The sequence below is a fragment of the Artibeus jamaicensis genome, unplaced genomic scaffold, assembly GCF_021234435.1.
Source record: "Artibeus jamaicensis isolate MK-2021 breed Jamaican fruit bat unplaced genomic scaffold, CSHL_Jam_final contig_588, whole genome shotgun sequence".
NCBI lineage: Eukaryota > Metazoa > Chordata > Mammalia > Chiroptera > Phyllostomidae > Artibeus > Artibeus jamaicensis.
This window is the reverse complement of record NW_026521895.1, coordinates 8,792,883-8,854,412: the sequence shown is the minus strand read 5'-3', so window position 1 is coordinate 8,854,412 and position 61,530 is coordinate 8,792,883. Positions and strand designations below refer to the sequence as shown.

Genomic DNA, 61,530 nt, shown 5'->3' with positions numbered 1-61,530 from the left:
CGCCAAGATGGAGGCATAGGTGCATTTGCCGGGCCTTCTCACACAACCAAGTTTAATGACGACAAACATTAGACACAGAAAACACAGCCAGAACACAGAATATTGAACTTTTAGGAATTCTGTTCACAACGAATTTTTCAGCCTGACCCGTAAGGGGTGAAACCAGCAGGTGGCAGAGTGGGGTAGCATGGGAACACTGGGTCAGACGAACTCAGGTGCGCGGAATCCAGGCCCAGGGTGGACCTAGTGAGCGAATGAGAGAGCGACCAAGCGAGCCACAGCGGGCAAACAGCGAGGGAGCAGGGCTGCGGGTAACTGTGGTCGCGCCTTTGTGCACGATAGTCGAGCGAGGGAGTGGGCCATTGGACCTCGACCCGGCGGGTCCCCGCAGTAAGCGGCACGGAGGGCGCCGCCATTTCCCTGCTCTGACCCCACCTCCACATACAGCGTCATAACCCAGCGACTCTGAGTGGCCAGGCCCTGGTGAACCACCTAAGGCTTTGCTCCTCACCCAGTGGCACGAAACAGCAGTGTCACAAAGCCCCCTTTACTTTCCCATGCTGGTTTTTTAGGCCCCGTTTTTTATTTTACCCTCAAAGAACTTAATCGTGGCACTGGAGAAGGCTATTTCCCTTCTGACCCACCAGAAATCCACTAGGCAAACAAACGCCCGGCGCGGCTCCTGGGCTTTTTCTTAACTGGTGAGTGACCAGGGCTCCTTTCCATTTTCCAGTCTACTTTGCAAGCCCAGTTTTCATATTTTAGTCTCTCAAAACTGAACGGGGCACTGGAGAAGGCTATTCTTCATATGAAGAACTTGAACCAAATTCCACAAAATCCTCCTGCTGTCCTGTCATGCTCCCGAGTGTTGTCTTAACTTCTCAGTGAGCAAGGCTCTTTCTGACATGGATCTGGGCTTGAAAACTGGCCTGGGAAAACTGGTCCAGTTTTCCCAGGACAGTTTTCAAGCCCAGTTTTCATATTTTTGCATCAAAGAACTCTGCACGGCACAGGAGGAGGCTTTTTTTCGTATTGAAAACCGGAAACCCATTTGGCAAAAAAACACCCACCCGGCAAGGCTACCGACTTCTCTCTCCCCTGCAGTGTGAGAAAGGCTCCTTTACCATTCCAAGGCTAGTTTTCCGAGCCCTCTTTTTCTCTTTTAGTCTCAGACAACTGCAGAGGGCACAGGGGAAGGCTATTTTTCATATTAAAGACCTGAAAGACATTGGGCAAAAAAAAACACCCGGCAAGGCTCCAGAGTTTTCTCTTAACTCCAGTGTCAGAAATCCCCCTTTACTTTTCCATGCTCGTTTTTTAGGCCCCGTTTTTTATTTTACCCTCAAAGAACTTCATCGTTACGCTGGAGAAGGTTATTTCCCTCTGACCCTCCAGAAATCCACGAGGCAAAAAAACGCCCAGAGCGGCTCCTGAGCTTTTTCTTAACTGGTGAGTGAGCAGGCCTTTTTTACATTTTCCACTCTAGTTTGCGAGCCCAGTTTTCCTATCTCAGTCTCTCAAAACTGAACGGGGCACTGGGAAGGCTATTTTTCATATTAAGAACTTGAACCAATTCCACAAAATCCTCCTGCTGTCCTGTAAGACTCCCGAGTGTTGTCTTAACTTCTCAGGGAGCAAGGCTCTTTCTGACATGGATCTGGGCTTGAAAACTGGCCTGGGAAAACTGGAACAGTTTTCCCAGGACAGTTTTCAAGCCCAGTTTTCATATTTTTGCATCAAAGAACTCTGCAGGGCACAGGAGGAGGCCATTTTTCATACTAAAAACCGGAAACCCATTTGGCAAAAAAAAACCACGCGGCAAGGCTACCGACTTCTCTCCTACCTACAGTGTGAGAAAGGCTCCTTTACTTTTCCAAGGCACGTTTTCCGAGCCGCCGTTTTCTCTTTGAGTCTCAAAGAACTGAAGAGGGCACAGGGGAAGGCTATTTTTCCTATAAAAGACCTGAAAGACATTTGGCGAAATTAACCTCACCCGGCAAGGCTCCAGAGTATTCTCTTAACTCCAGTGTCAGAAAGCCCCCTTTACTTTTTCATGCTGGTTTTATAGGCCCCGTGTTTTATTTTACCCTCAAAGATCTTAATCGTGGCACTGGAGAAGGCTATTTCCCTTCTGACCCACCATCAATCCACTAGGGAAAAAACGCTCGGAGCGGCTCTTGAGCTTTTTCTTAACTGGTGAGCGAGCAGGGCTCCTTTACATTTTCCAGTCTAGTTTGCAAGCCCAGTTTTCATATTTTAGTCTCTCAGAACTGAACGGGGGGTGGAGGGGACTTCCGCCAAGATGGAGGCATGGGTGCATTGGCCGTGCCTTCACACACAACCAAGTTTAGAGACAAGTAAATATTAGCCAACAGAAAACACAGCCAGAACACAGAATATTGAACTCTTCGAATTCTGTTAACAACAAATTCTTCAGCTTGACCCGTAAGGGGTGAAACCAGCAGGTGACAGAGTGGGGTAGCACAGGAAAACTCGGCCAGACGAACTCAGGTGCGCGGAATCCAGGCGCAGGGTGGGACCTAGTGAGCGACCAAGCGAGCCACAAAGCGAGCCACCGCGGGAAACAATGCAGGGAGCAGGACAGCGGGTCGCCTGTGGTCGCGCTTTTTGTGCGAGGATAGACGAGGGAGGGAGTGGGCCATTGGACCGGAACCCAGGGTGTCCCCGCAGCAAGCGGCAGAGAGTGCGCCGCCATTTCCCTGATCTGACCCCACCTCCACAAACAGCGTCATAATCCAGCGACTCTGAGTGGGCCCGCCCTGGTGAATTACCTGAGGCGCTGCTCCTCACCAAGTGGCACAAAACAGCAGTGTCACAAAGCCCCCTTTTCTTTTCCATGCTGGTTTTTTAGGCCCCGTGTTTTATTTTACCCTCAAAGAACTTAATCGTTACACTGGAGAAGGTTATTTCCCTCTGACCCACCAGAAATCCACTAGGCAAAAAACGCACGGCGCGGCTCTTGAGCTTCTTCTTAACTGGTGACCGAGCAGGGCTCCTTTACATTTTCCACTCTAGTTTGCGAGCCCAGTTTTCATATCTCAGTCTCTCAAAACTGAACGGGGCACTGGGAAGGCTATTTTTCATATTAAGAACTTGAACCAATTCCACAAAATCCTCCTGCTGTCCTGTAATGCTCCCGAGTGTTGTCTTAACTTCTCAGTGAGCAAGCTCTTTCTGAGATGGATCTGGGCTTGAAAACTGGCCTGGGAAAAACAGTTTTCCCAGGACAGTTTTCAAGCCCAGGTTTCATATTTATGCATCAAAGTACACTTCAGGGCACAGGAGGAGGCTATTTTTCATATTAAATACCTGAAACCCATTTGGACAAAAAACCACCTGGCAAGGCTACCGAGTTCTCTCTTACCTGCAGTGTTAGAAAGGCTCCTTTACTTTTCCAAGGCACGTTTTCCGAGCCGCCGTTTTCTCTTTTAGTCTCAAAGAACTGAAGAGGGCACAGGGGAAAGCTATTTTTCATATAAAAGACCTGAAAGACATTTGGCGAAATAAACCACACCCGGCAAGGCTCCAGAGTATTGTCTTAACTCCAGTGTTAGAAAGCCCCCTTTACTTTTTCATGCTGGTTTTTAGGCCCCGTGTTTTATTTTACCCTCAAAGAACTTAATCGTGGCACTGGAGAAGGCTATTTCCCTTCTGACCCACCAGAAATCCACTAGGCAAAAAAATGCCCGGCGCGGCTCCTGAGCTTTTTCTTAACTGGTGAGTGAGCAGGGCCCCTTTACATTTTCCAGCCTTGTTTGCAAGCCCAGTTTTCATATTTCAGTCTCTCAAAACTGAACGGGGCACTGGAGAAGGCCATTCTTCACATGGAGGTCTTGAACCAATTCCCCAAAATCCTCCTGCTGTCCTCTAATGCTCCCGAGTGTTGTCTTAACTTCTCAGTGAGCAAGGCTCTTTCTGAGATGGATCTGGGCTTGAAAACTGTCCTGGGAAAACTGGACCAGTTTTCCCAGGCCAGTTTTCAAGCCCAGTTTTCATATTTTTGCATCAAAGAACTCTGCAGGGCACAGGAGGAGGCTATTTTTCATATTAAAAAAGGGAAACCCATTTGGCAAAAAACCACCTGGCAAGGCTACCGAGTTCTCTCTTACCTGCAGTGTGAGAAAGGCTCCTTTACTTTTCCAAGGCTTGTTTTCCGAGCCGCCGTTTTCTGGTTTAGTCTCAAAGAACTGAAGAGGGCAGAGGGGAAGGCTATTTTTCCTATTAAAGACCTGAAAGACATTTGGCGAAAAACAAACACACCCGGCAAGGCTCCAGAGTATTGTCTTACCTCCAGTGTTAGAAAGCCCCCTTTACTTTTTCATGCTGGTTTTATAGGCCCCGTGTTTTATTTTACCCTCAAAGAACTTAATCGTGGCACTGGAGAAGGCTATTTCCCTTCTGACCCACCAGAAATCCACTAGGCAAAAAAATGTCCGGCGCGGCTCCTGAGCTGTTTCTTAACTGGTGAGTGAGCAGGGCTCCTTTACATTTTCCAGTCTAGTTTGCAAGCCCAGTTTTCATATTTTAGTCTCTCAAAACTGAACGGGGGGTGGAGGGGACTTCCGCCAAGATGGAGGCATGGGTGCATTGGCCGTGCCTTCACACACAACCAAGTTTAGAGACAAGTAAATATTAGCCGAACAGAAAACACAGCCAGAACACAGAATATTGAACTCTTACTTTGTTCGCAACAAATTCTTCAACCTGACCCTTAAGGGGTGAAACCAGCAGGTGACAGAGTGGGGTAGCACAGGAAAACTCGGCCAGACGAACTCAGGTGCGCAGAATCCATGGGCAGGGTGGGACCTAGTGAGCGACCGAGCGAGCGACCAAGCGAGCCACCGCAGGGAAACAATGAGGGAGCAGGAAGCGGGTCGCCTGTGGTCGCGCTTTTTGTACGAGGATAGACGAGCAAGGGAGTGGGCAATTGGACCAGGACCCAGAGGGTCCCCGCAGCAAGCGGCAGAAAGGGCGCCGCCATTTCCCTGCTCTGACCCCACCTCCACATGCAGCGTCATAACCCAGCGACTCTGAGTGGCCCGGCCCTGGTGAACCACCTGAGGCGCTGCTCCTCACCCAGTGGCACGAAACAGCAGTGTTAGAAAGCCCCCTTTACTATTCCATGCTGGTTTTTTAGGCACTGTTTTTTTAATTTTACCCTCAAAGAACTTATCATGGCACTGGAGAAGGCTATTTCCCTTCTGACCCACCAGAAATCCACTGGGCAAAAAAAATGCGAAGCTCGAATCCTGAGCTTTTTCTTAACTGGTGAGTGAGCAGGGCTCCTTTACATTTTTCAGTCTAGTTTGCAAGCCCCGTTTTCATATTTTAGTCTCTCAAAACTTAACTGGGCACTTGAGAAGGCTATTTTTCATATTGACAGCTTCAACCGATTCCACAAAATCCTCCTGCCCCCCTCTAATGAACCCGAGTGTTGTCTTAACTTCTCAGTGAGCAATTCTCTTTCTGAGATGGATCTGGGATTGAAAAATGGCCTTGGAAATATGTTCCAATTTTCCCAGGCCAGTTTTCAAGCCCAGGTTTTATATTTGAGACTCAAAGAACTTATCAGGGCACAGGAGAATGGTTTTTTTTCATATTAAAACATGAAACCCATTTGGCAAAAAAACATCCAGCTAGGCTACTGAGTTCTCTCTTACCTGCAGTGTGAGAAAGGCTCCTTTACTTTTCCAAGGCTAGTTTTTCGAGCCCAGTTTTTATATTTTAGCCTCAAAGAACAGAAGATGGCACAGGGGAAGGCTATTATTTATATTAAAACCTGAAAGCCATTCGGCAAAAAAACACCCGGCACGGCTCCCAAGTTTTCTCTCACCTCCAGGTTGACCAAGGCTCCTTTCCTTTTCCAAGGCCAGTTTCTGAAGCCCAGTTTTTATATTTTAGCCTCAAAGAACTTAACAGGCACCGGAGAAGGCTATTTTTCATATTAAAATCCTGAAACCCATTTGGCAAATAAACACCCGGCAAGGCTCCCGAGTTTTCTCTCACCTCCAGAGTGAGAAAGGCTCCTTTACTTCTCCAAAGCTTGTTTCTCAATCCCAGTTTCTTTATTTTAGCCTCAAAGGACATAACACCACACGGGAGAAGGCTATTTTCCCCTGAAGGACCTGAAACCCCTTTCCCAAAAAAACTCCTGGCAATGCTACCGAGTTTTCTCTTACCTGCAGTGTGAGATAGGCTCCTTTACTTTTCCAAGGCTAGTTTTTCAGCCAAGTTTTTATATTTTAGCCTTAAGAATTGAAGAGGGCACTCTAGAAGGCTATGTTTCATATTAAAAACCTGAAAGCATTTGACAAAAAAACACCCGGCATGGCTCCCGAGTTTTCTCTGACCTCCAGGGTGACAAAGGCTCCTTTACTTTTCCAAAGCTAGTTTCTCAAGCCCAGTTTATTTATTTTAGCCTTAAAAAGTATAACACGACCCTGGAGAAGGCTATTTGCCCTATGAAGTACCTGAAACCCCTTGGCAAAAAAACATCAGGCAAGGCTCCAGAGTTTTGTCTTAACTCCAGGGTTAGACAGGCCCCTCTACTTTTCCATGCTGGTTTTTTAGGCCCCGTTTTTTATTTTACCCTGAAACAACTTATTGTGGCACTGGAGAAGGCTATTTCCCCTCTGACGAAACTGAAATCCATTAGGCAAAAAACCGCCTGGCAAGGCTCCTGAGCGTTTTCTTAACTTGTGAGTGAGCAAGGCTCCTGTACGTTTTTCAGCCCAGTTTGCAAGCGCAGTTTGCATATTTTAGCGTCTCCAAATGTAAGTGGGCCCTGAAGAAGGGTATTTTTCATATTAAGAACCTGAAACCCATTTGGCAAAACCCTCCCGCCCTCGAGAATGCTCCCAAGTTTTGTCTTAAATGCTGAGTTAGCAAGGCTCCTTCCGAGGTGGTTCTCAGCTTGAAAAAGTAGTTTGGAGAACTGTAATAATTTTCCAAGGCTGGTTTTACAAGCCTAGTTCTTTTATTTTTGCCTGGGAACCAATTGGTCACTGGAGAGTGTTATTTACCTTCTGAAGAACCTGTAACCCATTCCGAAAACATCGTCTCGGCAAAGCTCCCTAGTTTTGTCTTAACCCAGGAGTGTGGAAGGCTCCTTCTTAGGTAGATCTGGGCTTGAAAATCTAGGTGTGGAAAACTGTAACTTTCCCCTGAGTGTATTATCTGGTTTCCAAGGAGATCTGACCATCGTGTGAAGCTCGCCCACACTCCCTACAACCAAGGGCTTCTCATCTGAGTGTATCCTGTGATATGTAATGAGAAGTGACTTCTGTGTAAATCCTCTCCCAAACTACCTGCAAACACAGGCCTTCTCTCTTAAGTGTGTCCTCTGGTGTCTTATGAGAACTGAGTTGTGTGGAAAGCCTTGTCCATACTTTGTGCAAATATAGGGCTTCTCTCCTGAGTGTCAATCCTTGTCTCTGATGAGATGTGACCCAGCACTGAAGCCTTGCCAACACTCTCCATTTTGGTTTGTTGCAATTCTTGATTTTTTTTGCTTTCACAAATAACTTGCCAGTGTCCTCTGGACTCTCTTTCTGGCCTCTCCGGCTCTTCTTCCTTCATTCTCTTGCTCACTCAAGCTCATTTGTTTTTGGAAGGTTGGAAAAAGGGTTTTGAGATTCTCCTCTCACTGATCCTTTTAAACAAAGATTTGGCCCTTACTTTGACCTCTTGACCTTCAGCTTTATCATTCCAGCCGTGCATACTAGTATGTTGCTGCTGTTGATTCTGATCCTCTGGGCAGGGTTCCTTCGCTTGGAGCTGTTTTCTTGCAGATGTTCCCAGGAGAATCTGAGAGGGATGACTGAGTTTCACGTGTTGGGTGAGGAAGTTCTGACTGGAAAAGGGCAGAGAGCAAGAGTGACATGGGTGGATGCCTGGCTTTGGTTCTGCTGAAAGACAAAGGTTTGGTCAAGGCAGATGTTTATGAAAATATCTGGTCCGTATGTAGTCTCCTGGTAAGACCTGCCCCATGAATCCTCCTGATGGTGGTGATAACACAACCTCTCTCTCCCAGTGTCCACTCGCTGTCTATTTTCCTGTTTATTTTTATGCAGTGCATCTTCTTCAGAAATTCAGAAAGCCCCCATTATGGGTCTTTTCTAATATTGCCCAGATTAGGGACTTTTGAGGAGCATGAGAGGCCATTTCACTCCCTGTGTGGATGGAACTGCAGTGACCTTTCCCATCTGTAGGCATCTTCTAGGTCATGTTACAGAGGAAAACCACAGGCCGCAAGTAGGAATCGCTTCTCTCAGTTTTCCAAAATAGTAAAATAAAATGTCCTTCCTCAAGCCTCACCCAGATATTTATGCTTCATCTTATTCAGTGTTACACCAGTTCAAATACACGATGAGGACCTGTTTCAAAATATTTCAAGCACATTTTTTACACGCCTGACTCCTGTCCTCTCTGGCCAATCCACCATGCTATCTCAGTTGGAGGTGAAGTAATATGAGGGGATTCCCCACTGGAGTTTATATTCTGAAAATTAACCAGACATAATCAGAACAGAGAACACACCACTCTACAGCTGACAACTGCACAGTTGCACTCAGGAAAGTCCAGTGTTTTTTCTGGGATCATCAGCACTGAATTCCTGGGTGCTAAGCATCTGTGTGATCTCCGTCCTTACCCTCTATGCTGAGACAAGACCCGAGTAACCCTCACCAAATTCAACGCCACACTTCTTTTCTTCCCTGTACTAGCTGTTCCCTCTGCCTGGGATCCTTTTGTCCGAAGGTATTTTTGTAAATGTTATCTCCTGAGGAGCCCTTCCCGGACAACCTACCACAGAGCACCTCCCTTCACACTGATCCCTAGGCACTTGTCCTGGATTAGTTTTCTCCAAAGCACTAACCGCTATGTAGTGTCATGCACATGGAAGCTCATGTGCCTGGGTTTCCCTCCTTCACCCATCAGCCCCTTAAGAGCAGTGATTCTCTCCTCATGTTAATGCCTATTTCCAGGTCCCACCACCCCATGCCATGAAGTAGGATCTCACCTGACAATTCAATTAGGTAATGAACAAATGTGCCTTGTCTGAATGTTGTGGCTTAGTGGGTTGGGTGTTGTCCCACAAAGTGGAAGGTTATAAGTTTGATTCCCAGTCAGGACACATGCCAAGGTTGTGGGTCAGTTGTGGGTGTGCCAGAGAAAACTGATTAATGTTTCCTTGCACAGATGTTTTTCTCCCTCCTTTCTAAATCTTTTTTTAAAAAAGATTTATTGATCGATTGATATTCAGAAAAGGGAGAAGGGAGGGATGGAGGAGGAGAAAAATATTCATATTTGGGTGCCTCTCGAGCACCCCCTACTGGGGGTCTGGCCCGAAACCCAGGCATGTGCCCTGACTGGGAATCGGCGACCCTTTGGTTCCCAGGCTGACAGTCAATCCACTGAGCAACACCAGCCAGGGCAAAATCTGTAAAAAATAATGAACGCCTACAAGAAATGTTTTATTTAGAAATATGGAGGAAAAATAAGAAGAAACAGCTATAAAAATGCCAGAAAAACTGCCTTGGTGAGAGAGCTGGTTAGTGCTTGAAAACTTTTTTGTCTGTCAGCCTTTAGGCAGTAAAAGCAGTTGTACATTTTGGGCATGAAATATTTTAAAATAAAAAATTTAAAATTTTGCCTAAGAGTCAAAGGCATATGAATGCATGGTGAGTTTCTCAAGCATGTGATCTGAACCTTTACTGACTTTAGAGTGGATTTTACTGTACTTAAGAGTTGGACCGTGTATATGTCTATGGAGAATTCTTTTTTCTTTCTGTTTTGAAGAACAGTGGCGCCCACCCTCTCCCAGCTGCAGGCTCTCCCTTCCACTTGCTGCCAAGCTCCTGGCCATACTCATCCCCGTACCAGACCGGGAGCTCACAGCCCAGCCTGACGACCCAGCAGGTTCAGCAGAAAATCTGCCTGTGGTATTGAAAGGCCACCAGGTTCTGCTCTTCATCATCCCGGGCACAGTTCACATACCTGGGGTTGAGGTAGAGGAAGGGAAAGAAAACCACAGTGATGAGGTCCCACTACCTGTTACATCCATGTCCAGCTCCTCACTGATTCTGAAGGCCCTCAGGCTCTGCTGTTGCCCAATGCCCCCGGTGCTCCCGGGGAACCTTCTGTTCAGTGCCTGAATGTCTCTCAGCATGTCATGTAAATTCCTACCTCCAAGTCCTGCTTGTAGTGCTAATGCTGCCTAATACCATTTCCTACAACTCAGTTCCAGCCTTAACCTCCACCCTGATTGGCCATAATATCCAGTCATCTCTTGCTTCTCCAAACTCTAAATCAAGTTGTCTCACACCACAGAACCTGGTGCTTGATCTAGGGTTCTGCTTCTCAATTAGGTCACTAATTACTCAGTACTCAGCCCACATCTATTTTCTCTTGAGAGGCCTTTCTCTAACCCCCCCTACACTTTATGTAGGGTACCTCTCACTTGCCTGCCCAAGGTTACTATAGAAAATTGGAGGTCTTTTTGTCTTGTTAGAATAAAACGACAATAGTAGTTGATTCACATTCTGTTATCCCTGATAGAAGAGAGCCCCTGTCAGGAAAGGGGCCCATGACCATTGCTCTGCAGGCCTCAGAGCCCAGCTCTAGTTAGAAGTGAGGCTGGGAAGGTTTGCTGCCCTCACAGGTTTAGGCCACTCTTGGTTTGTGCTATCTTGACACTGTGCACTTCTTGGAAATTATAGTTAAATGTTTCTAAAAGCAATTGTCTTATGTCTGTCTGTGAGAAGTCATCCATAAGGACATGGGTTGTGTGATCTGTTTAGTAATGTTATATTCCTTCACCTAAACTGGAATAGAGTAAGTGCTTAATTAATGTTCATTTGATAAATTAGAGTGTAATCCAGTGTCCCTGGTGAATTTAGGCTCTTCAAGGTCCTTTCCAGTGCCCAAGTTGTGTCTAGTAGAGAGCTTTGTTTTGAAAACATATATTTTTTTCTAAATGTCCCCTGAAATGAAAGAACACTGCATAGAGAAAAAGAGGGAGAAAAGGATTGAGGGAAACCACTGAGGGAGGCATGATGAGAGGGGCAGATATATGGGCTCCTGGGGGATGAGTGTCCCCTCTGGCACCCAGAGACCTGTTGACCTCACCTCATCCAGTTGGCCCAGGATTTGTCCTTCCCATCCACATACTCATAGCAGTTTCTCCCTCTGGTGATCTGTGTTTTAGAAAAGAAGTTAAAGACCTTTTACTTTTTTTGTGTGGGGAGGTAATAGAAGAATTATTTTACTCCACTGTCACCAAAGCTGCATGGGGACTTAACTGCTACTTGTGACCACATGATATTTTTCTTACTCATCATCTACACATCTGAGTTTACCTGTCCAGTCAGAGCAGGAGTCCAAGAGAAAGGAACCAGTCTTTTGTGTCTGTACCACTTTGCTCCCACTTACCTTCTGGTCCTTAAACAGGAGCTCTGTGTTCATGTGAAGTCCAGTCAGTACACAGAGCTAAACATATTGTCCCCTCCATGTCTAGCACATAAGAGGAGAGGTCCCTCCAAGCCTCAGAAGAAATGTGGGAAGCCAGGGGACAGTGGAAGATGTAAATAGTTCTCACCAGCCAGGAGTTTCTGCTCTTGGCTACCTCTTCATCTTCTGTGATGTGTCCTGCATAAGTGCCAAAGTGCAGACCCACTGGCAAATCAGCTGCCTCATTCCACACTCCAAGCCCAGCCTCAGGGAAGCCCGATGGCCCGATTCTCAACCCAGCGGGCAGGGTGAGGGCTGAGCGGTGGGGATGCCCCTTGTCCACTGCACTGTCCTTTACAAATGTAGGGGGCCCATGCATAGCACAGCTGTCGATGAAGAAGTTCTGACACTTCTCACAATCTGGAGGTGAGAGCGTCAGTGTTTAGGTAAGGTATAGCGCATGTTCCTGGACACAAAGAGCTTCAGAGGGAGTCCAGCACTGACATCATTGAGACTCAATCCTGTATGCCAGGTCAGTAGAGGAAGGGAATGTTTTGGGGAGCAAAGGACTAGATGAAATTATTGTATTATAATATACTTCTTAGTGTGGGTCACTTACAAAGGTACTCATCATCCTGGGGCTCGTTGTTCTCTTTGTACACATGGCCCTTTCTTTCTCGTAGGTTGTACATCTTCACATCCATTTCTTTTCTCTTGAGTTCTAAGTTGGAGGCCAGGTGGAGTGTTAGTTCCCATTTTATCATATAACACACAATCTCCTCTCATCAAATGACCACCTGTCCTTTTACATACTCTGGTATTTCACTCTGTTAACTATTGGTCCAGAAGATGAAGACTCCATACTAACTACAGATGACTGATACAATTTCAGTGTCTGGATCTTCCCATTACCAGGTTTAACTTGCCAACCTTTAATCACTCATAAAATATTTATTGAGTGCACTTTGTGTTAGGCATTGAGTAAAGGCCTGGGCACACGACACCAATAAAGTGTGGTTGCTATGATCACAGATGGACTTATTGGACAACTTGCATGTGTCAATTGTTTTAAATTTAATTTAATGTTTTCAAACAATATATGAGTGATGTTTCCTTATCTTCTTCTCTTTACACATTAGCATTCAGGAGTTCAGAAAATTTATAGGATTTGCCCAAAGCTCCATTGCTAACTTCAGTCTCAGCTTAGCCCAGCTTAAATCCAGGCTCATCCAAAATCCTCCCCACATACCTAGGTCATACTTATCAGGCTTTCTATAGAACTTAGAGGAACTCAATTATTTTATCCTACCTGATTTTTGTCTAGTGTGCTTTCCAAAGGCACATGCTTCTCCAGAAGGGGACACTGGTTTCTGGGCCTGCTCTGAGTCACTTGCAGTCATCAAATTTGCTATTCCTGATAATTCCTTCAAACTATCTTCATTGTTTAATGACACCGTGGATGTTGCCTTCCATATAAGAATCACATATTAAAAGATAACATGTATTTAATTTTTTAAGGCTTATGATACATTTTACATGCATGTCTTTAATACTTAACCCTTGGAAACACATAGGGAGTATGAATATTGGAGAGGATAGAGCCAATGTGGATAATGAACCCAAGATTAGAGCTTGTGCCTTATGGCTCTTTTCTTTCAACTGTCTGTATAATATTGAGAGTTAAGGATATTTGGAAAAGAATAAAGAAATAATTGGCAGAAACATATCTAGACAATAAATAAAATGGTGATAAAATTTTCAATACCTTAGGAAGAATATTCATACTTAGGTTATCTGGTTCCCACCAATTCTCTTTGAATAAGGCTGTATCAGTAGCTAGTTGTCTTCAGTTTCATGATCTATAACATGCTAATTTTCAATGTTATAGTAAATGTGCAATGAAATAATGCTCACCAGTGTTCTGTGAATTGTGTAATACAGTATAAATGTGAGATTACAGTCCTGCTATCAATTTACCCCTCAGCTCTCTCCATATTTCACATCTCACAGAAATTACCTTCAGTGTTCATTGATCATCTTCTAGTTTAATTTGTAATTGTGAGTTCATTCAGCAAACATTTGGGGGCCCTCCAGGGCCCTGATCTGGGCCTGTCACCTCTGAGAAGTCTGAGGCATGAACCAGCCTCTCAAAGAGCTCACAATGCAGAGGTAGGCAGGCTGAACAAATGATTCTAAATGGGATGAGTGTGGCCTTCTTTCCCTGAACTCAAAGAAGGTGTTACTTCCCGATATAATAAAGGGCATTTGAAATCAGTTCCAGATGGATGAGTTTCTAGAGAAGAGTGTGCAACTTATATGAAGTCCTTTGTAGGAGACCATTCTGCATGGTGTGGGCCCAGCCCTCAGCACAAACATTTACTGCAAAGTAACTTCCTAAAATCCATGCTAAACCTTCCAAGGACCAGTGTAACTGGTTCAACCACTTTTGCCTTTTCATTTGCAAATATCTGTCTTCTGTGATGTGTTTAGCAGCATTGGCTCCTTTGCTGTCTGTAAAAGCTAACCACCTAAACCAACTTGTGCATAGTAAATAAGGACCATCATGTAATCTGCTGAGAAACCCAATAAATGCTGGTCATGGCAGAGGCTGCAGCTTTTGCTACCCATGAGAGAAAAGCTGTGCTGTCACTTTTCCTCCACCGGACTTGGTAGTCTGTGTGAATGTCTTTTCCTCCATAATGACGCGGACACTGCGGGCCAGTGTCCACATCAGTCCTTAAGTCACTTCATTATTTGTTGTTTCTCAATCATCAAACCTGAAGCTCCTCAGGGGTCGGAGATGCTTTCTTGAATTAGAGTGGGAGGCTTTGATCCTGGACACTTTACATTCTTCTTCATCTGGGACCATCCACTGTACAAACTGCCTGCACATTGTACGCTTTCCTTACTCAGAGGGTCTTAGTGCACCTCTCCCTTCAGCACAGCAGAGAACTTTGGCTGAAAGTCAGATGAATGATGTAATGACATATGGATGAGACCATGTAAACTTTAGGAAACTATGAAAGTTTATTGATCTAATTTCTTTTTCTTTTTTTTAATTGATTATGCTGTTACAGTTGTTCTATTCCCCCCTTCATTCCCCTCCACCCTACCCCCTATCCCCACCATTACCCCCCTTTAGTTTATGACCATGTGTCTGTCTCAAGTCCTTTAGATTCTTTATTTCCCATGCTATTCTTGCCCCCCATCTATTTTCTATCTACTGTCTATGCTACTTATTTTCTGTACCTTCTCCCCCCTTCTCCTCCTCCCACTCCCCTGTTGCTAACCCTCCTTGAGATCTTCATTTCTATGTTTCCACTCCTGATCTAGCTGTCCTTTTAGTTTGCTTTCGTTTTAGGTGTGGTTGTTAATAACTGTGAGTTTGTTGTCCTTTCACTGTTCATGTTTCTTTAACTTCTTTTTCTTAGATATGTCCCTTTAACATTTCATATAATAAGGGCTTGGTGATGATGAACTCCTTGAATTTGATCTTATCTGAGAAGCACCTTATCTGTCCTTCCATTCTAAATGAAAGTTTTGCTGGATAGAGCAATCTTGGTTGTAGGTCTTTGGATTTCATGACTTGGAATACCTCTTTCCAGCCCCTTCTTGCCTGTAAGGTCTCTTTTGAGAAATCTGCTGACAGTCTGATGGGGACTCCTTTGTAGGTGACTGTCCCCTTAGCTCTTGCTCCTTCTAGGATTCTCTCCTTCATTTTAATTTTGGCTAATGTAATTATGATGTGCCTTGGTGTGTTCCTTCTTGGGTCCAACTTCTTTGGTACTCTCTGAGCTTCCTGGATTTCCTGGATGTCTATTTCCTTTGCCAGATTGGGGAAATTCTCCTTTATTATTTGTACAAATAAGTTTTCCACTGGTGGCTGTGCCTTTCCCCTTTCCGGTACCCCTATAATTCGGATATTGGAGCATTTAAAGATGTCCTGGAGGTTCCTAAGACTCTCCTCATTTCTTTGAATTCTTGCTTCCTGACTCTTTTCTGTTTGGCCATTATTTGCTTTCTTCTGGTCCACTCCATTGGTTTGAGTCCCAGTTTCCTTTTCATTGCTATTGGTGCCCTGTGCAATTCCATTCATTTCAATTAGTTTCGCCTTCATATATTTGTCTAATTTGTGGGTATAATCAACCAGTTCTGTGAGGATCCTGATGACCAGTGTTTTAAACTGTGCCTGTGAGAGTTTTGCTATTTCCTCATCTCTTAGATCTATAGGTTCTGGGGCTTTGAGATCTTCCTGCGCCATTTTTGGTCTGTTCTGGCCCTTTAAGTGTGAGAAGCGGCACCTCAGACTCCCAGGTCGCTGGGTTGTGACGCTGTATGTGGGGGCGTGGTCAGAGCAGGGAAATGGCGACCCCCTCTGCTGTTTCTCACAGCTGGGTGAGAAGCAGCGCCTTAGGTGGTTCCCCTGGGCCCGGCCACTCAGAGTCGCTGGGTTATGAGGCTGTATGTGGAGGTGGGGTCAGAGCAGGGAAATGGCAGCGCCCTCCACTGCTGCTTGCCGTGGGCCCCCCCCCCCGTCCAACCGCCCACTCCCTCGCCTGTCCACCCGTGCACAAATGCACGACCACAGTCAACATGCAGCACCGCTCCTCCACTGTCTCCCTTGTGGTCGCTCACCTGGTCGCTCGCCTGGTTGCTCACTCGGTCGCTCACTAGGTCCAACCCTGCGCCTGGATTCCGCGCGTCTGGATTCCGCGCACCTGAGTCCGTCTGACCGAGTCCTCCTGTGCAACCCCGCTTCACCAGCCACTGGTTTCGCCCCTTACCGGTCAGGCTGAAGAATTTGTTGTTAACGGACTTCCGAAAAGTTCAATTTTCCTTGTTCTGACTATGTTTTTCTGTTGCTAATATTTAGTTGTCTCTAAACTTGGTTGTGTGAGAAGGCATGGCACAGCCACCTATGCCTCCATCTTGGCGGAAGTTATTTATCTAATTTCTTAAAAAAAGATTTTGCTTATTTTCTTGAGAGAGAGGAAGGGAAGGAGAGAGAGAAACATTGATCAGTAGCCTTTCACACACATCCAAACCAGGAAACTGGCACACAACCCAGGTATGCGCCCTGACCAGGAATCAAACCAGTGATCTTTTGCTTTGCAGGATGACACCCAACTGGTGACAGTGGCCAGGGCAAAACTCTGAAAGTTTTAATGAGCTGGTAAGTGGTTTAGAGAAGCAGCTATGAATTAGATTGCACTACCACTGATACTGTGATCTTAAGAAATATAGCCAAACTTTTCTGTATCTCTGAAAGATCACTTTCCTCATCATAAATGGTGACAGTTATAGTACGTACCTCACCGAGTTGTTGCAATGTTTAAGTGAGTTTATTCACATAGAATTCTTAAAGTCTGAAACAAATGGTAATTAGTATTGTTGCTGTAGTTGTTAACTATTAAGATGATGATGAGCCCTGGCTGGTTGGCTCAGTGGATTGGGTACTGGCCTGCAGACTGAAAGGTCACCAGTTCCATTCCCGGTCAGGGCACACGCCTGGGTTGTGGTTCAGGTTCCCTACTTGGGGGTGGGTGAGTGGCAACCCATATAGGTGTGTCTTGCACATGCTCCTCTCCTCACTTTCTCCCTCCTTTCCCCTCTCTCTAAAACACCAATAAATAAAATCTTTTTTAAAAGATGGTAATAACGGACAATGTGTTGAAGAGACCAGGAAAGGAAGTCAGCAGTTCCTAGGATACTTTCTGCATTTCCCTACTCTTACCTGCATATCTATCCATAAGGAAAATTTTCCTGTCAACAGGATTTGGGAAATACTCACCTTATGTTTACTCTGTTCCCTTCTGAAGGCCACCCAAATAGGTTTCACTGAAAGATGAAGAGAAATCAGTGTTTTCATTGGTAAATGTTTCCAAAATCTGGAGATTCTTATTAGGGACACAGAATTCTGAATGAGTAGTTCAAGAACAATACCAGGATGATTGGAAAATGTTTTCTGAGGTATCATTAAGGCCTAGGCTTCTATTGGGGCCATTCACTCATTTCATTAGAATGATAAAAAAAATAGACAAAGTGTTATCTATGCTTCACCCTATGTTCATAAAGCATCTATTATCATTTATTAAAAGATACACTGGCCTCTCCTGACAAAAATGTAATAAAATGTAACTGCACAGAAACTCCATGTCTTCAATATAACCCTTTCCCCAGCCCGTTTTCTTTATTCAAACTGGCCTTGACTGGCTAAGGGCACCAGGACCATCTTGTCTCCTTTCTCTGGTATCCTCCCCCCTGTGCACATACTGGCCATCCACGCCCTTTTTTAATCTGTAGACTCTGGTCAGCATCCACAATCTGATGACCACAGAAACAGAATTCCAGTCGAGTCGAAGATCACATCTTGATTTTACCTGTGTTTCAGTCCCAGACCCATGAAAGTGGACAGACTCTACCCAGTGAATACTCATGATACTGGACAGAATGGCATCATGGCTGACATCAAGAAGTGATATAGTGATCAACCACTCCTGACCCTGGCCCTCCCCCCAGCTCCTGTTATCAGCATGGTTATACTATTTCCCATCTGTCTCCAGGAGGGCATCGGGTAGCCAGGTGTGGGGACACTCCTCACCAGCCAGACCTGCCTCCCTCTCTTGCAATGACTATTCTGAATTAGTTATTTCTTATTCATTCCTTTGTTCTCATACAATTACTGATTATTACTGTATCTATAAATATATATGATTATGTTGCACACTTGAAAGTTCACAGGAATCGCCCCTCACTGTACCACACACTGTTCTGCATCCTGCGTGTTCACTGAACAAGCAAACTCTTTCCCCTGGTTAACTCCTGAGATGCAGCCTGACCTAAACCAGGTCCATGCCAGGAGGGTAGCTCTGGTTTCTCCTGCCCCTCACCTTGCCGCCTTGGAGCCCATTCTTCATCAGAGTCCTCAGGGTCCTCCTCCTGGAGCTCAGTGGCCTGCCCGCGGTGACACATAAAAGCTGGTCGAGGGGCCCTGAGACCTGGAAAGAGACAAAACCTTTGTCCTGAAAGCAAAGAGCCTGGAGGAGCAAAAAGCACCAGGAAGCCTGTGTGACTGGCTCGGTTGGGATGGGAGAGTAAAAGGAGTTGCTGTGAGCGCTGCACCATCAGCGCCAGCCCTGCTGTGATGCTGTGACTGAAGGAGCAAATTCCCCCTGATCAATGCCCACGCAGGAGGAAGCTGCAGGAGGGAGCTGCAGGCGGATGGAGCCGCCTGAGCCTGAGCCGGGGCCAGCCCAGTAGCGTGGCGGGTTCACCAAGCCCCTGGGCCCAGCGCCTGCGCACACAGCTACCGAGGCTGGTGAGCACGTGGAAGTTCCTCCTCACGTTCCGGTAGGGGCCTTTCTCCCAGTCTCCCATCGCTGCCCACTCCTCTCTGGAGAAGTAGAGGGAAGCGTCTTCCAAAGCTTCTTCGGCCTGGAGAGGAGAGTGGAAACGCAAGTATCTCGGTGATGCTGGAGGGTCTTCCCTGCCCTGGCCCCACGGCAACGCGGAGTCCAGTCTCTCCCACCAGCGCTCTGCACCCGCACAGCCAGGGTCACCACCAGGAAAGTGTCTTTGTTCCACCAGACTGTGGTCAGGATCCCCAAGATTCGTCTAGGCCCGTGCTTGCCCTCCCTTGTCAAACCAAGATATGCAGGACCAGTGAGTACATGGTCAAGACTGCATTCGGTGGAAACAGGTCAGTAAATTCTGACCACGCTATTCACAGACACAAAATAAGTCCCAGAGGGATCAAAGATTTAAACGCAACAAATGACAGAATAAGTACACTGGAAAACACACTGGAAGAATTTCAAGTCTCAAAGAAATCGCGTTATGTATGAGTAATATGAGTAATATGTATGTTTAAGTAACTCTGGTGCAAAAATATTTTAGAAATATGAAGACAAGATAAAACCAAACAAAACTAAATAAGTTTTTAAATTGCTGAGAAAACCAACAAGTATTTCGCATAAAAATAAGGTATCAAGTTGGAGGACGGGTCCACAGAGCAGGGTCAGTGTAGATGCTACTGGCTTTCACAGGATAAAGAGGGAAGAGTGTTTCTGGTCCATACCTAGTTTTGAGCCCGTAAATATAACTTCATTTCCATGGACTGGAACTGCGCCAACTACATAAAGGGAAACTGCATAAAGGGAAACCTCACTAAAGAGGAGTTGGGGGTCAGTGGGGTTGCTCCACATAGCACCACCCAGGGTCAATTACAGGAAAAATTGTCTCAGGCCCCAACATGAAGATGTACTGTGTGCTTCCAGGAGAAACCGAATCCCCAGCAACTCAGCCAGATAGAAGCCATAGTCACCCTGAACTGAGGATTTTCTGCAGATCTTATTCTTTCTTCTAAAACTTGTATGGTTTATTTTTTTTTTACATTAAAACATTTTGAGAAAGAGAGAGATATTGATCTTGTTGTTTCACTTATTTATGAACTCGTTGGTTGGTTTTTGTATGTGCCCTAATGTGTGACAAACATTCAATCTTGGCGCATTGGGATGACTCTCCAACCAACTGACCTACCTGGCCAGAGCTATTTTTTTTACAGTTATATCTCTGAGCCATTTGAGAGTTACTTTGGATTATGGTATGAGGAGAATGTTCAGTTTTACCACACCCCCAAAAAAAATCAAGTTGTTTTAACATCATGTATTAAAAGTTCATTGTTTCCCAATGATTTGAGATGCCACCTTTGTCAAATATTAGAACCTGTGCACCCCAATGTTTATAGCAGTGTTATTTACAATAGCCAAGTGCTTGAAGCAACCTAAGTGCCCATCAGTAAATGAAAGGATAAAAAACTGTGGTACATTTACACAATGGAATACTACACAGCAGAAAGAAAGAAGGAGCTTCTATCCTTCAGAACAGCAGGGATGGAACTGGAGAGCATTATGCTAAGTGAAATAAACCAGGTAGTGAAAACAAATATCATATGATCTCATGTATAAGTGGAACTTAATCAACAAAAAAACACAAGTGAGCAAAATAGAACCAGAGACATGGAAATAAAGAACAAACTGACAGGGACCAGAGTGTCGGGGAGGGGGCAATAAGGGAAAGAAGGGTAAGTGTCGTTAAGGAACATGTATAAATGACTCATGGACAATGACAATGGGGGGATTGAATGTGGGAGGTGGAATGAGTAGGGCAAGGGAGAGTAATGGGGGACAATGTGGACAACTGTAATTGAACAACAATAAAAACATTTTTTAAATTAAACCTTGCACGAAATATCAATTCTTGCCCTTTTGTCACCCTGTGCTACACACACCGGTGACACAGAGTTTAGGGTGCACCTTAATATCTTGTAGGGGAATCCCTGCTAGTGTGAAGGGCAGGGAGCCTGCCCTGAGACAGGTGGCCTTCCATCAACCCCCAAAGCTGTGTGGGTTGGGGTAGATGGTGAATGGATGGCTTTTAAGAGGGAAGTAGGTCATCCTGTCCCTGAGGATTGATTGTGGGAGGTTCCTTTGTCCTGGGAAAATAAAGGACTCCATTTTCCTGGAGAACTCAGACTTAGTCCTGACCACATTTGTGCAGAATAATGTTTATAACATGAGAAATCAGTTTTTTGCACTCTAGACACGGACATTTATTAAAGCTTTGGCAACCCCATTGGAGCTGGCTCCATCCTAAAGAACAGGGGGTAAGGGGGTTTCAGTGTGACTCTTGATGTTCAGATTGTCTCATTGTTTTATTTATCCAGGGCAGGAAGCGAGCAATCCTGGTGAAGACTGTTGGAGGAGCCCCAAAGCTTCTTCCATAGGAGACAATGCCCTGAGCCACATTGTTACACACCAGGGGTCCTCCGGTGTCCCCCTGTGGGTGATGAGAGAAAGGGACACTAAGCCAGGCTGCTGAAGTATGTACCTCCCCATTCCTTTTGTCCCATAGCCTGAACCTCTGTGTGAGATGGGAAGACAGTGGGGGTGCAGAATTCAAGCTCCTTCATCTTTCATTGGTTAGGCTTCAACCCTGGCAGTGGGTACTGTCCCTAGCTCAACCTAAGTCAAGATACCTTTACCTTTCCCATGAAAACACTGCATATGCATGTTGTGTATCAGGCAGTCCTCCCCTCCCCTCAGAGACTGCACTGATGGGTAAAAGCCCCCACTTTACTCTGGTCTGACCCCCACCCTGAAGTCATGGGGATGTAGTCTGTTCCCAAGCCCAGTTCTTTCCAGATGCCTCTGTCTCAGGTAGTGTTGGCAGATGCCTGGGGTCTTACCCGGAATGTGGTCGACTCATCATTCTGGTTCCCCACACAAATCTGCTTTCGGCTGTTGTAGGTATTAAAGAGATTGTTGCACACCTGATCCCTCTGTACCTCCAGCTGCACATCCCGAAGTGTGTCTGTTCGTCTGTTCTGGCCCACCAGGCCCCAGCCTGCCACAGTGCACTGGGACCCAGGTCTGAGCTCGGTCTGAAATTGAGGCAGAGCCACTGGCCTCACGAATTGATTCCGCCTGGCTCTATTTTCCAGCTGGTGGAAAGAGTACAGGCACTTAGGGGAAATCTATGCAGAGCTCAGCACACCACCCCTGGGTCTCTGCCCCTGCTTCCTCCTCCATGGACCAAGGAGAAAGTGAAGCCTGGACCTGGGAGGGAACCCACTCAGGTGGGAAACCAGAGGGTCAGGCAGAAGTACCTGCAGTAACATGATGTCATTCAGGTTGTTGTCCTCATTATACCCAGGGTGGCGGGTGGCTGTGAGCACCTGTATGCGCTGCTGGGTCCTTTCCTGCCTACTGATGTTGTGCGCCCCCAGGATGACCATTATAGTGCTGCAAAGGAAGGTAGTCTAGAGGTAGGTATGAGCTGCATGAGATACAGTCCCCAAGATCTACAGGGTAGGTGGAGAGCCCAGGGCAGCAAGACAGCAGCTGAGGGAAGTGAGGGGACAGGAGGGCTCTGGGGCAGAGATCACTGTGGCCTCTGCTTAAGTCATCCTAGTATTGCTTCCCCTAGAAAATTAAGAAATAACTTAAATTCATCTTTCGAGTAGTAATGCATGCCTTTTATTTCCTCCTTTGGTCTTCATTTACACTGGACTGTTCCCTGCCCTGCAAGACTTATCTAGTCTTTGTTCACCTCTTCATTGCTGGAACCCATCTCAGTGGAATGCTCTCATGAATGCTTCTGGACCTACCTTACTGGGGTCATGGAAGATTAATAATTACCTTCCCCAACAGCGAGCTGATGTCATCACAAAGTCTTCTCGCACCAGGAACCCCCCACAAAAGCTCTCACGCACTGGTGTCTGGGTCAGAAGGTATGCCATGTAGGGGAGGGAGTGGGGACTGGCTTCATGGCCTCCAATGATCTCCTCTGGAAGGAAGTATTCAGCAGTTATTACTCTGCTCACTGAAGTGTCAGTTTGGTGGCTCCAGAAAGGCTGGGAGGTGGGGAGGCTACAGAGATGATGCAGGGAGAGGAGGATTTGGTGGTGAGAACTGGGGTCTGCAGGGAACCACATCATGGGAGAGGGCTCCAGGGGCCTGTAGGAAACAAGGCTGGTTCCCCAGCCCAGACCTCAGCTCCCTCTGCCTCCCCCAAAGGAGAACAACCCTTGCTGCAGGCAAGAGCTCTTAGGCCTCTCTCCTAGGGTGGAGAGATCTGTGCTGTCAGGATCCAGAGCCTTCTGGAGCTGCTTCACCTAAAGTTTGCTGGTACTTTCTTATCCAAGAAGCTTTCCTGATTCCTGTTTTTCCAGCTCATGACCAGCTCATGAGCAGCATGGACTTTTGTAAGAATCTAGACATGAACTGATGGGGCTGTTATTGCTGTATCCTTGTCTCCTAGGTTTTGATACATGGGCTGTAGAGGGAATTCAAAGAGCAGAGTTGCAGAGCACATGCTGCATGCCAGGGGCAATTCCAAGAGTTTCATGTACACTAACTGACTGTCATGTAACTGTCAGCAACTGTATGAGGTAGGCATTGCTATTATTCCTTTTCACTGATGAGGAACCTGAGTCCTGTGAATTCAAATGATGTGCTCAATGACACAGAATTTGAAAGTGACTAGGATGTCTAGATCCAGAGTGTATGGGATGGGGATGGGCCTATGAGGGTTTGGATGGTCACTCACCTGCTCCAGCCCCAGGAGGTAGGAGAAAGGCCACCAGGATAAGGAGGAGCTGCATCTTCCAGAGAAGGCTGCTGAACAGTTGCTGCTGGTACTTCCTCCTGCCAGACTTTTAGCCTTCCCAGAGAGGAAGGTAGGAAGGGAGGGTGGGTGGGGACTAGGTGGTTCACAGTTCCATTTCTCTGGGGGTGTGGTAGGTTTCAATGACAGCTGGCCTGGAGGCTGGCCTACCAGCTGCCAGTGACTTGGAGGAAGAGAGGTGATCCAAGCCACCAATGTGTCTCCTGCAGTTGCTGAGGCAGTGCTTCAGGAGTAATGGAACTAGGGCACAAGGAGAGGAGATTTGGGCCTGGTGTTCCAGAAGCCCAAACCCACCCTATTGAACAATGTCTCAACAAGGCTTGAACACTGCTAGCTACCCAGAGCTTCCATTTTCTATTGCTCTGGGATTGAAGCCTGCCTGTCCTCAGCATTTGGGCCCTGGCTACCTGCCAAAACCCTGGCTGTTCCCACCACTTTCTGGAAGGTGGTGAGGCAGATTGAGTAGCTCTCACTCCTGAATGAGTGAAAGGCACTGACAGAGAAGGAAATGGAAGATAAAGATTGTGCCACTGAGGGTAACTTTGTCAGGTCACTTGAGCCCAGAGAAGGTCTCGCTAAAAGTTATGACATAGTTGAATACTTGTATTTGTTTGCTTCCTACTCAAGATGAAGGCCTTTGTCTCTCAGAAGGTTCCTGTGTGCAGAAAAAGCGTTGTGAGTTGATTTTGTTGAGAGCTGTCATAGCCTGCCTGCAAAACATATAAGCTCCTATTTCATCTGGGATTCATGAGATCTATTAAGCAAATCCCCCTTCTTCACCCAGGGTGGAGGGAATTGGAACTACACATTCATTATGTTACAGAAAACAACTCAGCCACTTTCGGGTATATGGAGTGGAAGTTTATTTTCATGTATGCGGACCCAGACGAGTCAGTCTCCAAATTCTGGGCCCTAAGCTGTGGGGGACAATTATCTATATAGGGTGAGGGGCGGTCTGACACTCTGACCGTTACTTTTGACTTGAAAGCAAGAAAGCTGAACCGCTGATAAGAGTTAATACGAATTTCTTTGTTCTTACTCCTCAGTTACTTAGTTACTTGCTCTCCCTGATCCTGTTGACTCATCGGCTAGCTCCCCTCCTGGGCAGGCCACTACAATTATAGAGTGAGAACAGGGAGTATACTGCAGAATGACACAGTGGATGTGAGGCACACTTAAAACTTTAGAACATTTGTGTGTGCTCAGAAAAACATTATAAGCCAGCGCGATTTTTTTAAAACCTATATCAAAATTGAAAAGTAATACTGTTCTTAAACTTTTAAGATTCCTGATAGGCCCACTTGAAAATCTTATGAAAGTTATATATCATCTCTTTATATTTAAATATATACACATTTTCACTTATATTTTAAATTGTAAGAAATTTAATCTTCCCTCTAATGTATGTTCTATGACTGCAACCTCATGAATTTTTTTATACATCTGAAAAGCAATATGCAGAAAAAAAGAGAAGAAAGAGAAAATAGTGTAATAGACTAACTGGTGTCTTATTTGTGCAATTTTAATTTGTTGTTGCTTAATTTTTTTCAACATTTAATTTTGCTTTAAAAACTTTAGTTTAAAAACAGAAAGATAAGGAACAGCCTGCACATGTGAAAAAAGGGAGTAAAGTCTATGCATCCAGTGGTTAGAATAGTGATGTGGGGAGGTGATTTTACTAACAGTGACCTAGGATTGCATGCCAGCCTTCCCACTAAAAACAACAGAAAACAAAACTGTTTAAATGTCTTAAACCTTCAATGACTAAAAGTACTGCCAATACAGGAGTAATTATCAGGCCAAAACTGAAAGCATAATGGGAGTCCAGTTAGACAGCGGTTTCTCTGAGGGCATTGCTGAACCCACAGAATTTGAGACTGTGGTCTGATGACCTTATAAAGTGAGGAGAGGAGAAAACCAAATCAAATTCACCCAAGGTCCAATCAGAGCCCCTCCCCACAGGAAGCCAAGACCTGACAATTCTGCACCCTCAAAGGAAGAAAGAAGAGCAAGGGGCTAGTCATTGCAAGTAATTCATGAAAGATCAGAATTAGTTGAACTTCTCATGGAATCTCAAACCTTAAATTTGCATTATCATGATTGTGGATGTGTCCCAAAGTAGCTGGCAGATTCTAATGCAAATCTAGGGGAAATTCACTTAATTCAAAATTTGAATCACACCTAAAACTTATTGTCTTGTTTATAATGACAATATATTGTGAAATGTAAAGAAGAACAACAAGCAAATTGAGAGAAAAGACACAATGACTGAGAAAGCATTGGATAATATTATAGGAATAATCTTACACAGATTACAAAACAAGTATGTTGATATAAAAATTATCTTTAACAGAGCTGCAGGAAACATGAAACTTTAAAAAGAGTTATACTATGTTTCCAGTCAAGATGGAGGTGTATGTAGACACACCGCATCTCATTGCACAACCATAAGAAAAAACACAACTAACAAACACAAAAAACACCCATAACTGCCAGAAAATCACCCAGCAAAACACCCAGACCTGTATAGAAGTCCAACAACCAAGGATTTAAAGAAGCTGTGTTCATCCAGATGGGTAGGCGGGTGGAGCTGGGGAGCTGGGGCACAGAGGATTCGGTCTGGGCACAGAGGATTCGGTCTGTGTGCAAGCCAGGGGTGAGAGGCAGTGAGGCCATGAGGGCCAGGTGATGGTGGATGGCAGAATGGGCAGCCCCACATGCATGTGTTGTAGATAAAAATCAGGGAGTCACCTTGCTAGTGTGTGATCCTAACTCCAGGCTGCACTGTGGAGCACAGGGCTCCAGCTACTGGACAAAAGAAAGATAATCATTCAGGCCGTAAACCCTGTGGGGGTTGGAACAGCAGAAGAAACTGCTGGTTTCATAGGAGAGCCCCAAACATACACAAACCCACCTACCTTGGGAACCACAACCAGTACAGCAACTGGAGGGGTGAAAGTCACACACAGGAAGTAGGTGAAATGATTGGAAATGGGGCAAGGGCCAGTGGAGCCTTCAGAAGTCAGCTAGCAGTGACATTGTCCCCTGTTTGTCCCATCCCCCACACACAGAGCCACAGTTACCCCACCCTGGCAATACCCAAGGCTCTGCCCCATAAGACTTAACGGGTGTGCTAAAATGCAATCAAAGAGCCCTACCTAGTACACAGACACAAGGAGGCTTCCAAAATCAGGACACAAAGAAATATGGCCTAATGAAGGAATAAAACAGAACCCCAGGAAAAGGACTAAGCAATGTGGAGACAGCCAATCTATCAGATGCAGAGTTCAAAATACTGGAGGTCATAATGCTCAAAGATCTCACTGAATACAGCAAAAACATAAGGGAAGAAATGAAGAGTATGCTAAGGAAAATAAAGAAAAATCCACAGGAAACAAACAGTGAAGGGAAGGAAGCTATGATTCAAATAAATGATTTGGGACATAAAGAAGAAATAAAAATTCAACCAGAACAAAATGAAGTAACAAGAATTCAAAAAAATGAGTTTAAGAAGATTCTGGGACATCTTCAAAAGGACCAACATCCAAACAATAAGGATGCAGGAAGCAGAAGATGAACAGCAAGATTTAAAAAACTTATTAGAAATAATAATAAAAGAAAACTTCCTTAACTTGGTAAAGAAAGTAGACATACAAATCCACGAAGCACAGAAGGTCCTAAACCAGGTGGGCCCAAAGAGGGCCAAACCATGACACCTCATATTTAACATGCCAAAGATTAAAGATAGAGAATCCTAGAAGCAATAAGAGAAAGGCAGAGAATTACCTACAAAGGAGTTCCCAGAAGACTATCATCTGATTTCTCAAAAGAAATTTTTCAGAGAAGAAGGGACTGGCAAGAATTATTCAAAGTGATGAAAAGCATGGACCTACAAAGAACATTACTCTATCCAGCAAAGCTATCATTTAGAGTTGAAGGACTGGTGAAGGTAAAGCTAACAGAGTTCATCATCACCAAGCCCTTATTATATGGAATGTTAAAGGATTTATGTGGGAAAAAGAAAAAGATCCAAACTATGAACCTTAAAATGATAACAGATTACAAATTACCAACAACTGAATATGGAAAACAAAACCAAAAACAAAAATAGACTAAGCAAACAACTAGACAGGAGTAGAATCACAGATTTGGAAATAATTTGGAGGGTTTATTAGCTGGGAGGGGCAAGGGAGAGAATAGGGGGAATGGTGCAGGGTTAAGGATCATGAATTGGTAGGTATAAAATAAACAGAGGGGTGTTAGTATAGTATAGAAGATGGAGAAGCTGAAGAATTTATATGCACAACCCATGGGCATGATCTAAGGAGACAATTACTGGAGGGAATATGGGTTATCAGGCAGAGTGGGACAAAGGAAGAAAAATTGGAAAAATTGTAAGAACAAAATCAATAAAATATACTTTAAAAATAAATACAGACATACCATTTGAAAAAGAACTAAATACAACTTCTAAAAGTGAAAGATGAAATAAGCAAAATTAAAGTCTCAGTGGATAAAGTTAATGACAGCTTAAACAAAGCTCAAAATAAAATTTGTATGTGTAATAACTCAGAAAATATTTCAAGAATACAGCACAGAGAAGCATAAAGATAAAAAGGTAGAAAATAATACAATTAGAAGGTGGAACATACTTATAATTAGAGTGCAGGAAGAAGAAAGACAGACTAGGAAAAATGATAATGAGATATTGGCTGAGATGTTTCTTTTCAAAAGTGATGAAGAACATCCAATTAGGGGGTTGAAAAGATAAACAAAATTCAAGTAGAATAATACAAAGAATTGGCAGAAATCTTAAGAGAGATCACTAGAGGAAAAAAGATGGTTTTCTACTAAGTGGTGATTAAAGGCTGAATTCTCAGTAGCAACAATGAGTGAAAGGTATCCAGGAAGAAACAACTTCATGGTCATTTGGGAAGAGTTTTAGACATAGGTTATAAATGAATGAGTAATGATACAGAATTAATGAATAGAGGATGAGAATATGATAGGACAGCTTGCCCTACAAAGGGAGATTATATACTTTACAAGCACATGTAGAAGATTCACAAAATATTGTCCATAGATTAGGTCTTAGAAAGTGTTCAAAGGATTAAACCTATACATCATTTGTTGTGGGCCACAGTGAATTTAAACTAGAAATGCAGACTGAGAATAAGAGCAGAGTAAGAGCAACTCCTGTGGGTGGAAGTGGTGGTGGTAGGGATGGTCTTCTACCTGTCTGTCAATGTGGTGGAAGAGGTCCTGGATTTATGAGCCACCAGCAAGTCCATGCAGATTGGTTTGATGTCACTGGAATTGTTCCAAAGTTTTTAAATGTTTGTTCCTGTGTTTGCAGCTCATCTTAGTTTATGGTTGATTTCTGAATTCTTCATTTGTTTGTAATGATCATCACCAACAGAAGTGTGAGATTAGTATCTGATCTTCACCTATGTTTAAACTTTGGTTCCACCCACTGCAATGGCACACAAACTCTGGATCATGCTCTTCAATTTTCTTACAAAGGCTGGCTAAGGTTGCAGTAGAGGGAAAGACCCAGTCTGCTCTCCTCTATTTTTAAAATTACAGAAATAGAGAACAAGGGGATAGTGACCAGAGGGGAGAAGGAAGGGAAGTTAAGGGGAAAAAGGGGGAGGGATTTGGAGGAACAAATAGGAAGGTCACAGGGACGAGAACTAAGGGGGGGGGGAGGAAATGGGAGGGAGGTGGGGAGCAAGGGGCAGGGGAGGCTGGGAGGGAAAAATAGACAAAAAACTGTACTTGAAAAATAACTAAATAAAATTTTTAAAAAAAATAGCAAAAAAAAAAAAAAAGATATAGCCCTAACCAGGTAGCTCGGTTGTGGGTTCTATTCTGCTCAGGCATTCCTGGTTGGAGTACGTGTGGGAAGTAACCAATAGGTGTTTCTCTCTCAAATAGATGTTTCTCTCACACATTGATGTTTCTCTCTGTCTTCCTTCCTCTCTCTATAAAAACAATAAATGTATTCTTGGGTGAGGATTAAAAAAATAGAAAAATAAAGTGTAGTTGGGACATGTGAAGAAGACATTTCTCAGTTCTCACTGATATGACATATAAGTAATAGAATGAAAGCAAAAGTTGCTAAATTAACTTATCACCATAAATATATATATATATATATGTACAGTGTCTAGTAAACTTCTACATAATTTTTTTCATTGTACTCCTCTGAGATTTAGTACTTCACAGTTAATACTGTAAAGCCATACTAAAATTACTGTAATGATATAAGAAATTATAAGAAAAAGTGTTCAATTGTGAATATATGTAACAAGTAGAATAATTTTATATTTTATATAACATATTTGACATGATAATATGATTAGTACAATCCCATGAAATTCTCCTTTAAATAAAATTATTGATCATGAAAAGAGAAGTTGACAAATCATGAGTCAAAGTCAAAATCATAATGAAAATAAAAAATGATTTCAAAAGTGAAGGAAATGACTTATAGCAAAATGTGCTGGTCATGTACAAAGACAAAGACTGACTATTTAACACTATGCCTCGAATGAATTACTTTAAAGATAAAAATAAAATTGAGCAGATAGGAGAATTTCTTTATAACATAAGAGAGAAAAAATTTTATTTGTAAACAAGACATACAAAAGACTAATTATTGATAATTATAAAGAAAAATGGATAGATTGATTTACATAAAAACTTCAGAAATTCTGATTACCAGACACTATTAAGATAGTGAAAATTAAAGCCACAGAGTGTGTGAAGATATTTGTAACAATTGAAAAAGGATTTGTATTTGGGAGATACATGTATATATATTAGAATATATAAATCTCATTCATGCTATCTTATTAGTATTGGGAAGCCAATAATTTTGAAAACAGATATGAAATTGGCAACTGTCTAGAAAACATAACTGATGAAACACACTCAAGAAGTTTGGATTTTCCTGTTAACATGAAATGGATTGATTCAACTATCAAAAATTGTTGTAGACTGCTGTGTCTGGTTTTAGTAATTATATCTCGATCTCTTGTGGCTAAGGGCGAGGGACAACCTTGGCCATAGGAGACAAAGCTTGTCTCTGGTAGCAAACACTGCCTCATTTTCCTCTCCCTGCCCCCAAAGCTTGGTCAGAAGTCAATGATGGGTAAGACCCCTGACAGTCTGGGGCAACCTAAGCCAGACTCGATCACTTGGGAGGCCTTCATGGAAGGATTTGGGGGGCTGCAACAAAAAGCAATGGACTCTTGCCCCCCAGCTTTGAGATAGCCCGAGTCCCCACATTCTCTGGGAGAAGCCCTTCCTGGCTGTAATCCCCTTAAGCCTGAATACCTGATGGGGAGAGGTGCAGTTCCTTGCCTTGCTAGAGAATGTCCTGGGGAAAAATCTGGAACCACAAAGACTTCCTGGTAAACCTGTGAAATCTGCTCTGCTAAGAGTGCTTTCATTCATATGTTAAGGGTGCGAGCGGGGAACCCTAAAAACTCTGTTCTTGACAGACTCTGACCATAGTAAGCCCTCAGATTTCTTTGAAATGTTTCTACTGTTTGATCCTTGCAGCCCTGTATTTCTGTGTATTACAACCCAATAAAAGACTATGGAGGTGGGGGCTCAAGGCCTTTTTCCCCTCAAAGAAACTGGCCACTGCTGGCCTTTGTCTCCCCTGAGAAAATGGCCACAGCTCACTATTCTTCCACAAGCAGATCACATCATGTCTTGGGCATATCCACCCTCATCTATGGCACCATGGGGACTTACGATAGTCGCCCCCACAAAAAATATTTAATGAAGGACAGCCAGAGGGTCATGTGACTTCACTGGAAATCTTTACAAAATATTCAAAGAATGCTATAGAATTTCTTCTGGGGAGTAGATGCTACCCATATCCTTTATGAGACTAGTAAAACCTCAATGTCAAACCCCATGAAGACAACATGGGAATGGACTGTTACTGGCTGCCCTCAGTTGAATATTGATGCAAGCTAAATCAATCAATAAGAAAGAAGATAGTATATCATGATGCATGTAGGTTCATCCCAGGTGTCGGGGCTTTTCATTGGACACTCAATTACTATAACATACCACATGGACTGATGAAAGAAGAAACTACTTGATTATGTAACTGAAGCAAAACAAAGAGGTATTTGCTAAAATTCATCTTCATTTGTTAAAAAAACTTAGCCAACTAGGAATAGAAAAAATGTTTTTAATAAGATAAAATTGTTCCCCCAAATGTCACAGCAATTATTATATTTAATGTGGAATACTGAATGTTTTTTGTTTGAGAGTGAAACAGTACAATGACACCTGGAGAGCCATAACTACATTTCTCTGCAATATTATACTAAATATTTTAAGGAGTGCATGTGGGCAGGAAAGAGAAGTGAAAGGTATAAGAACAGAAACCGATATATAATATGTACATGGAGAATGCCAAGGAATGCACAGATAAATTATTACAATTAGTAAGATAGTTTAACAAATTTGCTAGAAACAAGCTGAATTTCAGAATTAATCCTAGTTCTCTATATAATAACCCTGCTAAAATATTAAATTGAAAAAAGTTAACATAAATGACAGGAAAATGATCAATAGGATTCAGCAATATGACAGAAGCCACACTAACCTCTTCCCAGAATCAATCTGGAATTACAACTGAATTGTGGAGACATTCCCCAGAGCAAACAACTGAACAATAGTGAGAGAGAAGTATTATAACCTCAGAAAGACAGAAGAATCACCTTCGGCATAACCTGTCTGTACCTTCACAACAGTATACAAGACGTGGGGGACAGAGTGACACTTAGTGAACCAGTTGAAGGGAAGGAGCCATCAAAGAATGACCTAACAATAATCAAAACCCAATTACAGCCCTGGCTGGTGTAGCTCAGTGAATTGAGTGCTGAAATGTGAACCAAAGGGTGGAGGTTCAATTCCCAGTCAGGGCACATGCCTGGGTTGGCGGCCAGGGCCCCAGCGAGAGGCAACTACACATTGATCTTTGTCTCCCTCTCTTTCTCTCCCCCATCCCCTCTTTAAAATAAATAAATATAATCTTAAAAAAAAAACCCAATTACATCCGGAGATCCAACATAAATGGCATCCCAAGAGCAGAAAGTTCAGGAGATCATGGAGACTGCACTACTGAATCTCACAGGTCTCCTACAATAGAAGTTCACACCACAAACTCAGGGAGTCAGAACAGATCGATTTAAGAAACAGGGGCTAACAGGAAAAGACTCACAAACAGTGGGAAGACAAAGAAACAAACCCCAAATGAAAGGAAAGGGAGAAGCTTCAGAAAGAATGCTAAATGAATGGAGGCAAGTATCAGATATTAAATTCAAAGCAATGGTTATCAGGAAACTCAATGAACTCACTGAGAATTACCCCAAACTGCAGGAGAACTAAAATGAACTTACTGCAAACTCTATCAACATGAGAAAGGATATAGAGACTATCAACAAGGGCTAAGAGGAAATGAAGAATACAATTTCCGAATTAAAGAACACAGAAGGAATCAAAAGCAGGCTAGATGAAGCAGAGGATCGAATCAGCCAGCTGGAGGACAAAATAGAAAAAAATACCCAGAAAAAGCAAGAAAAGTAAAATAGACTCAGAAAGAATGAAGAGGTGTTAAGGGAAATGCAGGACAACATGAAAAGTAATAATATCCATATAACAGGTATACCAAAAGGAAAAGATGAGGAGCAAGGGATAGAAAACCTGTTTGGACAAGTAATGATGGAAAGCTTCCCTAAATTGATGAGAGAAAAAGTCACATAAATCCAGGAAGCACAGAGGGTCACAATCAAGAGGAACTCAAAGAGGCTCACTTCAAGACACATCATAATTAAAATGGCAAAACTCCAAGACAAAAAGAGAATCTTAAAGGCAGCAATGGAGAAACAGGCAGTAACATACAAGGGACCTACGATAGAACTAATAGCTGAGTTCTTAATGGAAACTCTCCAAGCGAGAAGGAAATGGCAAGAAATATTCCAAGTAATGAAAACCAAGGGCTTGAAACTGAGACTACACTACCCAGCAAGGCTCTCAATTAAAATGGAATTCCAAATAAGGGGCTTCCCAGACTAAAGAAGCTCAAAGAATACACATCCTTCAAACCAGCATTGCAAGAGTTGTTAAAGGGACTGTTTTAAGACAAGGAAGAAAGAGAGTGAGAGAGAAAGAGGAATACAGGTATAAAGAAGGCAAAAAGGCAATGAATAAGTATCTATCAATAATAACCTTAAATGTAAATGGGTTAAATATTCTAATCAAAAGACATAGAATAGCTGTATGGATAGGAAATCATGACCCACACACATGCTGCTTACAGGAGACCCACCTCAAAAGAAAAGCCCTGCAAAAACTGAGAGTGAAGGGTTAGAAAAAATATTCCAAAGAAGTGGACAGGGAAAAAAGAAAAAGCCAGGGTAGTAACACTTAACTTATATCAGACAGAAAAGACTTCAAACCAAGGACCATAAAAGGAGACCCAGAAGGACACTTCATAATACTCAAGGGAAGAATCCATCAAGAAGACATAAACATTATAAACATATATGCACTCAACATAGGAACACTCAGATATATAAGGGAATTCTTGGAGGACTTCAAGAAAGATATCAACAGCAGCACTATTACAGCAGGGGATTTTCACACCCCACTGTCAAGAATGGACAGATCTTCCAAACAAACATATTGTGGCATTGAACAATGTCCTAGATCAAACATATATATATATCCTTTCATCCCAAAGAAGCAAAATACACATTCTATTCAAATGCATATGGAACATTTTCATAGATAGACCACATGATAGGACAGAAAACAAAACTCAAGAAATTCAAAGAAACTAAAGAGATTCAAACAAAACTCAAGAAAATTAAAATCATATCACACATTTTCTCTGACCACCAGGGACTGAAATTAGAAACCAACCTCAAGGAAAAAATGGAAAAACACTCAAATTCATGGAGATTGAATAGCATGCTATTAAATGATGAATAGGTTGAGAATGAGATCAAGGAAGAAATCAAAAAGTTTCTGCCAACAGATGAAAATAAACTCACAATAACCTAAAACTTATGGACACGGTGTAGGCAGTCCTGAGAGAAAAATTCACAGTGATACAGGCCTACCTAAAAAAGATAAGAACATTTCAAAGAAACAACCTACCCCACATCTACAAGAACTGGAGGAACAACAACAAAGACAGCCCACAGCAAGTAGAAGGAAGGAAATAACCAAGGTCAGAGTAGAATTAAATGACATAGAGACTGAAAGCACAATTCTAAGGAGCAATAAATCCAGGAGCTGGTTCTTGGAAAAGATAAACAAAATCAACAAGCCTTTGAGTAGACTCATCAAGAAAAAAAGAGAGGACCCAAATAAACACAATCAGAAATGAAAGAGGAGAGATTACAACCAATACCACAGAAATATGCAGGATTGTAAGAAATTACTATGAAAAACTGTATGCCAAGAAATTTGAAAACCTGGGGGATATGGAGAAATTTCTAGAAAAATATCATGTTCCAAAACTGAATGAAGAAGAGGTAGAAAGCCTGAGCAGACCAATAACAGCCGATGAAATTGAAGCAGTAATCAAAAAGTTCCCAGCGCAAAAAGTCCTGGACCAGATGGTTTCACAGGAGAATTTTACAAAACATTCAAGGAAGAGCTAACCCATATCTTTCATAGACTATTCCAAAAAATCCAAGAAGACAGAAGACTCCCAAACTCTTTATGAAGCCAGCATCATCCTAATTCCCAAACCAGATAAAGACACAACAAATAAAGAAAACTACAGGCCAATACTGCTGATGAACATAGATGCAAAAATCCTAAACAAAATATTGGCAAACCATATCCAGCAATACATTAAAAAGATCAGGACTTCTGCGAAGATGGAGGCATAGGGGAAAACACTTTGCTTCCTCACACAACCAAATCTAAAAACGATAAAGTTTTAACAATAATAAATGCAACCAAACCACAGAAAATCTAACAATACAGAGTCTGAAAACAACAAACCGCTCAGCTAAACAGGTGAGAAGGGCGAAGCCAGCAGCGGAGGGTGGGGCAAAAAAGATTCCCCGACCTGGGCAGCGAGAAGGCAGCCAAGGGCGTGGATCCCAGGTGCGGGGTAGCTACGGGTGGAACCAGGGAAGGTGTAGCGCAGCTGGCTGTCTGTGGTCTCGAATTTGTGAGCAGGTAAACCAGTGAAGAGACGTAAATTGAGACAGACTGTGCAGGCCCTGGCACAGGGCAGCGGGCTTGCACATTTGCACCCAGATAAACTGGCGGGGGTGAGCAGTGAGGCGGACTGGGAGAGCAGAGAGGACCGCCATTGGTCCCTCTCTGACCCTGCCCCCACATACAGCATCAGAAACCAGCCACCGGGTGGCCCCGCCCCAGTGAACATCTAAGACGCCTCTCCTCATATGTAACAGGCACAAAAAGATCAAAACATGGCTCAAGAACAACTCAGAGCCCCAGAGCCAATAACTCTAAGCGACGAAGAAATAGCCAAACTTTCAGATGCACAGTTCAAAACACTGGTGATCAGGATGCTCACAGAACTGGTTGATTATACCCACAAATTAGAGGAACATATGAAGGCTAAACTAATTGAAATGAATGGAAATGCACAGGAAACCAAAAGTAATGGAAAGGAAACTGGGACTCAAATCAAGGGAGCAGACCAGAAAGAAGGAAAAAATGACCAAACAGAAAAGAATGAAGAAACAAGAATTCACAAAAATGAGGAGAGGCTTAGGAACCTCCAGGACATCTTTAAACGCTCCAACATCCGAATTATAGGGGTACCAGAAGGGGGAAAGACACAGCCACCAGTGGAAAACTTATTTGAACAAATAATAAAGGAGAATTTCCCCAATCTGGCAAAGGAAATAGACTTCCAGGAAATCCAGGAAGCTCAGAGAGTCCCAAAGAAGTTGGACCCAAGAAGAAACACACCAAGGCACATCATAATTACATTAGCCAAGATTAAAATGAAGGAGAGAATCTTAGAAGCAGCAAGAGATAAGGGACAGTCACCTACAAAGGAGTTCCTATCAGACTGTCAGTGGATCTCTCAAAAGAGACCTTACAGGCAAGAAGGGGCTGGAAAGAAGTATTCCAAGTCATGAAAGGTGAGGACCTACCTCCAAGATTGATCTATCCAGCAAAGCTTTCATTTAGAATGGAAGGACAGATAAGGTGCTTCTCAGATAAGATCAAGTTCAAGGAGATCATCATCACCAAGCCATTATTATAGGAAATGTTAAAGGGATTTATGTAAGAAAAAGAAGAAGATAAAAAATATGAACAGTGAAAGGACAGCAAACTCACAGTTATTAACAACCACACCTAAAACAAAAGCAAATTAAGAGGACAGCTAGATCAGGAGTGGAAACAGAAATGAAGATCACATGGAGGGTTAGCAACAGAGGAGTGGGAGGAGAAGAAGAGGGGAGAAGGTACAGAAAATAAGTAGCATAGACAGTTGATCGACAATAGATAGGGGGAGGGCAAGAATAGTAGGAGAAATATAGCATCTAAAGAACTTGAGACGCGTGTTCACAAACTAAAGGGGGGAATGGTGGGGAGGGGTGTGAAGGGTGGAGGGGAATTAAGGGGGGAAAATAGAAAAAATGTAATGGCACAATTAATAAAATAAAAAATATATATTAAAAAAAAGATCATACACCATGATCAAATGGGATTCATCCTGGGATGCAAGGATGGTACAATATTCACGAATCAAAAAATGTAATACATCATATAAACAAAAGGAAAGACAAAAATCACATGACCATATCAATAGAAGCAGAAAAAGCATGTGATAAGGTGTGGCACCAATTTAAGGTAAAGACACTCAGCAAAGTGGGAATAGAGGGAGCACTCCTCAACATAATAAAGGCCATATATGAGAGACCTACAGGCAACATCATACTCAATGGGCAAAAACTAAAAGCTTTCCCACTAAGGTCAGGAACAGGACAAAGTTGTCCACTTTCACCACTTCTATTGAACATAGTGTTGGAAGTTGTAGCCACAGTAGTCACACAAGAAAAAGAAAATGCATCCAAATTGGAAAGGAGGAAGCAAAACTGTCACTGTTTGCAGATGACATGATAATGTACATAGAAAATCCTATAGACTCCACCAAAAAAACTACTTGACCTAATAAGTGAATTTGGCAAAACAGAGGGATACAAAGTCAGTATTCAGAAATCAAAGGCATTTTTGTACACCAACAATGAAATGTCATAAGTGGAAATCAGGAAAAATATCCCATTTGATATAGGAACAAGAAAAATAAAGTACTTTGGAATAAATCTAACCAAGGAGGTAAAAGACCTATACTCAGAAAACTACACAGCACTGAGGAAAGAAATTAAGAAAGACACAAACAAATGGAAGCATGTAGCATGCTCATGGACTGGAAGAATTAACATCATCAAAATGTCCATACTACCCAAAGCAATTTATAGATTCACCGCAATTCCTACTAAAGTGCCAATGACATATTTCACAGATGTAGAGGGAACATTTCAAAAATTTATATGGAAACATAAATGACCCTGAATAGCTGCAGCAGTTTTGAGAAAGAAGAAGAAAGTATGAGAGATCACAATACCTGATATCAAACTGTATTTCAAGACCACTGTAATCAAAACAGCCTGGTACTGGCATAAAAATGGACACATAGACCGATGGAACAGAACAGAGAACCCAGAAATCAACCTGAGTCTCTAAGGTCAATTAATATTTGACAAAGGGGGCAGCAGCATAATATGGAGTAAAAATAGCCTCTTCAACACATGGTGTTGGGAGATCTGGACAGCTACATGCAAAAAAATGAAACTTGATCACCAACTTACACCATACACAAAAATAAATTCAAGGTGGATATAAGACTTAAACATAAGTTCTGACACCATGAGGAGTCCCAGAGAAGAACACAGGCAGGAAAATCGCAGGTATTTCACACAGCAATATTTTCATCAACATGTCCCCTAAAGTGAGGGCCCTGAGGGAAAGAAAAAACAAATGGGAATTTCTGGAATGTTGACCATGTTCTATTTGACATAAATAGTAGTGTTTCCCTTACATTATTCTATAAACTGTACATTTATGCTTTGTGCACTTTTCATGTCTGTATATTTTGCAATAAAAATTTGTTTAAAGGCTATTTGCCAGAGGGTGTGGATTAGAGAGAACATTGGGATAAACAGGGGAATATATGAGAGTTGATGGGGCATGCCAGTTTTTAATGTTTTAGTTTTCTGTTTTAATAAAAGTCATAATATTTGTAGCAATAAGACAATGGCATGTTTCACAACATCCATAGCTGGTTCCATCTGCTTTGGACTGCTTTATTACACTTCCGTCAGTTACAACCCTTTGCTCCTCTGGGATGTTGGGACACTGAAGTGGGCCGTTTCCCACCTCCTCCTGGGCCCCATATGCCACCAACGATGCAGCTCTTCTGGGCAGGCAGCTGCCAAGCTAGTGCTGGGCCACTTCCTCCCTCGATGCTGCTCTTGTCAATCAGCAGTCTAGCTGCTCTCTGCTCTGGGGGAGGCCATGTGTTGCTGAGGGATCCTGGACATCCTCAGGGCTGCCTTAATGTCACTCTTTGAAGGACTTTTGGAAACTCCTTGGGAAGTCCCTAGTGATGAGTTTGTGATTATTTCATGGAGTGTCAGTACCAGAAGAGGCTGTGCCAGGGCCACTGAGACACTTTCTTGGCAAGAACTGGCCTGTGCAGTCTACCTGGTAGGGAGGAGCAGGTGACAAAGGATATTCTGTGGGATTGGCATACAATCTTCCCATGAGAGTAGTTGGGGGAAGGAGGGCACTGTGAACCCTGGGCGTGGCAGAGAAAGATTTAACAAATGGTTGAAGGCCCTCAGTGTCCTGGCAGAAAAGTTTACTTTTGAAACTGAGGAGCTGACCCTGGGGCCCTTGGTGAATATGAGAAAGAGGTGTAAGTAGACACATTCCCTGAGCCCTTCTTCCAAAAATGCTCAGATTATCCAAACACTTAACAATGGGAAATGGTAAAATAGATCATGATGTATTCACAGGATGAAATGTTATCCAGCTACCAAAAAACTTTAAGTTTTAGAAGTCTGCTTTGTGGCATGGAACAGTTTGAATCATCTAAGATTAAGTGGAAAAAACAAAATGTAAAACTGTACAAATTGATACTTATTTATTCAAAAATGACAGCAAACAAAAACATTTTATGTGATCTTAGGTAGCAAACATTCTTAAGCACTGTGGTACAGCAGAGGTAACAGTTTGGCAAAAGAACTTTCTTTTTCTTCTAAGAAAGGTGAACTGCATTATCCAGTGTCACTTAAAGCCAAGTGTGGCTGTGTGATTGTCATAGTAAATCGCATGTGAATGGGTATGCTGTGGGCACCTTCTAGTGACCGTCTAGGTTTTTACCATTTTAGATTTTTTAACGTATATTTTATTGATTATGATATTACAGTTTCCCCAATTTCTTCCCTCTTATCCTCCCTCCACAACCCAACTCTACAGCATCCCTGCTCTTAGTTCATATCCATGGGTTGTACTTATGAGTTCTTTGGGTTCTCTATTTCCTACACTGTTTTTAACTTCTCCCTGGATATTTTATGCCTACCAGTTATGCTTGTTATTCCATATACCTTCCCCCCATTCTTCCCCTCTATCTTCCCACTGAAAAACCTTCATGTGATCTCCATTTGTCTGATTCTATTCCTGTTCTAGTTGTTTGCTTATCTTGTTTTGTTTTTTTTTAAGGTTCGGTTGTTGATAGTTGTAAATTTGTTGTCATTTTACTGCTCATTGTTTTTGATCTTCTTCTGTTCCTTAGATAAGTCCCTTTAACATTTCATATAATAAGGGCCTGGTAATGATGAACTCCTTTAACTTAATTTTTGATGCATGCACCGGTCTGCAGTGTCCGAGGCATTATAGATGAGATAGGAGACAAATTCACACAGACTACTGAATCCTGTGGAAGAAAAGGGACAGCACAGCTGCTCCCTCAAGAGGGGAGTGCCTCAGAGTGGTCTGGCCACTCTCTCAAGAGGAGAGTGTCAGGTGCCCTTGCCTTGACAGGCTTTTATTGGGATCAATTTGCACAGGAATACAGGTAAAGCTCATCAATCATTCTTTGGCAGTAAGGATCAAACAATAGATAGCATGCAAAGAACTACGAGCATTTACTCTGAGTCAGGGTCTGTTAAGTAAAGGGCTACAAAACTTTGGGAAGCAAACTCATTTCCTTCTCAGACCCTTATCATTTAATTGAGAGCATTCTTAGCAAAGCAGGTTTCACCGGGTTTTAAGTATTCTTTCTCGAGCCTAATCACCTGGGGAGCCCACCCTTTCCAGCACATGACTGCACTGCCCTCTGTCATTGTTTCATGCTTAAGTCAAGCAGGGGAAATAAGGCAGCCAAGAGATTAGGAAACTTCTCACAAACAGAATGAGGACTCAGGCTATGTGTAGGTGGAGGGGTGAGGGTCCATCACCCCCTTTTTCTGTAGCTCCCCAAGTCCTTCCCTGGGGCCTCCCCATGATTGTGTCTTAGGTCATTCTCCCTTGGGGAATCTTATCGGTCATTGCCTAATGAGCAAGCATTGGGGGCCATATATGGATAAAGTAAAAGGAATAGAAGCGGAGCTTCTTCCAGAAAGATAAGCTTAGTCTCCTTAATGGCTTATGGTCTGAATGTCACTCACTCAGCTTCAGGCATGGGGCGGGGGTTGGGGGGTGAGTTACACCTTCTGAAACTAGGTAGGGTGGTTCCCAACAGACCTTATCTGGGAAGCACTTTATCTGAGCTTCCTTTCTAAATGATAGCTTTGCTGGATAGAGTAATCTTGGATGTAGGTCCTTGCCTTTCATGACTTCAAACACTTTTTTTCAGCCCCTTCTTGCCTGTAAGGTTTCTTTGGAGAAATCAGCTGATAGTCTTATGGGAACTCCTTTGTAGGCAACTGTCTCCTTTTCTCTTGCTGCTTTTAAAATTCTCTATCTTTAATCTTGGGTAACTTAATGATTATGTGCCTTGTGTGTTCCTCTTCAGGTCCAATTTCTTTGGGACTCTCTGGACTTCCTGGACTTTTCTGAAATTTATTTCCTTTGCCAGATTGGGGAAGTTGTTCTTCATTATTTGTTCAAATAAGTTTTCAAGTTCTTTCTCTTGTTCTGCTTCTGACACCCCTATGATTCAGATGCTGGAATGTTTCAAGTTGTCCCAGAGTTTCCTAAGCCTCTCTTTTTTTTTTTTTTTGAATTCTTGTTTCTTCTTTCTGTTCTAGTTGGGTGTTTATTTCTTTCTTTTGTTCCAAATCATTTATCTGAGTCCCAGTTTCCTTCCCTTCACTGTTGTTTCCCTCTATATTTTGCTTGATTTCACTTTGTGTAGCCTTCATTTGAGACCAAGCTCAATAATTTCTGTGAGCATCCTGATTACCAGTGTTTTGAAATCTGCCTCAGGTAGATTTGCTATCTCCTTGTTGCTTAGCTCTTTTTCAGGAGTTTTAATCTGTTCTTTCATTTGAGCCACATTTCTTTGTCTAGGTGCACCTGTTGTGCTGTAAGAGGGCAGAACCTTAGGTATTCACCAGGCCAGGGCAACCCTCTTTACTGTGTTGTGGTGCTGTCTATGGCAGAGAGGTCAGAGAGAGAACAATAAGGCTCACTTGCTTCTGTCTAGCCCCACTTTCCAACTAAACTCTCATTTGTGAGACTGGGAATTTGTCTTGTCATGGCATTGCCACAGTAATTTATAGCTAGTTTGGGTCTTTAGTTTCCCCATTCAGCCAGCCCTGCCTCGCCTGTGGTCTGCAGCCTTGCCTTGGATCCTCTCTCCTTCCCTCCTGCCCCCCTACAAGTCTTGGTGAATGTTTCTTTAACTCCTTGTTTTTGAAGTTCCATGCAGTTTGATTTTCTGGCACTTCTGGTTGTTATTGTTTTTGGATTGGCTTTTATTCTTCTTTTGGTTGTGTGAGGAAGCAAATGTTATTACCTATGCTTTCATCTTGGCCTGAACTCTCTACCCTTCCACTTCTTGCTGCAGGTGAACCTGGGGAATTTTGAAGCTATTTTAGGGGACTCATCCTGAGTCCCTTCACATGAGTGGACCATGTACTTTATTGTCCAAACTGGGGCACTTGAAGTAAATGGGGGATCTCCTTCCTCGGAAAATTCATTTTGGACTGTGTGTGAGCAGGAATAGACTTTTATTGTTTTAGTCACGGAAATGCTAAAGTTCATGTGTTATAATCATTAGGGTCATCTTAACTAATACATGTACCAACTTACTTAAATCTACCTTTTTTGACATGGAATATTTTAGTAAATAAAATTATTTTAACAATTATAAAACTTAGAGTATTGAATAAATTAAACAGTAGAAGAAAATGTCAGCCTTAGTCCCACTACCCAAATGACCAGTGTTAAGAGGTATATTTCCATGTTAGGTTATTTTTCTGTGTAGTTTTTTTATATAGATGTGTTTATAATATATTTAGTTTTGAATCATATGCTTTATATCATTCAACATAAACCATTCCTCATTTAATTAAAATCTATTCGTGAATATCATTTTAGGATCTCATCAATATTTATAAACACAGGCTTTTAATATATCTAAATAACACATAAAGGTTGTAAAAAAATTAGAAAAATGGGTATGTAGGGGACAGGAAGAAGCTTAAAAATATGTGTATCATAAAAATTTGGTTGCTGTTTATGATCCTGAGATCCATAGTGTTTTGGTCAACAACAGAGTGCATGTCCAATGGTGGTCCTGTAGGATTATAATGGAGCTGACAAATTCCTATTGCCTAGTGCTGCCTTAGTCATCTTTGCACTAGGTATTACTCACGTATTTGTGGTAATTCCTAGAACAAATGTGGTATTTGTGGTGATGCTGTGGTCAACAAACCCACTGCAATGCCAGGTGTATAAAAGTGGGGCACATATGGTTATGGACAGTACATAGTATTTGAGAAGAGTAAGGAACAACAATGTCACTGGTTTATATATTTACTGTACTGTAGTTCTTATTTGTATTTTAGAATGTACTATTGATACTTATGGGAAAGAAATATGCTGTGAAACAGTATGTGTATTATATGAGCAGCAGCCCCTTACACCTCATGTTTACTGAGTCTCTTGGTTGCATCACGTTCGCTTGTGCTTGATTTAACTTGCGTCGTTTTGTACGGTGACATCCTGTACAGGTTTACAGCCCAGAAGCAATAGGCTATAGCATATAGCCTAGGTGTATAGTAGGCTGCACCATGTAATGACACATTTCTCAGAAGATATCCCTGCTATTCAGTGGCACATGACTACCCTGCCTTTGACTTAAATGTTCCTGGTGAACATTCTTCTAGTGGCAAATTGTAATCCTATGTGATAGCTTTAAAGATTCCATACTGTTCAATCGTATGTAACATGGGTCTTTTTAAAAAAATATTTTGTACCTCGCCATCCATCACACCAAGAAATTTGGACAAGATTATTTTTTTGTACATTCATTACACAAGTCAAATCTTAAAAACAATACCAATGTCTAGCACAAATTTGGGAATTAGCTTTTAAAATGTTATGTATGATTGAACAGTATGGAACCTTTAAAGCTATGACAAAACTGAAAGGGGGTAGGATTGAGGGTGGCAGGTGGGAGTGAGTGGGGAGGGGGCAAGTGGTGGTGGGAAAATGGAGACAACTGTATTAAAATAAGAATAAAAAATGATAAAAAAGAGGAAATAAAGAAAAAATGAAAAAAATGTATGGATACTATATTGAAAAAATAAAAGACTTATTTGTACAAGCTGTGAAAATGTAATTTTCACATTGGCCATACTGAATCTGAATATTATTAATTTTGTAATCCTTCCTAATAAGATATGCAAACATGATTACTTTTTAATTTGCATGGGTTAGGTAGTACGCTTCGGCTCTTCCTCAATTGGTTAATTTTTAAAATAACTTGTCTATTGATGTGTTTAGCCCAGTTGTCTTTCTTTCTTTTATTTCGTAGCCTACTTTATTTCCTAGCCTAGAGCAGTGGGTAATGTAGCTGTGAATGGCTTGTATGACAAATACGTAATATGATGTGCCACATGTTCCCTTTCCCCTGTATTGTAGGACATTAATATGGTTCCAATTTGCAGTCTCTTATTAAATAATGGTGTGATGAACATTTTTATGAATAACTCCCATCCCCACACATGCATTAGACCTTACACACTATAAAGGTCCTAGAAAGAAAAATCAGTAGGTCAAGAGGGGAAAATAAATGTAAGCATACATAGAAATCATTTTAAGGGAACATGTACAAACAAGAGCAGCCCAGTCTTTATGATGTCTAGTCTCTATAAGGAACAGTTTCTTTCTCATGTATGTGATCCTGTGTCAAGGGCTCCTATCAGGTGTGAGGGGGAGATAGATCCATCAGGCACTGTCCTTTGAGGCCACACAACCTTGGTCTCTCTGCTGCTGGCTGTGGCTTACACCCTGAGGCTCCGTGGAGCTCCTCCTGGCTGACTCTCTGGGGCCTCTATTTCTTTGGTGTGATGGCCTCTCCTAAGAGTGGTGTTTTGCTGTGTGACCTGAAGTTGCCCCTTGGCTCATGCATGTTCTACTGCTCACCTGCTCATCTCACATGCTCATTCAGTGCTTCTCTCATCCATGCTTCTGCCAGGGCCGTGAGCCCCAGGGAACACCTGGCACAGGGATGTAAGGATGGTCTTGTGTGAAAACAAGCTTTCATTAGCTTTTCATCTTGTGTTTAAAATGGGCTGAAGTTTGCTTCTTCTATCCCTGTGACTTATTTGTTACTCTTCTTAGGAAAGTTGCTTCCCTTTTTGATGTGGGTCCCACACAATACATTTTCTGTTTGTTGTGAATTTGTTGTGTTCTGTCACATCTGTCACTGGTGGTGCTGTTTGAAGGACACAGAACTCTGAAGTAAGGTCATCTGGGTCACAGTGAGCTGTCTGGCACTTGAAATGTGGCATCTTGAGAATTGAAGTTTATGCCTTTTACATGTATTGTTGGGTTGGCCAAAAAGTGTGTGTAGTTTTTTTCCACATGATGGCTCTGGTAGGGCTTAGCTGTCTTTCACCTCATTTGAAACAATTAAGTTAGATTGTATAGTGACAGGGGTCATATCAGAATGCATTTTGAAAAACATATCAAAACTGATGAGTTTTTGTGTAGCCATTTTAATATTGACCATGGAAGGAGATATGCAACATTTTTTGTATTATAGTTTATTATTTCAAGAAAGGTAAAAATGCAACTGAAGTGCAAAAAAAGATTTGTGTAGTGTACAGAGAAGGTGCTCTGACTGATTGAACACGTCAAAAGTGGTTTGCCAAGCTTATTGTTACTATGAGTGTTTGGGCCAAATAATTCTTTGATGTGGGGCTGTCTTATGCATTGGAAGATGGTTATCAGCACCCCTGCCTGGTCTGTACTCACTAAAAGCAATAGGGGGAGAGAGCTGACATACTTAAAGTATTCAGATCAATACAGTTGCCAGTGAACATGAAAAATGTGTCTTTGATTTTACAGAGAAAACTAAATGGACTTTTTGGCCAACCCAATATGAGTAAAGGTAAGGCTGCCCTGGCTGCCTCCCCCCTGCTCCCTCACCTCTGGACATGGACTCCACAGAGTGGATTGGAAACCGCAGGACCTGCGGATCTCCAAGTGTCTTTTAGCTTCACTGTGCTATGGCAAGACCGATCCTGCCTAACCCTCCAGGGAAAATCACTGGAGACTTGATTCTTGCACCTAGGCTCTCCTAGTGCTCAGGCTGAAGCATGAAGGTATGGTCACTTCCATACCCTACACTTCCCAAGTTCCTCTCTTGGGACCTGTCTAGGAAAACACTGGAAAGCTGACCTGACCTCAAAGCTGGTCTTCATCTCTCTTGTGTCTCTTACACAAATCTGTAGTAGGTGGGGAAGTGGGATTCACTCTCAGGGACCTTTGACTTGGTCAGCTCCCCCTCCTGCAGCGTATCTGAAGAGTCTATTGTGAAATACCACCAGCCAGCTGAACTTCTGCCCTGGCCTCACCAGGGCCTTGCCCCTGGACAGCCAGAGGGCCATCACAGCTTTAGTCTGTGTGGCCTTCCTCAGCCATGTTAGGGATGAGGCAAGAGAGCTCATGTTGGCCAGTGGCCTCTGGGCCTGGGCACCATGATGATGCTGCACAGTCTTCCCTCCCCCATGAGCCACTGCAAATGGTCAGGTGGCCAGGATGAGAAAAAAGGAAGGAACAGGTCTCAGTGGGAGGAGCAATAATGAGGGCCCAGGAGAGCAAGAGCAACGGGAGCTTTCCTTACCAGCATTAACATGGTGTTGTTGGAGAAATGTTTAGTCTTATGGAAGTGTGGCTGAAACCCAGCAGTATGATGTTTTGCTCTTTGGGTTATACTTACAATCCTTGTGAGAGAATGTTCTGAGCAGAGGAGTGACCTGCTGGCTCTCCCCTTTCCATTTTTATACTGTGGGTGACACTTATTTTTCTGGTCCAGTGTCCCTGGGCCTAGCAGTTATATACACTTGCAAAGAGATTATCCCAACACTCTCACCAGAGTGACGCAGAGGAAAGGTTAATGGAAAGGAAGGCATTATGAGTTCTAAACAGCCCAATGCTGATTCTGTGCAAGGAACAGCATTTTATGAATACATAAAGAGTGGAAAATCACATGGTTAAACATCAATGATGATTACCTCAGGGTGTTGGAATTCGAGTGATTTTCATTTTCTCATTAATATGTTCTGTATTTAACTACCTTTCTATAATTAATATATACTACCCAAAATATACTTTCCCATAGTCAAAGCATACTCATCAATGAAAGATCTTTAGTAAACCACTTCTTTTCAGCCTGAACTTTTGTAAGGATGTTGTTTTTAAAATAAAGTCATTTTCTGAATTGATTCTTATAAAAAAGATTTAGAAATTGTTGATAAATTGAATAAAAACCACTCAATAGGCTATGTGGGTCATTTTGGTGAATTAAGAAGGAATCAGTGATTTCCACTCCAAAAATGGGTGTTGATTAAGTCTCAGGCTACCCCCTACCCTTCCCCATAAGGTTGTTCTGGCTTCTGCTCCAGAAGGATGATGGATGGGTAAATCCTGGGGTTACGTCAGTCTGGTCTCTGCAGTTTGAAGTATTTTTTTCCTTTTTATTTAGTGTAAAGAGCTCGAGACCCTAGTGTAGACATGTGGAGGTTCTCGTTGTTCCTGTAAAGGAAAGGTGCATAGGAGAAGCTGCAGGAACCACAGCTCAGTCTCTGAGACAGGTCGGAATTGCAGCCTAAGGCAGACCTGCCATGACCCATATTGGGAGGATGGGAAAAGTGAGTAGTGTGGCCCTTCTTTGCTTTGCAGTGGTGGTGCAGGCCTAGTCCTTTGGCAGTCTGTTTTGCCACCCAGGCCTCTCTCCACATGCTCCACCCTGTGTCCACACTCACTCCACTCTGACCTGAGTGAATCAAACGGCTCCTCCATTGGCTCTGCATATTCAAAGAACTTGATTTATAGGCCCTGGGACAGGCCTCGGGGTCCTCAGGAAGACAAAGACTCATCAGTCCTCCCCACCTTCCATTGCAGTGAGATGCTGTCAGAATGAATTGTCTCTTATCAGGAACCATCCACATCTCCTCCAGCTTTGTTTGGTGTCATAGAAACATGCAGATGCCATGTAGGGTTGGAGTGCTGCCTGGCTTCTCTGCCCCATTTAATCTCCACCCAAAGAGAAAATTGCCCTGGATCTCTGTGTTCATAGTCACTGCCTAGTGTCCTGAAGCAATGTAATGTTCAGAGGCTGGCTGGTCATCAGGGATGAAAAATTCACCCCACACCATGAGATTAGGGCTGCAGGCTCCTGTGGGCTGCAAGGCACCTTGCTCCATGTTCCCGTGCTTAGTTCTCAGTTTCTTCCTGCAGAGATGAGGAACTCAGCCCTTGTTCTGGATCAAACACACTTCAAGTACATCTTATAGTCAGGGGACTTGTCTTTAGGATAGACTGCCCTACAAGACATGGAAATTACTCTCTCTGACTTACCCAGGTGGCTTCTTTGTTCCCAAGCTTGTCAGACCTCCTGTGTCCTGCCTACTTCCAGGATCAATGTGACCTAAGAGCTGAAAGATTTGAGCTCGTGGAGTAGAACACTCTAGCTTTTTGCTCCTGCATGCTGAGTCAGGCATGTAGTAATCACACACAAATGCTTATTTAACACCTGAATGAAAAGTCTCAATTTTCTTTGGCTAGCAGTTGGGGACAAGCAGGCCTAATGTAATCTGAACCCCAGCTAGATTTATCATCCTGTGGCATGACCCTCAGGAGAAAGATGGAAGAGTAGAAAGGACTAGAAATCAGAATGAGATGGGGCAAATGGACCAGAAGAGACCTGGGTGTGAGGGGGCCAGTCTCCAGCAGGGCCTTGGGAGCAATGAGAAGACACCACTGTAATGGCTTGGTTAGTTCTGGGTACCTGCCCTGGTAGAGCTGACAGGCTGTGAGGACAGGGAGAAGATGATATCTGGGAAACTAGCTCTTTCATTCTTAGTTCAGATGACAGCAGCTGGGATGGATAACCACCCATGGGTTGAAGTTGGGAGTAATATCTCTCATTTTCAGATTTTTTTCTTCACCCAGATCATGGGCCATCCTAAAGGATGTGATACATTCCAGGTGACAGGGGGGTGAGCTATAAAAAGGAGAGGGCCCTCAGTTCTCTCAGGGAGTAGTGTTCTTTCCTGTGATTTCTGTGCACTACCAGGTGGGGCAAACAGAGGTTTTCAGTTGTTCAAATGGAAAATAAGACAATAATTAATAAGTGCTAATATGAGAATAAACTCTGTGTTTCATGTACTCCCAAGTATTATCTACTTTTATCTCAATCTGTACATATCCAGTGACAAATCTGAAGGTCAGCAAATTTCTGGGAATAGACAGAGGCAAGAAAGGATCATAGTTATCTGTCACTGGGACCCTGTGGAAGTGTCACTAAAGGAATAAGCCAGTTATTGACCTCTTTCATCCATGGAGGGGAGGAGCTGGCCAATGAGAATAAGAGAAGCAGCATCTTCTCTGAAAAACTGCTCAGGTTTGGAGAGGTGTGTGTTTTTTTTTCCAGGCTTTTCAATCCTAGAGGTGAAGAAAGGGGAGCAGGCACAGTGACCACCAATTTCCTCCTGGGTCTATTGATTCTCAGGATGTGAGCTTTCACCAGACCCCTCTTCCCCTCACAGAAATGTCTGTGTGGTGAGGGTGTTGCAAGAACCACATCATGATGCCGTTGATAGTCAGCATGACAAGTTAACCCAGAGAAAAGCCTGGGCTCTCTGCACGGAGAAGTGGCTTTGTGGGGTGGGAGTTAGCAGTAGCCAGAAAACATATCCTCTTCCCCTAACGGATTTTCTGAGAGCAGGGATCAGCTCACCATGGCTTGCATTTGTGATGAGGTAAGTATTTAGTTCCTAAAAGAGTGGCTTGGATGGATCCACTTCTGGGTCCTGTGCCAATCCTACTTTATGTAGACCTCTATTTTTTGATAGCCCCCATTTTATTTTTGTTATAAATGCAAATGTGCAAGCACTGGTCTCTCCTAAAACACATTAGTCAAGAACTCAGTTGTCCATCAACTTCTTGGTGGTTTCCAGCAACTGCAAAGTGTTGGAGGTGGAGGTGAGGATCAGAGATTGGGGATGAAGTGGAGGTTGGGTATTGATGAGAGTAGTAGAAAAGTAGGGAAGTGACAGAAGAAGATTCTGAGAGGAGGAGTTTCACAGGCCAATGTACTTGATTTTGCTGTGTGGTCCCTGGTCATCCTAGCAAAGCCAGTGTTTTTCTCAAATTGTTGACACTTCAAAAGTTAAAAGACCCCAATAATAAAGTAGTTGCGGGGGGGGTCACACAGGTGAAGAATGAAAGAGGAAAAACAAAGCTTTTCCACTCAGTTTGAGTTTCCCAGGTCACTCCTGTCCCCTGGCCCAGGTAATCTGGTGCCTGGTGAAGACTGTAATGTGGGCAAAGGTTCTACCCTGTAAGGCACCCTGTGCCTCGTGAGGTACTGAGTATAGTTGCTACATAAGTTCTTGATGGCTGTCAACTTTTGGAGGGCAAAGTTTCAAAGCCTGATTCTAGTTAGAATACAAGTCATCAGCCTGAGAGTGTAGAGGACTTCTCTCTGTTCTTTTATGATTTAACATGGATGCAAGAAGACTTCTGGAATTGTATTTTCTGCAGGACGTAATGCTCTTTCTGCTTCTCCACCTGTTGGGCAGTCCTTTCCCAGAAGGTGGAGCAGGTCAAGTGTGGCCTCATTTTCATTCTTTACCCCAGGTGTGACAGTTCCTGACTGGGGCTGGCGTTGCCCGCTTACCTTTGATGATTAACAATCCCTCTCCACCTTCAGTTTGGAAACCACAAGTGTGTTCTGCAATGTTGTAGTGATTTAATAAATAAATGTGTGTTAACACATTGGGTTATTAGGTACTTATTAAATAATATTTGAGGAGTTATGGAAACATAGATAACCAAAGATGAGGGAATATAACTTTGGCCCAAAACAAGTGTTTATTTGAGTGACAGGATTGTCACATAGAACCTCGAGAGGTCTCACAATTTCCAGAGCTAATTTGTTGTACGCTTTGCTGTGTTGTCACATTTTTCTGATAGATCATTTTCTCAGAGCCATTTGGATGCTTCTTTGGCCCACTTCCATCCCCACATGGATCAGGACCCCATTCTCCCAGAGTTCCCACTAATCTAGATAATGTTGGCAGGCAGTTGCTTCTCTTTGCTCTCCTTCCCCTGTTGCCCCATCTCACCTGACCCCAAACGTGGCTGAAGACGGCTCTGCTTCTCTGACTGAGGCCAGAAGGCATTTGTGCCTCAGCTTAGACATTGTGTTATAGAGAAGCCTGGCTGTTCTTGTGAGGTTATTATTAATTAATTTATAATGTTTTATTGCTTTTAGTGCCATTTTCACAGGGGGGAGATGCTTGGATGGATCCACTTCTGGGTCCTGTGCCATTAGCCAGATGTGGTGCCTTTTTTCCTTGATGCAGAAACCTGAGTGCTTAGAAGGGAAAGGTAGCTTCAACAGTGCCGGACAAGAGCAGAGGAGGTTGCCGTCCACTTGTTCAGATACAATGTACTATCATTAGAGATTTGTTCCTTTTGTGTTATGATGTGTTTAAAAAATTACTTCTTAAATGGGGTAAGATATACATAATATAAAATTTACCTATTAATATAAATATGTAAGTTTTCTTGGTGACAGTTGAGTGGCATTAGTAAATACATTCCCATTGTTTTGCAACCATCTCCAGTGCTTATTATATTTCTATTGCATCTACCATTCTTCTCAGGACAGTGAGTTTTGTTGAAAAGGCAGAGGAAGAAAGCCCAGGCCTCTCTGTCCCATATGAACACATTCAGGAAAAATGAGGAGGAACCTTGGCTTCCTCATGGTGGTCTGGGGCAGAGACTGAATTGGGACAGGCAGTGGGAGGAGGTGAGGCTGGCTCTCGAATGGTCATATCTTCTAGAGGTGCACATTGTCAGGTCTTTAGAAACCTTTCTGATTGGGGAGCTGGAGCCAGAGAGCTGCCTTGGAAGTGCTGAGTGTCAGGGAAGGACTTAGAACTGAAATAGGTCTGTTCCAGGTGTTTTCTGGAAACTAAGTTCTGATACTGTGTGGTGCTCTGAGACTATCTCAGTACATGTCACAGAGAATAAGGGTTGGATGGAGACTCTTCAACCTGCTCTCTTCCCCAGTCCCACCATCAAGTATTCTTCCCACATCTGCTGATGTGAGCTATTAATAATGAGATTGCTATCCCCCAGAAAATGCAAACAATAGCATTCCTATGGTTGGTTTGGTGGTAACAAATGTAGAGAGAATGACAGAGTTTTGTCCAAAATGCATTGTTGATTAAAATTTTGTTAATAAATGGCTTACACTGAATATTAGGCAAATGACTTTCTGATTAAAAATTCCCATAAAATAATGGTCTAACTTACCAAAGCATCTCTGTATGTAGCCAGTTAGATTTGATATGTGTTCACTGATAATTCCATTTAGAGTTGGGGAACTGCAGGTTTCAGATGGTAAATGTCACACTTTGAGGAAAGATTGACATTTTGATGGGTGTAGAAGAACCTCCCAGCTCGTTCTACACAGTCATAAAAGAATGTGTTTACATCATGATTTTAAGTTGTGTGACTTGAGTAATCTTTTGTTTGAATGTAATATTGATGTAGAAAGCCCTGGGCTAATCTTTATGGTAAATGTCATGCTACTGTTGTCAACATTTGGTTTGAGTTTGTTGTAAGTTTAGAGGTGAGAACAGGGAGCAGACCCCTTACTCACTGAAAATGAGAACATAAGTCTATAGAGCAGTGCAGGTTGGTTGGCATAAGGGTTTGGAAGAAGGACTCTGGCTATTGACAGACATTTGGTTTTCTTCCATCTCTTGGCCATGGGACTAGTGCTGCTGTGAACATAGGTGTTCATTAGCTATTTTTTGAGCACGTAGATCTCATTCTTTCTTCTAACTTCTAAGGCTTATTTTTTGCATTTATATCTCTGATTCATTTGAGTGTTATTTTGTCTTATGGTGTGAGGAGTATGTCCAATTTTACTTTCCTTCTGTCACAAACTATCTAGTTGTTTTAACACCATGTATTAAGGGTTCATAATTTCCCATTGATTTGAGATGCCACCTTTGTCACATATTAAATTGAATCTCACATAGAGTTTCAATTCTTTCCCTTTGGTTGGCCTATGCTACACACACCAGTGGTACAGAATTTAGGGTACACCTTAATATCTGGTAGGCCAGTCCCTTGCAGGGTGGAATGCAGAGAGCGTTGCCCTGGGCATACATATGTCTTTCCATTAACTCCTAAATCATGTGGGAGGAGAGATAGTGAATGAATGTCTTTGAGGAGAGAAGTAGCTCATTCTGACCCCTAGGATGGTTTATGGAGGTTCATTTGTTTTGGGGAAAGAAAGGACCCCTTATTCTGGGAGGAACTCAGACTCAGTCTTGGATCTATTTGTGCAGAATAATGTTTAATAACATGAGAAATAAGTTGTTTGCACTCTAGACATAGACATTTATTAAATCTCTGACAACCAGCTCTGTCCCAGAGAAGAGTCTGTCATAGGTGGGATGGTGTGATGACTCTTTTGATTCTCTGCAGTTTCAAAGCGTCTCATTGTTCTATTTATCCAGGGAAGGTAGCGGGAAACCTTAGTGAAGACTGCTGGAGGAGTTCCAACTCTACTTCCATAGGAGACAATGCCCTGAGCCACACTGTTACACACAAGGGGGCCTCCGGAGTCCCCCTGTGGGTGATGAGAGAAAGGGACACTAAGCCAGGCCTCCTCATTCTTTTTGTCCTAAGGTCAGAACCTCTATGTGAAATGGGAGGATGGCGAGGGTGCAAAATTCAAGCTCCTGCATCTTTCATTGATTAGACTTCAACCCTGGCAGTGGGTACTGTCCCTAGCTCAACCTAAGGTAAAGGTACCTTTACCTTTCCCATGAAAACACTGCATATGCATGTTGTGTATCAGGCAGTCCTACCCCCCTCCCTGCCTCACAGACTGAATTGATGGGTAAAAGCCCCCACGTTACTCTGGTCATGGCTCCAGACTGAGGCCATGGGGATGTAGTCTGTTTCTACTGCCCAGTTCTTTCCAGAGCCCATTGTCTCAGGTAGTATTGGCAGATTCCTGTGACCTTACCTCAAAGGCGTTCTTCCTCTGCCTCTGGTCCCCCACACAAATCTCGCTTTGGCCACGGAAGATGTTAAATCGATTGCTGCACACCTGGTCCCTCTGCACCTTCAGCTGCACATCCCGGAGTGTGTCTGTTGGTCTGTTCTGGCCCACCAGGCCCCAGCCTGCCACAGTGCACTGGGACCCAGGTCTGAGCTCAGTCTGGGATTGAGGCAGAGCCACTGGCCTCACGAATTGATTCCGCCTGGCTCTATTTTCCAGCTGGCGGAAAGAGTACAGGCACTCAAGGGAAATCTATGCAGAGCTCAGCACACCACCCCTGGGTCTCTGCCCCTGCTTCCTCCTCCATGGACCAAGGAGAAAGTGAAGCCTGGACCTGGGAGGGAACCCACTCAGGTGGGGAACCAGAGGGTCAGGCAGAAGTACCTGCAGTAACATGATGTCATTCAGGTTGTTGTCGTCATTATAGGCAGGGTGTGGGATAGCTCTGAGCACGGATATGCGCTGCTGGGTCCTTTCCTGCCTACTGATGTTGTGCGCCCCCAGGATGACCCTTATAGTGCTGCAAAGGAAGGTGGTTTAGAGGTAGGTATAAGCTGCATGAGATAAAGTCCCCAAGATCTGCAGAATAGGTGGAGAGCCCAGGGCAGCAAGACAGCAGCTGAGGGAAGTGAGGGGACAGGAGGGCTCTGGGCCAGAGATTGCTGTGTCCTCTGCTTCTCAAAAAGCTTGGGCTGGGGCTGGTGGGGAACACTGTGACTCTAAAGAGAAATTAATTACTAGGGTAAATTAATAAGTAGCTCAAATTCATATTTGGAGCTCCAATACATGCTTTTTGTCTCCTGCTTCTGTCCTACCGTGGGCTGTGTCCAGTCTAGCCCCTTAGGACATAACCAGTCACTATTCACCCCTTGCTTGCTGGAACCCCAATTTCAGCTTTATGCTCTCATGAATGCTTCTGGATGTGCCTTGCTGGCTGTTGAGAGCTCCTTGGTTCCTCACCTTCCCAAGCAGTGAGCTGCTGTCATCACAAAGTCTTCTCGCACCAGGAAGCCCCCACAAGCAGTTCCTCCCCCTGGTGACTGGATGAGAAGATACGCCATGTAGGGGTGGGAGTGGGGCCTGGCTTCACGGCCTCCAATGATCTCCTCTGAAAGGAAGTATTCAGCAGTTATTACTCTGCTCACTGAAGTGTCAGTTTGGTGGCTCCAGAAAGGCTGGGAGATGGGGAGGCTACAGAGATGATGCAGGGAGAGGAGGATTTGGTGGTGAGAACTGGGGTCTGCAGGGAACCACATCATGGGAGAGGACTCCAGTGGCCTGTAGGAAACAAGGCTGGTTCCCCAGCCCAGACCTTAGCTCCCTCTGCCTCCCCCAAAGGAGAACAACCCTTGCTGCAGGCAAGAGCTCTTAGGCCTCTCTCCTAGGGTGGAGAGATCTGTGCTGTTGGGATCCAGAGCCTTCTGGAGTTGCTTCTACCTAAAGTTTGCTGGTACTTTATTATCCAAGGAGTTTTCCCGATTTCTATTTTTCCAGCTCATGACCAGCTCATGAGCAGCATGGACTTTTTAAAGAATCTAGATATGAGCTGACGGGGCTGTTATTGCTATATCCTTGTCTCCTAGGTTTTAATACATGGGCTGCAGAGGGAAAATGAAGAGCAGAGTTAGGGAGCACATGCTGCATGCCAGGGGCAATTCCAAGAGTTTCATGTACACTAACTGTCATAGCAACTGTATGAGGTAGGCATTGCCGTTATTCCTATTTATAGATGATGATGAATCCGAGTACTGTGAATTCAAATTATATGCCCAACTACACAGAGTTAGAAAGTAACTATGCACTTTTGGCCAAAATGGAGGGCATGCCAAGTGAAATAAAGGAAAATGTACAGGGAACCAATAGTGATGGGAAGGAAACTGGGACTCAAATCAATGGAGTGAACCAGAAGGAAGAATCATTGAACAAGAACAGAATGAAGAAACAAGAATTCACAAATATGAGGGGAGGCTTAGGAGCCACCAAGACGTCTTTAAACATTCCAACATCTGAAGTATGGGGGTGCCAGAATGAGAAGAGGAAGAGCAACAAGTGGAAAGTTTATTTGAACAAATAATGAAGTGGAACTTCCCCATCTGGCAAAGGAAATAGACTTCCAGGAAGTCCAGGAAGCTCAGAGAGTCCCAAATAAATTGTACACAATGAGGAACATACCAAGGCACATCATAATTACATGGCCCAAGATTAAAATTAAGGAGAGAATTCTAGAAGCAGCAAGAGAAAAGGAGGCAGTTAAATACAAAGAAGTTCCCATAAGATTGTCAGCTGATTTCTCAAAAGAGACCTTACAGGCAAGAAGGGGCTGGAAAGTATTCCAAGTCATGAAAGACAGGGACCAACATCTAAGACTACTCTATCCAGCCAACCTATCGTTTAGAATAGAAGGGCAGATAAAAGGTCAAGTTAAAGGAGTTCATCATCATCAAGCTCTTACTATATGAAATGTTAAAGATATTTATCTAAGAAACAGAAGATTAAAAATATGTACAGTAAAATGACAGCAAACTCACAATCATTAACAACCAGACCTAAAGCAAAAACAAAAACAAACTAAGAAAACAACTAGAACAGGAACAGAACCACAGAAATAGAGATCACATGGAGGGTTATCAACAGGGGAGTGGGAGGGGTACAGAGGGGGAAAAGGTACAGAGAATAAATAGCAAAGATGGCAGATAGAAAATAGAAAGGGGGAGGTTAACAATACTATAGAAAATTTAGAAACCAAAGAACTTATATGTATGACCCATGAACATGAACTAAAGGGGGGAATGTTGGTGGCGGGGGTATGCAGGGCAGAGGGGAGTGAAGGGGGTAAAATGAGAAAACAGTGATAGCACAATCAATAAAATATATTGAAAAAAAAGAGAGAAAGTGACTAGGCAGTCTGGGTCCACAGTCTAAGGGATGGGCATGGGCCTATGAGGGTTTGGATGGTCACTCACCTGCTTCAGCCCCAGGGGGTAGGAGAAAGGCCACCAGGATGAGGAGGAGCTGCATCTTCCAGAGAAGGCTGCTGAACAGTTGCTGCTGGTACTTTCTCCTGCCAGACTTTTAGCCTTCCCAGAGAGGAAGGAAGGGTGGGGTGGGTACTAGCTGGTTCACAGTTCCATTCCTCAGGGGGTGTGGTAGGTTTCAATGACAGCTGGCCTGGAGGCTGGCCTACCAGCTAGCTGTCAGTGGCTTGGGGGAAAAGAGGTGATCCAAGCCACCAATGTGTCTCCCACAGTTGCTGAGGCAGTGCTTCAGGGGTAATGGAACTAGGGCACAAGGAGAGGAGATTTGGGCCTGGTGTTCCAGAAGCTCAAACCCACCCTATTGAACAATGTCTCAACAAGGCTTAAACACTGCTAGCTACCCAGAGCTTCCATTTTCTATTGCTCTGGGATTGAAGCCTGCCTGTCCTCAGCATTTGGGCCCTGGCTACCTGCCAAAACCCTGGCTGCTCCCACCACTTTCTGGAAGGTGGTGAGGTAGATTGAGTAGCTCTCACTCCCGAATGAGTGAAAGGCACTGACAGAGAAGTAAATGGAAGATAAAGATTGTGCCACTGAGGGTAACTTTGTCAGGTCACTTGAGCCCAGAGAAGGTCTCACTAAAAGTTATGACACTGTTGAATACTTGTATTTGTTTGCTTCCTACTCAAGATGAAGGCCTCTGTGTCTCAGAAGGTTCCTGTGTACAGAAACAGCATTGTGAGTTGATTTTGTTGAGAGCTGTCATAGCCTGCCTGCAAAACATGTAAGCTCCTATTTCATCTGGGATTTTTAAGACCTATCAAGCAAATCCCCCTTCTCCCTTCAGGGTGGAGGGAACTGGAACTACTCATTAATTATAGAGTGAGAACAGGAAGTATACTGCAGAATGACACAGTGGATTGTGAGACACACTTAAAACTTTAGAACATTTGTGTGTGCTCAGAAAAACATTATAAGCCAGCATGATTTTTTCAAAACCTATATCAGAATTGAAAAGTAATACCATTCTTAAACTTTTAAGGTTCCTAATAGGCCCACTTGAAAATTTTATGAAAGTTATATATCCTCTCCTTATATTTAAATATGTACACATTTTCACTTATTTTTAAAACTGTAAGAAATTTAATCCTCCCTCTAATATATGCTCTGTGACTGCAACCTCATGAAATTTTTTATACATCTGAAAAGCAATATGCAGAAAAAAAGAGAAGAAAGAGAAAATAGTGTAATAGACTAACTGGTGTCTTATTTGTGCAATTTTAATTTGTTTTAACATTTAATTTTGCTTTAAAAACTTTAGTTTAAAAACAGAAGGATAAGGAACAGCCTGCACATGTGAAAAAAGGGAGTAAAGTCTATGCATCCAGTGGTTAGAATAGTGATGTGGGGAGGTGATTTTCCTAACAATGACCTAGGATTGCATGCCAGCCTTCCCACTAAAAACAACAGAAAACAAAACTGTTTAAATGTCTTAAACCTTCAATGACTAAAAGTACTGCCAATACAAGAGTAATTATCAGGCCAAAACTGAAAGCATAATGGGAGTCCAGTTAGGCAGTGGTTTCTCTGAGGGCATTGCTGAACCCACAGAATTTGAGACTGTGGTCTGATGACCTTATAAAGTGAGGAGAGGAGAAAACCAAACCAAATTCACACAAGGTCCAATCAGAGCCCCTCCCCACAGGAAGCCAAGACCTGACAATTCTGCACCCTCAAAGGAAGAAAGAAGAGCAAGGGGCTAGTCATTGCAAGTAATTCATGAAAGATCAGAATTAGTTGAACTTCTCATGGAATCTCAGACCTTAAAGTTGCATTATCATGATTGTGGATGTGTCCCAAAGTAGCTGGCAGATTCTAATGCAAAGCCAGAGGATATAGACTTAATACCAGATTTGAATCAGAGCTAAAATTATTTTTTCATTTATAATGACAGTATGTTTTCAAATATAAACAAGATTAACAAGCAAACAAAGAAATAAAACACCATGACCAAGAAAGCATTGGATAATATAGGAATAATCCTACACAGATTACAAAACAAGTATGTCAATGTAAAAATAATCTTTAACAGAGCTACAGGGAACACGAAGTTTTAAAAAGAGTCATACCATGTTTCTGGTCAAGATAGAGGTGTAACTAGTCATGCCTCACCTCATTGCACAGCCATGAAAAAGAACACAACTAACTTAAACATGAGCAACACCCAGAATTGCCAGAAAAACACCCTGCGAAACACCTAAAACTGTACAGAAGTCCAACAACCAAGAATTTTAAGAAGCTATGTTCATCCAGATGGGTGGGAGGGGCTGAGATGGGGAGTGGAGATGGAGAGGACTTGGTGTGGCGGAGGTGAGCTGGAGAGAGATTAGGTTTGAGGTGACTGAGGCCAGGTGATGGTGGCTGGCAGAATGGGCAGCCTCACATTCATGTGTGGTAGATAAAAATCAGGGAGACACCTTGTGAGTGAGTGATCCTAGTCCCAGGCTAAATGCAAAACCCAGGGCTCCAGCGCTGGGAAAAAGAATACCTCATAACTTCTGTCTGTAAACCCAGTGGATATTCGGGTGATGGAAGACACTGCTGGAGGGCCTGGAAAGTATGCACCCCCCACCCCCACCATGGGAAACAACAGGACAGCAGCTGAAGGGCTGTCTGTTACACACAGGAAGTGGGTGAAGTGATTGGAAAAGAAGAAGGGAGAGGCAATCCCAAGAAGTCAGCCAGCAGTGACATTGTCCCCTTTTTGACCCATGCCACACACATGGAGCCACAGTTGCCCCACCCTGGCAATACCCAAGGCTGTGCCCCTAGGACTTAACAGGTGCAGTAAAACATAATTAAAGAGGCTCTACCTAGTACCAAAGACACACGAGGGCTGCCAAAATGAGGTGACAAACAAATATGGCCCAAAAGAAGGAAATAACAGAACCGCAGAAAAAGAACTAAGCCATGTGGAGATAGCCAACTCTTTTTGAACAAAGAGTTCAAAACACTGGTGGTCAGAATGCTTAAAGACCTCATAGAATATAGCAAATGAAAGAGGAAGAAATGAGGGTTCTACTAAGGGAAATAAAGAAAAACCCACAGGAAACCAAACATGAAGGGGAAGGAAGCCAGGATTCAAATCAATGATTTGGAATACAAGGAAGAAATAAACATTTAACTAGAACAAAATGGTAAAACAAGAATTAAAAAAAGTGACTTTAAAAAGACTTTAGGACATATCCAAAAGGGCTGACATCTGAGCCAAAGAAATGCCAGAAGAAGAGGTAGTTTTAATTTATTTTCAAATAAATTAAACAAGTTAATTAAGTGAAAATAAAATAAAATAAAATAAAAAACTATTCAAAAAAGTAATGAAGGTAAAATCCCCTAATTTGGTGAAGGAAATAGATATACAAATCCAGGAAGCACAGAAAGTCCCAAACACGTTGGGCTGAAAGAGGTCCTAACCAAGACACATCATAATTTTGTTTTGTAAAAAACAAAAACAAACTAAGCAAACAACTAGAGAGGATTAGAATAATAGATTTGGAGATCATATGGAGGGTTATCATTTGCAAGGGGAAGGGGGAGAATAAGGGTAGTGGTGCAGGGTTAAGGAGCATGAATTGGTAGGTACAAAATAAACAGGGAGATGTTAAAAATAGTATAGGAGATGGAGAAGCCAAATAATTTATATGCATGACCCATGGACATGATCTAAGGAGACAATTACTGGAGGGAATATGAGTTACTGGGAAGAGTGGGACAAAGGGAGAAAAATTGGAACAATTGTAAGAGCAAAATTAATAAAATATATTAATAAAATGTACTTTAAAAATGAATACAGACATACCATTTGAAAAAGAACTAAATACAACTTCTAAAAGTGAAAGTTGAAATAAGCAAAATTAAAGTCTCAGTGGATAAAGTTAATGACAGCTTAAACAAAGCTCAAAAGAAAATTTGTAATGTGTAATAACTCAAAAAATGTTTCAAGAATATAGCACAGAGAAGCATAAA

General features: G+C 43.0%; 3 protein-coding genes and 1 long non-coding RNA gene across 4 annotated transcripts; all 4 read right to left on the bottom strand.

Annotated features, from left to right (window-relative positions):
* Positions 1–1,846: 1,846 nt before the first annotated feature.
* Positions 1,847–3,640, bottom strand: LOC128628202 (uncharacterized). The gene is made up of 2 exons (XR_008392531.1): positions 3,386–3,640; positions 1,847–1,963 (listed from the first exon to the last, which is right to left on the bottom strand). It is a non-coding gene; the product is annotated as an uncharacterized LOC128628202 (long non-coding RNA).
* A 2,190-nt stretch (positions 3,641–5,830) lies between these two features.
* LOC128628201 (histone-lysine N-methyltransferase PRDM7-like) lies at positions 5,831–19,010 on the bottom strand. Its single transcript, XM_053670528.1, has 8 exons — positions 18,780–19,010; positions 18,360–18,467; positions 17,261–17,307; positions 12,779–12,935; positions 12,089–12,190; positions 11,618–11,889; positions 11,149–11,216; positions 5,831–7,873 (listed from the first exon to the last, which is right to left on the bottom strand). The coding sequence occupies exons 1-8, from the start codon at positions 18,844–18,846 to the stop codon at positions 7,618–7,620; spliced, it is 1,077 nt and encodes a 358-aa protein (XP_053526503.1). The 5' UTR covers positions 18,847–19,010; the 3' UTR covers positions 5,831–7,617.
* Positions 19,011–21,065: 2,055 nt separating this feature from the next.
* Positions 21,066–23,684, bottom strand: LOC119037318 (cathepsin G-like). Its single transcript, XM_037129484.2, has 5 exons — positions 23,578–23,684; positions 22,668–22,815; positions 22,136–22,271; positions 21,716–21,970; positions 21,066–21,306 (listed from the first exon to the last, which is right to left on the bottom strand). The coding sequence occupies exons 1-5, from the start codon at positions 23,630–23,632 to the stop codon at positions 21,145–21,147; spliced, it is 756 nt and encodes a 251-aa protein (XP_036985379.2). The 5' UTR covers positions 23,633–23,684; the 3' UTR covers positions 21,066–21,144.
* A 30,112-nt stretch (positions 23,685–53,796) lies between these two features.
* On the bottom strand, positions 53,797–57,625 carry LOC119037316 (cathepsin G-like). The gene is made up of 5 exons (XM_037129479.2): positions 57,493–57,625; positions 55,490–55,637; positions 54,914–55,049; positions 54,494–54,748; positions 53,797–54,091 (listed from the first exon to the last, which is right to left on the bottom strand). The coding sequence occupies exons 1-5, from the start codon at positions 57,545–57,547 to the stop codon at positions 53,864–53,866; spliced, it is 822 nt and encodes a 273-aa protein (XP_036985374.1). The 5' UTR covers positions 57,548–57,625; the 3' UTR covers positions 53,797–53,863.
* Between the last annotated feature and the right edge of the window lie 3,905 nt (positions 57,626–61,530).

Excerpts from the sequence above, each read along its gene's own strand:
- LOC119037318 (XM_037129484.2), bottom strand. The coding sequence starts at position 23,632 with ATGCAGCTCCTCCTTATCCTGGTGGCCTTTCTCCTACCTCCTGGGGCT. Across the intron at positions 22,816-23,577 it reads ACCTCCTGGGGCTGGAGCAG|AGGAGATCATTGGAGGCCAT; the intron begins GTGAGTGACCAT and ends ACTTCCTTCCAG. Across the intron at positions 22,272-22,667 it reads TCAGCTCGCTGTTGGGGAAG|CACTATAATGGTCATCCTGG; the intron begins GTAATTATTAAT and ends CTTCCTTTGCAG.
- LOC128628201 (XM_053670528.1), bottom strand. The coding sequence starts at position 18,846 with ATGGGAGACTGGGAGAAAGGCCCCTACCGGAACGTGAGGAGGAACTTC. Across the intron at positions 18,468-18,779 it reads CCACGTGCTCACCAGCCTCG|GTCTCAGGGCCCCTCGACCA; the intron begins GTAGCTGTGTGC and ends GTCTCTTTCCAG. Across the intron at positions 12,936-17,260 it reads GGGAACAGAGTAAACATAAG|GCAACATCCACGGTGTCATT; the intron begins GTGAGTATTTCC and ends CTTATATGGAAG.
- LOC119037316 (XM_037129479.2), bottom strand. The coding sequence starts at position 57,547 with ATGCAGCTCCTCCTCATCCTGGTGGCCTTTCTCCTACCCCCTGGGGCT. Across the intron at positions 55,638-57,492 it reads ACCCCCTGGGGCTGAAGCAG|AGGAGATCATTGGAGGCCGT; the intron begins GTGAGTGACCAT and ends ACTTCCTTTCAG. Across the intron at positions 54,092-54,493 it reads AGAGGAAGAACGCCTTTGAG|GGGGACTCCGGAGGCCCCCT; the intron begins GTAAGGTCACAG and ends CATCACCCACAG.